The sequence below is a fragment of the Bufo bufo genome, chromosome 9, assembly GCF_905171765.1.
Source record: "Bufo bufo chromosome 9, aBufBuf1.1, whole genome shotgun sequence".
NCBI classification, from domain to species: Eukaryota; Metazoa; Chordata; class Amphibia; order Anura; family Bufonidae; genus Bufo; species Bufo bufo.
This window is the reverse complement of record NC_053397.1, coordinates 225,634,601-225,706,689: the sequence shown is the minus strand read 5'-3', so window position 1 is coordinate 225,706,689 and position 72,089 is coordinate 225,634,601. Positions and strand designations below refer to the sequence as shown.

Here is a 72,089-nt window from a genome sequence, read left to right as displayed (position 1 = left end):
TTGGATGCCCAGACAGATTCACCCTGATGGCACGGCAATTCCATGAGGGTATGGCGGCTCGGGTTCTGAGCAATGGTGAATCTTCAGTGGCCTCCCCTGTCACAAATGGCGTTAAACAAGGGTGCGTGCTCGCACCAACACTGTTCAGCATAATGTTTTCAGCCATGCCGTCAGATGCCTTTCAGAGCAGTCCACTGGGAATCAATCTGAGGTGTAGAACCGATGGGAAACTGTTCAACCTGCGAAGCCTCCAGGCTGTCACCAAGGTAGAAGAGACTGTGCTTCGTGAGTGTCTTTTTGCTGACGATTGTGCCCTTAGAGCGGAATCAGAGCAGGACATGCGAGCCAGCTTGGACAAATTCGCAGCAGCATGAGACAACTTTGGCCTCATCATTAACGCGAAGAAAACCGAAGTGATGTACCAGCCAGCTCCGAAAGCCCAATATCAAGAACCTACCATCACAGTGAAAGCACAGAAGCTGCATGCAGCGGACCAATATCCAGTGAGGAACAGAAGTATTTGAGCACCCTGCGATTTGAGAAGTTCTGCCACTTAGAAATCATGGAGGGGTCTGAAATTCACATTGTAGGTGCATTCCCACTCCGAGAGACCGAATTCTTTTATTTTTTTTATAATTGTATATTTATTAAATAATATAGAAATGAGAAAGCACATCTACAATAGATTCATGCACATTAATAAAAGGTAAAGGATGAAACATGTGAAGCATCACATTCATATTGATTGAGCACTTATAACACTCGATAATATTCAATGATGGAGGAAGAGAAATCGAGCAGTGATATATCTTAAAGTGTCCAAAGTAGGATATCCTAGGACAATAAGACATTAAGTAGTAGTGAAGGTGTCTTGAGACCCGAGAGCCCAGAGCTTCTCAGCTAGTAATGCTTCATCAAACTAATATCCAAAAGACAAGACAAATAACAAAGACAATGACACAAGGGAGGAGGGGGGACACCTCTTTCTCATGAGGTCGTTAAGGTTGCCTTGTGGCCCAGTAATTATCCCACAGGTTCCATATGGCGTTAAAGAGTATTATTTTGTCCTGAAACATGGCTGTGGAATATTCCATTGTTCGGACCTCCATCACCCTAGCGTACAAATCAGAAACCCGTGGCGGTTCAGGGCTTTTCCAAGCTCGAGAGATTAGACAACGAGCTGCTGTTAGTATCAATAGTAATAACTTAAGTAAGTGTTTTTTAACTGGAATGGGGACCACATTAAGCAGGAAGGACATAGGGTCAGGTCGGATTTCCACTGCAAAAATATCACTCAGGAGGGAGCCTGTCACGGCCTATGGTGAACGCTGTGACACTGTTGCCACACTTGCGGTTGCCCGCGGCAACGTGTTGCTGTGTGTGCATGCGGTGGCAGTGTCTCGGCCTTCTGGGTGATTGCCGTGACATGGTTGCCACGCATGCTGTTGCCGGTGGTAACGTGTGGCTTAGTTTGCTTGTGTGTGCACTTCCCCTTCAAGTGGCTTCCTTCCTCTGTCTGGTGTTGGAAGGGTTAACTCCCTTCCTAGTGTTTTGTGAACACTGGGTTGTGTGTTTGTGGGTGCGGCTGCTTGGGCTATTTAGTCTCTGCTGGAAGCCTGTAGCTGAGTGTTCCTCCAGGCTTGGTGTGTGCTGGTGGTTCACTGCTCCTGGCTTTACCATCTTTCCTATGAGGGCCACCCTTGTGGTCATAGATGTTCAATGTCATCCTGGTGTCTCCTTCCCTTCCTGTCCCTATTTGTTTGGAGTGGGTTATGTTCAGGGTGTTTATATGTCTAGCTTGGTGTTACATGTCTGGTGGTGTTTGGTGTCATGTTTACTAGACTTTACCCTGTCCCATGTTATTGCAGCTATGGGGTGTCCTGGGTTCCTGTGTGGTTTTGTGGTGTGTGCTGTGTCCTTTAATGTTGGTGTGGATACCAGCACTTGTGCACGGGTTCCAGTCAGTGTGTCTGTGGCCGGTAAGTGTGTTATTGGTTTCGCTTACCTGCCATCTCCTTTAGCTGTATGTGTTTTCCTCTCCTTGCAGCCTGGCCTCAGATAGAGACTCCTGTTCCTCCGTGTTGTGGATGAACAGGTCGTCTCTCCCCTGCTCCTATGTGAGGGATTTCCAGGGAGACTCAGGATATTTGGTATCCAGGGTATGAGCCGTCCCACCATCAGGGTCCACTCATACGGTTAGGAGTTAGGGAGAGGATTAGGGATGCAATAGGAGGTTACCTGCTCCCTGATCTCGGCGTCCTGGCCTAGTTGCTACCATTATCCTTCTTACATTGTATGGTGGGGGGTTTCCCCCACTCCCCGCCGTGACAGTGCCTACTCCGTTCCAGTAGGGGCGTATCTTGGGGCAGTCCCAGAAAATATGCGGCAATGTACCCCTATGCAACCCGCATCTCCAGCAATCTCCCGGGACTACTGGGTTCATTCTATGGAGGAGGTCAGGAGTGTAGTACCAGTACATTAAAATTTTATATTGGTTCTCCTGGTGAAGTACTGACATAGAGGATTTCACTGCCCTCCTCCATATAAGGTGCCAGAGTGCGTCCGGTAAGGCCCTCCCTAAGTATTCCTCCCACTATACCATGTAGGAATGCCTTTGAACCCGATCAGGGAAGAGAGTCAGCAATATGGAGTAGATCTCAGAAATTAGACCCTTCGCGTGTACCCCTTCCCTGCAAAGGCGTTCAAAGGGAGTCGGGAGGGAGACTGTGACCCCCGAAAAAATGGACTGGGCGAAGTGACTAATCTGGATATAAAAGTAATTGGAGGAGGAGGGGAGATCATATTTGGTCTGGAGGGTAGAAAATGGCAAAAGGTCCCTAGTAAGGGGTCCACGATTTCTGCAAACCGAAACACTCTTCGCTGAAACCATGGTCTCGTCGTGGACGTGGTAAGACTAGTAGGGAGCATAGGGTGATACAAAAAGGAGGTCATAGCGGAGTGGCTAGAAACCAGAGGGAACTTACCATTACACAGCTGCCATATGAATCTAGTGCAAGCCATGGGCCCTAAGAGATCCTTAACTGGTGGGGTCTTGTAAGATCCGGACCATAGCATAGAGTAAGGATGTATAGGAGCTAGCCAGAGTCTTTCTACCTGCATCCAGACAGCAGTGCAGTTTCTAGGTAAAATTTCTCTCAGGGCGAGTGTCAAAAAAACTCCCCCCCCCCCCCCATCAAAACTGCTCGATGAAATCATATCAGAAGAGTACTTGCAACCGTCTCACCATATTTTTATTTTATTTTTTATGCTTAACACAAGCATAAATTACTGTATACTGTACATAAAATGTATGGAGGTTACACCATGCCGGACAATATAACCTCTGTGCCATGCTTTACAATAAACAGTATAACCCCCTACACAGTGTAGCGGTATACTGTATATTGTGTGGCACAGTGTAGCGGTATACTGTATATTGTGTGGCACAGTGTAGAGGTATACTGTATATTGTGGGGCACAGTGTAGAGGTATACTGTATATTGTGTGGCACAGTGTAGCGGTATACTGTATATTGTGCGGCACAGTGTAGAGGTATACTGTATATTGTGTGGCACAGTGTAGCGGTATACTGTATATTGTGGGGCACAGTATAGAGGTATACTGTATATTGTGGGGCACAGTGTAGAGGTATACTGTATATTGTGTGGGGCACAGTGTAGCGGTATACTGTATATTGTGGGGCACAGTGTAGAGGTATACTGTATATTGTGGGGCACAGTGTAGAGGTATACTCTATATTGTGGGGCACAGTGTAGAGGTATACTGTATATTGTGGGGCACAGTGTAGAGGTATACTGTATATTGTGGGGCACAGTGTAGAGGTATACTGTATATTGTGCGGCACAGTGTAGAGGTATACTGTATATTGTGTGGCACAGTGTAGAGGTATACTGTATATTGTGTGGCACAGTGTAGAGGTATACTGTATATTGTGTGGCACAGTGTAGAGGTATACTGTATATTGTGTGGCACAGTGTAGCGGTATACTGTATATTGTGTGCAACAGTGTAGCGGTATACTGTATATTGTGCGGCACAGTGTAGAGGTATACTGTATATTGTGCGGCACAGTGTAGAGGTATACTGTATATTGTGGGGCACAGTGTAGAGGTATACTGTATATTGTGGGGCACAGTGTAGAGGTATACTGTATATTGTGCGGCACAGTGTAGAGGTATACTGTATATTGTGTGGCACAGTGTAGAGGTATACTGTATATTGTGTGGCACAGTGTAGAGGTATACTGTATATTGTGTGGCACAGTGTAGAGATATACTGTATATTGTGTGGCACAGTGTAGAGGTATACTGTATATTGTGTGGCACAGTGTAGCGGTATACTGTATATTGTGTGGCACAGTGTAGAGGTATACTGTATATTGTGTGGCACAGTGTAGAGGTATACTGTATATTGTGGGGCACAGTGTAGAGGTATACTGTATATTGTGTGGCACAGTGTAGAGGTATACTGTATATTGTGTGGCACAGTGTAGAGGTATACTGTATATTGTGTGGCACAGTGTAGAGATATACTGTATATTGTGTGGCACAGTGTAGAGGTATACTGTATATTGTGTGGCACAGTGTAGCGGTATACTGTATATTGTGTGGCACAGTGTAGAGGTATACTGTATATTGTGTGGCACAGTGTAGAGGTATACTGTATATTGTGTGGCACAGTGTATGCTATATGTGTATATTGTGTGGCACAGTGTATCGGTATACTGTATATTGTGTGGCACAGTGTAGAGGTATACTGTATATTGTGTGGCACAGTGTAGCGGTATACTGTATATTGTGTGGCACAGTGTAGAGGTATACTGTATATTGTGTGGCACAGTGTAGCAGTATACTGTATATTGTGTGGCACAGTGTAGCGGTATACTGTATATTGTGCGGCACAGTGTAGAGGTATACTGTATATTGTGTGGCACAGTGTAGAGGTATACTGTATATTGTGTGGCACAGTGTAGAGGTATACTGTATATTGTGTGGCACAGTGTAGAGGTATACTGTATATTGTGTGGCACAGTGTAGAGGTATACTGTATATTGTGTGGCACAGTGTAGCGGTAAACTGTATATTGTGCGGCATCTCCCCCCCAATGTGCCAGTATCAAGTGCCTCTCTCGTCCCCCCACTATGTGCCAGTATTATATAGTGCCATCTCTCCCCCCCCCCCCCCCATGTGCCAGTATCAAGTGCCTCACGCTCCCCCTATGTGGCAGTAACAGTCCGGTATTTAAAAAAAAATAAAACTCTTCCGGCCTGTATGTCCATATATGGAGTCAGTGCTTGTGTATTCTAATTTAGCCTATATTTCAGAAAAGTTTCTGCTGGGACTCAAAGTCACAACCTTCTGTATCAGAGGCAAAGCACTTAACCACACAGCTATAAGAGCTGCATAGCCAGTGACTGAAAAAATTAGACTTCTACTGTAGACTCGTTGATAGCTTTGATAGCCAGTGTACATCCATACACATGACAGCTGTCCCAGCACACCCAGATCTGCTATATCTATACACATAACAGCAGCCCCAGCACATCCAGCTCTGCTACATCTATATACATGACAGCTGCCCCAGCACACTCAGCACTGCTATATCGCTATATATGATAGCTGCCCCAGCACACCCAGCTCTGCTACATCTATACACATAACAGCTGGTCCCAGCACACGCAGCTCTGCTACATCTATACACATAACAGCTGCCCCAGCACACACAGCTCTGCTACATCTATACACATAACAGCTGCCCCAGCACACCCAGCTCTGCTACATCTATATACATGACAGCTGCCCCAGCACACTCAGCACGGGTATATCTCTATATATCTATCTACTGTATAGTAATACTTAGAGACATATAGATATGCAGAGCTGAGTGTGCTGGGGCAGCTATCATATATAGAGATATAGAAGAGCTGAGTGTGCTGGGCAGCTGTCATGTGTATAGATGTAGAAGAGCTGAGTGTGCTGGGGCAGCTATCATCTATAGAGATATAGCAGAGCTGCGTGTGCTGGGCAGCTGTCATGTGTATAGATGTAGCAGAGCTGAGTGTGCTGGGGCAGCTATCATATATAGACATATAGCAGAGCTGAGTGTGCTGGGGCAGCTGTCATGTGTATGGATGTACACTGGCTATCAAAGCTATCAACGAGTCTACAGTAGAAGTCTCATATTTTTTCAGTCAGTGGCTAAGCAGCTTTTATAGCTATGTGGGTAAGTGCTTTGCCTCTGATACAGACAGTCGTGGGTTCGAATCCCAGCAGACACCTCTCACTCTCCTGCTCAGGCAAGGCACACAACGATACAGATGACTTTGCCAGGATTTGAATTTTGTAAATGAGGTCGGGAGAATCCAGCGCCCCGGACGGCCACCCGGTCCAAGAAACGGCCCTGCCAGACAGAGTATGGGTGAAGGGAAGCCCAGGCCGTGACAGAACGTAGTTGGGCCGCCCAGTAATATTTGGACAAATGCGGTACCCCTAGTCCACCCTGGTGCTTACTAGATAGGAGGACGTCTTCCTGCCCATATGAATCTAAGGAGGTGAGATTGAATGGATCTCTGGTCTTTGAGGGGGACTACAATCGGTAAGGTCTCAAAAAGATACAGAAGCTTGGGCAAGATCGTCATTTTAGTCGCAGCAATACGTCCCAGGAGAGACAGTGGAAGAGCGTGCCATTTGTCCAGGAGACCCCTGATTTCCGCATATATGCGTGGGAAGTTAGCTGACAGAATTTTATTTTAAAAATTCAGGAAATGATTTTTAAAGAATTTATTTGTCTTGCACTGCTGAACATAAGTATTTGAACACCTGAGAAAATCTGTGTTAATATTTGGTCCAGAAGCCTTTGTTTGCAGTTACAGAGGTCAGACGTCTCCTGTAGTTCTTGACCAGGTTTGCACACACTGCAGCAGAGATTTTGTCCCACTCCTCCACACAGATCTCCTCTACATCTGTCAGGTTTCGGGGCTGTCGCTGAGCAACACAGAGTTTCAGCTCCCTCCAAAGATGTTGTATTGGATATAGGTCTGAAGACTGCAACTCATCCTTCTTTTTCCTCCAAACACAACGAGTGAAGTTTAGACCAAAAAGTTGTACTTTGGTCTCATCTGACCACATGACTTTCTCCCATGCCTCCTCTGGATCATCCAGATGGTCATTGGCAAACTTCAGACGGGCCTGGACATGTGATGACTTGAGCAGGGGAACCTTCCATGCAATGCATGATTTGAAACCATGACGGCGTAGTGTTCTACCGACAGTGACCTCTGAAACTGTGGTCCTAGCTCTCTTCATGTCATTGACCAGCTCCTCCCTTGTAGTTCTGGGCTGATTCCTCATCTTTCTTATCATCAGTGATACCCCACGAGGTGAGATATTGCATGGAGCCCCAGTCCGAGGGAGACTGACAGTCGTCTTTAGCCTCTTCCATTTTCTAACAATTGCTCCAACAGTTGATCTATTTTCACCAAGCTGCTTGGCAATTGCCCCGTAGCCCTTTCCAGCCTTGTGGACCTGGTCTCTGTCTCTGGTGTCTTTTGACAGCTCTTTGGTCTTACCCATGGTAGAATTTGGCGTCTGACTGACTGTGGGGTGGACAGGGGTCTTTAAAAAGCTCAGACAGGTGCTGATAATTTAGATTAATGAGTGAAGTAGAGGTGGACTTTATAAAGAGACAGTAACAGGTCTTTGAGAGACAGAATTCTTGCTGTTTCTCAGGTGTTCAAATACTTCTGTTCAGCAGTGCAAGACAAAGAAATTCTTTAAAAATCATACAATGTGATTTCCTGATTTTTTTTTTTTTATTCTGTCTCAGAGCGGGAATGCACCTACAATGTGAATTTCAGACCCCTCAATGATTTCTAAGTGAGAGAACTTGCAAAATCGCAGGGTGTCCAAATACTTCTGTTCCTCACTGTACGTATCTTGGCAGTACCCTCTCCCGTGCAGTGACAATTGACATCGAGGTCAACATCAGAATTGCAAAGGCAAGTTCTGCATTCAGCAGATTGCGGACCATTGCGTGGGGCCGCTGTGGAATAAGCCTTGCTACAAAGCTTAAAGTCTACCAGGCGGTAGTGTTAACCACCCTGATGTATGCTAGTGAGACCTGGACTGTATACAGAAGACATGCTAGACAGCTGAACCACTTTCACATGACTTGCCTCCATAGAATCCTGAGGATCCAGTGGCAGGATAAGTTGACAGATACAGACGTCTTCTCCAGAGACGGCTTACCATCAGTTTACACCTGTCACGACAGGGAGTGGGGGAACCCCCCCATCGCGCAATGCCCTAAGCTAACGGGCCACAATGCAGGAAAAAGGGAGCTGGTCACCTCCTAAAGCTTCCCTCAACAGGCCCTAGTCTCCTAGCTGTATGAGCCCCCTTCAAAGGTAAGAGGACTCATACCCACGTGCCTAGAGGTCTAGGAATCCCTGCATTGCCCTACAGATGGTGACAGGGCAGAGAATACCTGTACATCCACGACACGGATGACAGGCGTCTCCAGAGGAACAGTAGCTGACAGGGTGCAAGACTATGGGTGAGACAGTACGGCAGGTAAGTAGCACAGCAACATAACAAATGCTATCCACACTTACCTGCCGCAGCCGAGATGGAAGGACAGCTCCAGGCTGGGAAGCCCACAGTCTTGCTTTTGCTTAAACCCCTCCGGGAAAGCAAGCCCCTTTCAGAGCAGGCACACCACAACACAAACCTCCAAACAAGGACCACACCAAAACAACATACACCAGGTGAAGGAGGGATAACAGAAACACACCGGAGGGGACACACAGACAGAGCAAGGGAAACAATATAACAAATAAGGATGGCTCACACAGACAGGAACATTCAGCCAGGGAGCAAAGCTCCTACACAGACTGACAAGCAAACTCTGACCTCAGGCTCCAACACACCAACATATAAGGAGGCCAGAGGTCACACCCACCACACCACTAATCATTAACCCTGTGTAAACCAAAATGGGGAAACACCACAACCAAGGAGAAATGCCTCACATGCAAACCACGTTGCCAACGGCAACCGCACGTGCAGACACAGAGTCACGACCTTACCAAGGGTCGTGACAACACCTTATTGATGAAAGCCCAGATGCCCTGGGCAGGCCACGTCGTAAGGATGCCAGACCATCGCATCCCTAGACAGATCTTCTATGGTGAGCTGTCCAAGAGTAAGCGATCGCATGGGGGGTAAAAGAAGCGATACAAAGATACACTGAAAGCCTCTCTCACATCCCTGGATATCAACATCACCTCGTGGGAATCTCTGGCGCATGATCGTTATACATTGGGTTCCCTGATCCATCAGGGTTGCCAGACATACGAATCCAGAAGGACAATCCTAGCACAGGAGAAGCGTACACTTCGTAAACATAAAGCGTACACTTCGTAAACACAAATGCTGAAACAAAAACATCAATTTTTGTCTGTTCAGTATGTAACAAAACATTTAATGCTAACATAGGCCTTATTAGCCATCTAAGGATACATCGCTAATGGCCGAAGATCTATCTATCAGATGTCAAGGTCCTCATCGAAAACGATAGACGAACAACAACCCCTCTAGAACCCTTTATCCCCCTCCAGACTCCTCTGTGCATCCAGAACCCTCTGTCATCCCATAGACTTTTCTGTCCCCTCCATACCCCTCTGCCCCCTTCAAACAGCTCTGTCCCCTAAAGAATCCTGTGCCTCCCCCACACACTTCTGACTGTATCCAGACCCATTTGTCTCACTTCATACCCCTCTAACAACCTCCAGACCCTTCTGTCTTCCACCAGACTCCTCCATACCTCTCCCAACACCTCTGTCACCTCCAGACACCTCTGTCACAATCTAGACCCAGCTGACTCCCATCAGACCCTTATGCCCCCTCCAGACACCTCTATCTCCCACCAGACTCTTCCCTACCCCCGATTCCCCTGTCCCCTTCAAACACTTCTGTCCCCCCCCCCCCAGACTCTTCTGTTCCATCCACGCTCCTTATTTCCCCTCTAGAATCATCTATCCCCTCCAGATCTCTCTGTCCTTTCTAGACACCTCTGTCCTCCCCCACCCTCCTATCTCCCCTCCAGACTCCTATGCTACTGCTTGTACCCCAAACGGCTGGGGGGACAGAGGTCCCATATCACCAGCTACTACTGTAAACCCCACAGTAAAAGGACTAGAGTCTCCACCTCACATGTCTTTATTTAAACCTAATAAGAGTGATGGATACAGCCTCCAGGTCTTCCATGCATGTCAATAATCATAATATATTGACTAGTTACCTGTATGATCCTTATAATAATGGATATCATCATATCCTGACATCAGCAGCGCAAATGTCCCTGCTTACAAGAAAGTCATGTTTTTATAGCTGTTCAGTCAAACTACTGAGATTCTGAACAACACTAAGTAGATGTTAAGATCAGTGTAGAAACTCTAGGGTAACAGCCAATGAATAAAGCAAGATGTAATGACCGCAGGAGCGCGCCACTGGTATTAACAGGTCAGGCAAAGTCACAAGTGCAGTGTGGAGCGATACAAAGTAGTCATGGATTTGACAGTCACTGGTGATAAGGCAGCGCTGACACAATGTATCCATAGGCTCATGACTGTATGTGGGAATTACAATGTCACATCCATACAAATCTATCTCCCACTTGAGAAGACTCAGGTCTGAAGAGGGGCAGCACGTGTGCCTTCAAAGACTAATCTGAAAATAAAAATGGGGGCAGGAATGAAGGATAGGAAAAGAACAAAGAGGGAGGAATATGAAGACCAAGAAGGAACACAAGAGTAAAAAGAGGAGAGGATAAAAGAAGCATGAGGGGTAGGGAAGCAGAAGATAAATAGGAAGATGAAACATAAGAGGAGAAAAGAGATATAAGAGGCAAAAGAGAAAAGAATAATGAGGAAGAAGAGTGGTGGAAATGAAAAAGGGGAAGAAGAAAATAAAAATGAAAGAAAGAAAATGAAGAGAACGAGGAACAGAAAAAAGTAATGGAAGAAGACAAAAAAAGAAGATGAGTAAGAATAAAACGTTGAAAAGAAATGTTAAAAGAAGAGGCAAAAGAGGAAAAAGTAGAGAAGAACAGGAACTGCATCAGGAAGAGGAGAAGAAAGGGAGAGAAGAGGAAACGTAAGAGGAATGAAGGGAGAATAAGGAAGAATATGAAAAAAACTAAAATGAGGAAAACTATGATGAAAAGAAGATCAAATAAAACCAGAAGAGAAAGAAAAACAAAGGAGAAAAGGAAGAGGAAGAAGACAACCTACTACCCTTCCTTATCTACTCTGGTTGGTTAGAACCTAAGGCTACCCCTAGATTCTTTAACAGAGCCCACTGCAATGCAGGCTGGACTTGGCTGCAAAGAACCCAGATTACTTCTTCAGCATAAGGTAGCTAAAAACTGGTGCGAGCTCACTAGAATAAGACCTACCAGAATGAAAGGAGTAGTAGACAAGTAGGATCAGAACCAGGAGAGACAGAGAGGGCCCAAACAGCAGATGAGGGGTTAATGTGGAAACTAGCCATGGTCAGAATACCCAGAGAGTCAGTGGAGGAGGGGATACTCCAGAAAACAAGCTACGGTCAATTCACAGAGGGTTAACGAATAGATCTAGAGCTAAGGGGCAAACTGAGCTGGAATGCATACGCAACGCAATCACCAGAAGCTGCCATGACTGAGCAGACTATCAACCGCCTAGCTCTGGAACTGGACGCTCAGCCAAGACCCTGATTGGTCAGGCATTCAACGTCATTGATAGATTCACCAGGTCAGCTTGGTAACCCTACCAGTAAACTCCGGACAGGGAAGAAGAGGCTGCATGAAAAAGAGAAGAGGGATAAAGAAGAAAAGTGAACATATATGGAAGTGAACGAGAGGAGAAAGTAGATGAAGATAAGAGAAGAGACATAACAGGCAGACAAAAAGACGAAGAGGCAGGGAAGAGAAAGATAGAGGAAAACAAAGAAGAAAATGGTGAAAAAAGGAAGAAAATTAAGAACAGGGAGGCGGAAGAAGAGGAAAAAGAAGTAGAAAAAGAAAATTGAGGGAAGAAGAGAAAGACAGAGAAGGAACTGCATGAGGAAGAAGATGAAAGGAGTGGAGCAAAAAGAAGAAGATAAAAAAAGAGGAACATAAGAGGACTCTAAAAAGAGGAGAAGATGAAGAATAGTAAGAGGAATGGAAACAGAGGAGAAATCTTAAGAATATGCATAAGAGGAAGAGTAGAAAATAAAGCAGAGGCAGGAAACATAGTAATATAGGGGGTCATTTACAAACAGATATACACCACTTTTGTGGCGTATATCCGGGGCAAATTCTGTTGCACGCCATGTTATGGCAGAATCTGCAACTTCTTCCCCGCTCATGCTAGGTCTAAAAAACGGGGAGTGGAGTGGGCGGGAAAGGGGGCAGTAAAACGGAAACTTGCAAAGGGTTTTAAAAAGAAAGACAAGGGATGTAGAGGAGAACAGCGGCCAAGGATGCTTATCTTCACCAATCACATCACTCATGAATTGATACCAAATCTCCAGGTCAGAACATGTGCAAAGAAGACAAACATGGCGTCTTTCATGGAAACTGAGGGTTGGCACACGGATGTAGCTAGCTGAATATGTCATGTAACATTTCATAGTGACATATCTGTCTTCCTGGCTCAGGACATTATATTACGTTCCTGACTGCAGATTGCGAGCTTCTCGTGAGACATGTGGACCTCATGAGTGCTTCATCATCTGCTCATTTCTTCTTTTGTGATCTCCAGTGCAAGCCCCAGGTAGCAAGACCGCCAATGGTTGACAGTCCCTATGCTACTAAGGAGCAGAGACAGAAAAAAGAGTCGTATGTAAATGGGTCAAAACCGGGAGGCCAACACAGTTAAAAAATGATAGACAGAGAGTGGTCAAAGGAAGAGCCAAGGTCAAAAACACAAGCTATCCAAATCAGTAAAGGAACAAGAACCAGGAAGCTCACTAGTGAACCCAAACAAGGCTGTCACTGGCACTGGTGTATGGCCAGGAATGGGTTTAAATATATCAGTGAGTCCCTGGATCAGAACCTGATAGATCCATGACTCAGCGCTCCATTAGTCAGAAACATTAGCACATAGGAATAGAGCAGCTCAGCAATCAGCCTACTGCTAGTCTCCTCCAGGACACGCCCGCTGCGGGGAGAAATTCCATCCTGTTGCTAAGCATACGGTCGCATCACCAGGGGCGTGGCTCAGCAGCGCATCTCTCCTGGCGCAGCTGTACCGAGACTGAGGATGTCGCTGCTGGAGCCCGGACAGGTGCATTTATAACACATTAAAACTGATGTCTTTTCATGAAGCTTTACTGTACATACCAAACCATAGCAGATGACAAATATATAAAACACAAATTATATCAAATCTAAGAATAAAAAACACAAGATAACAGAAAACCATCCACTCAACATGTTCCCAATATGTTATTATATTCTTGCACATAGGAGCAGTATTATAGTAGTTATATTCTTGTATATAGGAGCAGTATTATAGTAGTTATATTCTTGTACATAGGAGCAGTATTATAGTAGTTATATTCTTGTACATAGGAGGCAGTATTATAGTAGTTATATTCTTGTACATAGGAGCAGTATTATAGTAGTTATATTCTTGTACATAGGAGGCAGTATTATAGTAGTTATATTCTTGTACATAGGAGCAGTATTATAGTAGTTATATTCTTGTACATAGGAGCAGTATTATAGTAGTTATATTCTTGTACATAGGAGGCTGTATTATAGTAGTTATATTCTTGTACATAGGAGCAGTATTATAGTAGTTATATTCTTGTACATAGGAGCAGTATTATAGTAGTTATATTCTTGTACATAGGAGCAATATTATAGTAGTTATATTCTTATACATAGGAGGCAGTATTATAGTAGTTATATTCTTGTACATAGGAGCAGTATTATAGTAGTTATATTCTTATACATAGGAGGCAGTATTATAGTAGTTATATTCTTGTACATAGGAGCAGTATTATAGTAGTTATATTCTTGTACATAGGAGCAGTATTATAGTAGTTATATTCTTGTACATAGGAGCAGTATTATAGTAGTTATATTCTTGTACATAGGAGCAGTATTATAGTAGTTATATTTTTGTACATAGGAGGCAGTATTATAGTAGTTATATTCTTGTACATAGGAGGCAGTATTATAGTAGTTATATTCTTGTACATAGGAGCAGTATTATAGTAGTTATATTTTTGTACATAGGAGGCAGTATTATAATAGTTATATTCTTGTACATAGGAGCAGTATTATAGTAGTTATATTCTTGTACATAGGAGCAGTATTATAGTAGTTATATTCTTATACATAGGAGGCAGTATTATAGTAGTTATATTCTTGTACATATGAGGCAGTATTATAGTAGTTATATTCTTGTACATAGGAGCAGTATTATAGCAGTTATATTCTTGTACATAGGAGCAGTATTATAGTAGTTATATTCTTGTACATAGGAGCAGTATTATAGTAGTTATTTTCTTGTACATAGGAGCAGTATTATAGTAGTTATATTGTTGTACATAGGAGCAGTATTATAGTAGTTATATTCTTGTACATAGCAGCAGTATTAAAGCAGTTATATTCTTGTACATAGGAGCAGTATTATAGTAGTTATATTCTTGTACATAGGAGCAGTATTATAGTAGTTATATTCTTGTACATAGGAGCAGTATTATAGTAGTTATATTCTTGTACATAGGAGGCAGTATTATAGTAGTTATATTCTTGTACATAGGAGCAGTATTATAGTAGTTATATCCTTGTACATAGGAGGCAGTATTATAGTAGTTATATTCTTGTACATAGGAGCAGTATTATAGTAGTTATATTCTTGTACATAGAAGCAGTATTATAGTAGTTATATTCTTGTATATAGGAGGCAGTATTATTGTAGTTATATTCTTGTACATAGGAGCAGTATTATAGTAGTTATATTCTTGTACATAGGAGGCAGTATTATAGTAGTTATATTCTTGTACATAGGAGCAGTATTATAGTAGTTATATCCTTGTACATAGGAGGCAGTATTATAGTAGTTATATTCTTGTACATAGGAGCAGTATTATAGTAGTTATATTCTTGTACATAGAAGCAGTATTATAGTAGTTATATTCTTGTATATAGGAGGCAGTATTATAGTAGTTATATTCTTGTACATAGGAGGCAGTATTATAGTAGTTATATTCTTGTACATAGGAGCAGTATTATAGTAGTTATATTCTTGTACATAGGAGGCAGTATTATAGTAGTTATATTCTTGTACATAGGAGCAGTATTATAGTAGTTATATTCTTGTACATAGGAGCAGTATTATAGTAGTTATATTCTTGTACATAGGAGCAGTATTATAGTAGTTATATTCTTGTACATAGGAGGTAGTATTATAGTAGTTATATTCTTGTACATAGGAGCAGTATTATAGTAGTTATATTCTTGTACATAGGAGCAGTATTATAGTAGTTATATTCTTGTACATAGGAGCAGTATTATAGCAGTTATATTCTTGTACATAGGAGCAGTATTATAGTAGTTATATTCTTGTACATAGAAGCAGTATTATAGTAGTTATATTCTTGTACATAGGAGCAGTATTATAGTAGTTATATCCTTGTACATAGGAGGCAGTATTATAGTAGTTATATTCTTGTACATAGGAGCAGTATTATAGTAGTTATATTCTTGTACATAGAAGCAGTATTATAGTAGTTATATTCTTGTATATAGGAGGCAGTATTATAGTAGTTATATTCTTGTACATAGGAGCAGTATTATAGTAGTTATATTCTTGTACATAGGAGCAGTATTATAGTAGTTATATTCTTGTACATAGGAGGCAGTATTATAGTAGTTATATTCTTGTACATAGGAGCAGTATTATAGTAGTTATATCCTTGTACATAGGAGGCAGTATTATAGTAGTTATATTCTTGTACATAGGAGCAGTATTATAGTAGTTATATTCTTGTACATAGAAGCAGTATTATAGTAGTTATATTCTTGTATATAGGAGGCAGTATTATAGTAGTTATATTCTTGTACATAGGAGCAGTATTATAGTAGTTATATTCTTGTACATAGGAGCAGTATTATAGTAGTTATATTCTTGTACATAGGAGGCAGTATTATAGTAGTTATATTCTTGTACATAGGAGCAGTATTATAGTAGTTATATTCTTGTACATAGGAGGCAGTATTATAGTAGTTATATTCTTGTACATAGGAGCAGTATTATAGTAGTTATATTCTTGTACATAGGAGCAGTATTATAGTAGTTATATTCTTGTACATAGGAGCAGTATTATAGTAGTTATATTCTTGTACATAGGAGGTAGTATTATAGTAGTTATATTCTTGTACATAGGAGCAGTATTATAGTAGTTATATTCTTGTACATAGGAGCAGTATTATAGTAGTTATATTCTTGTACATAGGAGCAGTATTATAGCAGTTATATTCTTGTACATAGGAGCAGTATTATAGTAGTTATATTCTTGTACATAGAAGCAGTATTATAGTAGTTATATTCTTGTACATAGGAGCAGTATTATAGTAGTTATATTCTTGTACATAGGAGGCAGTATTACAGTAGTTATATTATTGTTGAATGTTGATAGGGAGCAATATTATTTCAGTTATATTTTTGGAGATATGGGGCTATGTTATAGTTGATATGTGCTTGATTTCAGGTGCTTAATGTATTGGATAGAAGCAGACATTAGTCATGTATCTCAGGTTCTGTTTTCTCTGTTGAGGCATTTATTCATTAAAGGTTAAAATGAGATCATTCTTTTCTTTGATTCAAAGGTTCACATTAATGGGGTTCAGTCTCTGATGTCCCCAGGATGATTCTACCTTCTTTCTTTAGAGAGATGGACAGAATTTTAATGTTAGTCCCTTGATTACTGATCTTGACCTCAATTCCTCAAACTGACGATTTCCACAAACAATGAAATTACCAATACATACGTATGAATAATAAATGTGAGCAATAGACCAGCCAATTACTTTATGTAAATCTCTCCTGTGCTTTGACTTTCCAATAACAAGGAAATCACCAGTGACACTCGGGGTACAGGATAATGACACTGACACTCGGGGTACAGGACAATGACACTGACACTTGGGGTACAGGATAATGACACTGACACTCGGGGTACAGGACAATGACACTGACACTTGGGGTACAGGATAATGACACTGACACTCGGGGTACAGGATAATGACACTGACACTCGGGGTACAGGATAATGACACTGACACTCGGGGTACAGGATAATGACACTGACACTCGGGGTACAGGATAATGACACTGACACTCGGGGTACAGGATAATGACACTGACACTTGGGGGACAGGATAATGACACTGACACTTGGGGTACAGGATAATGACACTGACACTCGGGGTACAGGATAATGACACTGACACTCGGGGTACAGGATAATGACACTGACACTTGGGGAACAGGATAATGACACTGACACTTGGGGAACAGGATAATGACACTGACACTCGGGGTACAGGATAATGACACTGACACTCGGGGTACAGGATAGTGACACTGACACTTGGGGAACAGGATAATGGCGCGCTGACATTTGGTGAAAGAAAGAAAAATAAAAAACGTACCCCATGGTGAGGTCCGCCTGCACTTGCGACCTAAAACAGCATAGGCTTAGTTAATACCTGTTCTGTCCAAGTCTTACTTAAACATTCTTGCGTTTTTTGTTACAATTTTCTTCATTTTGGACAATCCTCATTGACCTTAACAAATCAGCATCAACTCTGTATCTTTCCCTGGTAGTTTGTTTCAGTGTATCAGTGCAGGTAATGAGTACTCACTGTTTGTCTCACGGAGGATTGTTTGTATTGGATGGATACTATTGCATCAAACGAAGTGTCACCTTCATCCAGGCCTTCAGCCTCTGGCTATAAAGAGAAAGCCGACACATTTTATATAAGGCAGTTGTACAACTTCCATTATGTAACAATGATTAGTTATTCTTAGCAGAAAATTGAAGACCCCATTATTTCTTCTGGATTTCGGATCCAGAGCTGATGTATCTCGTGGTCTTCTTCTTTATACGCCTCTTATTCTCTCTCACGTGTAGATGAACATTGGGGCGAAGTGTGACCGCCGACCACGTTCCTGGAGATCAGCGGCTTCACACCACATTCATTATCTTTGTCTCATGAAATATCAGATTCATTAACGCTGAGCAGAATGAATGAAATCCTATTACAGAAGAGTTTACTCCATACGATAGAAGCCGGAGATAAACCCCGCGCGTTTAGCTGAAAATAGTTGTGAATGGAAGACGTCATCAGCGCACTGAAAAAGACAAACGAGCGTGGGATCCACAATGGATGATGGGAGTAACTGGGAGATAATCCTGGTCGCCGGTCAATTGACTGCAGTCTCCGTACTGAGCTCTGCTGGTAAGGGCTCATGAACTTATTTTGGTCTGTGTCCGTTCCGTTTTTTTTGCAGAACCATTCATTTTAATGGGGCCGCAAAAAAAATGGAAATGTGTGCATTCCGTATCCATATGTCCCCAAGTCTGTTCTGCAAAAAATTGAACATGTCCTATTCTTGTCCATTTTACGGACACGCACAGGTATTGTTACAATCAATCTGCAAAAAAAACTGATGTAACAGACGTCACACGGATGTCATCAGTTTTTTTTCTTTTTTTTGTGGATCTGTGTTTTGCGGACCACAAAATTCCTACGGTCATGTCCTCTGCCCGGCGCCACCAATGAGTAGGATTATTATTACTTTCCATCATGAGGGCTGAGCAGTCGCTATCCCTCATCCTCCTGCAGCTGCGCTGTCTGTGGCAGACGATCCCTGTTTGCACCGCACAACCTGCTGCCCAATAACAACCATTTAGGTGCCTGAATGAACAATCATTTCACCTGATGAACACGCGTTTCGCTTATTCATCAGGTGATCGGCTGCAGATTGTCGGGAACGAGAGTTCGCGGGAATGTTCGTTCCCGATAATCTGCCTGATTATCTCTCCCTGTGTAAATCCACCTTTACCCCATGAGCTTGCAATCTAATCTCATTATCGGATACACAGTTTATTGTTCCCATCATCTTTGACCCCCTGGAGCTCACAATCTAATCTCATTATTTCATGCACAGAGTATCACTCCTATTATTTGTGGAAAATATTTCTAACCAAATGATTTAAATTTATTCCCCCCTATATTACACACGATTCATCACTCCCATCATCTCAGCACCCAGGATTACACGTTATTCTCACTTTCGCACACACAATATATAATTCCCATCTTGCCTGTCCCAAGAGCTTACAGTTTATTTTCTACGTTACATAATATACTAGATTCCTAGGAGCTGACGATCTATCCTCCCCACTTCATAGGCAATGTATCACTCCCATCATCTCTGTTCCCAATAAACTGCCATCTTATCTATGTTACACACCATAATGTATCACTACCATCCTCCCTGAGTCCCAGAGCTTACAATCTAACCTCTCATACACTGGGGGTAATTTGAAAGGAGATTAAGGGGAGATTGGGACCCTCGGTTAGGTTCATACTTTGAGCATGGTCCCCCCACATGATCTCTAATAGAGATGACCTATTCTGAGGATATTCAACCAATGGCCGGCTCTGAATAATTAATATAGCATTTATTAAAATACAATTCATATAAAAAAAATCCAAAAACCAATCTATATATAAATAAAGAAGGACGTATATATGTATGTGTGTATGTTCCGCGATCAATCAAAAACGTAACCATCGATTTCAACGATACTTGATATACACATCCCTTGCTACCTGGAAAGAAATCTTGTGGGGTCACGCACCGTTCTTGAGATATTCCTAAAAAAAGCAAATATGGCACCATCACATGACCTACATTAGCCAATAGAAGCCTGCAGGTCTTTCTCTTCATATCCCAACTGCCATACACACGGTCACATGACCCTTATCAGCCAATAGAAGCTTGCAGGTCCTTAGTCTCCACATACACACAGGTTTCCATAACAACCGAGCCATTTTTCTTCACTGCTGTAGGTCAGCTTTAAAGGGGCAGGGCGCTGTGGATGACACTGTTAAGGGAGTGGAGTGCTGTGGAGGTCACAGTTCAGGGGGCAGGTAGGGTGGCCATTCAGGCCACCCTCAAAAGACAGACTTAAAAACCACACCCCCAGGACCCGCTAAGCCACGCCCCCAATCCGGTAAGGCCACGCCCCATCTCACTCCGCAGCCGACAGAGCTTGAAAAAATGAAGGTAAAAATCTACTTCTGTCAGCTTCAGAGGTGGGACGGAGGGTGACTTTCTCCCTTCAGCTCACGCTCAGACAGCACAGTGCTGCTGTCTGAGAGTGAGCTGTTCAAAAGGACATCCCTGCGTGAGATATTCCCAAAAAATGCATTAGCCAACAGAAGCCTGGCCACATGACCCTTATCAGCCAATAGAAGCTCGCAGGCCCTTAGTCTCCACATACACACAGTTTTACACCAGGTTTTCATAACAACCCAGGCATTTTTCTTCACTGCTGTAGGTCAGCTTTAAAGGGGCAGGACGCTGTGGATGACATTGTTATAGTGGATACTGTCGGTATCTTTTAATGACATACACAAACATTAAATGAAATAGATGAAATACACTAGTGCGAAGCCGGGTCCTTCTGTTAGTTAACCCCTTAATGCCCAGCGCCATACATGTACGGCCAGAGGCGTAGCTAAAGGCCCATGGGCCCTGGTGCAAGAGTTAAGCTTGGGCCCCCCTATTCACTTAGTGCTGATGCACCTAGCTTTTCTGCTGCCCAAGGCAAATATTGAAATGCCCCCCCCCCCTTCCCTCCAGTCCTACTGTTAAAGTGGTTGTCCTTTTTTTTTACTACTGATGACCTCAGGATAGGTCATCAATATCAGATCAGCCGGGGTCCTCCGGCACCCCCGATGATCAGCTATTTGAAGAGAGGGCAGCGCTCATATGAGAGCCGCTTTCTCTGTTCTGTTCACCCGCTCGCCGTAGGATTTGCAGTGATGAGCCGGAAAAAACAGAGCAGAGAAGGCAGCGCTCGTACGAAGAAAAAGCGGACAACCCCTTTAAGACATACTTGGAAAACATTACAAACAGCGCTACAGAACATACAGGGTCATACAGCGCCTCATATCTACCTCTTCCATCCAGTGACTTCTCTTCTCTGATGTAGACATTCTCTTTCCTCTTCTTCTCCTATCAGATCAGACCGCCATGGTGACTTCTTTCAGCCGCGCCTCGTCTCTACAGACATCTTACTTTCCTACTTTTCCATCATCCTCCCACCTTCTCAACACCCCATCCTGCCCCCCCAATACTATCCTGTAGAAACAGTCCCCCTGAAAATACTGGTACCACACAGATAGTGCGTCAGTACAAAAACACCCCTTTATATTGTGCGCTAGTACAAAAATATCCCCCTTCCTTTCAGATCAGACCCCCATATAAAACCCTAAATGAGATCCCCGCATCTCAGACCAAACCCCTTTTTGACCTCTATGGCAGAACCCATATAAGACCCCAGTTTTAGACCTCACATAAGACCCCCATTAGACCTCCAGACCCCCAATCAGACCCCCATTAGACCTCTAGACCCCTAATCAGACCCCCATTAGACATCTAGACCCCCAATCAGACCCCCATTAGACCTCTAGACCCCCAATCAGACCTCCAGACCCCCCCATTAGACCACTTCAGACCCCCAGTCAGACCTCCAGACCCCCCCATTAGACCATTTCATTTGGTCTCTTGAGCATATTTACCAAACGCGTTTCGAAACTAGAACAGTTTCTTCCTTAGTGGTTAAAATATTCTGATAGGTCATCAATATCAAAAACCGGAATACCCCTTTAAATGAGTTCCCCGATAAGAACACCCTTCTTTGTAAGCCCCATTACATACAGATTCTCTATGAAATGGGGCTTACAGAGAAGGGCGTTCTTATCGGAGAACTCATTTAAAGGGGTATTCCGGTTTTTGATATTGATGACCTATCCTCAGAATAGCGTTCAAAGAAGCGGTAACGGCAGCATCTCCATAAATTCTTTATTGGACGTGCACGCTGCCGTTACCGTTTCTTTGAACGCTAATCCGTGGACTGCTGAGGATCTGCGGTCGTGGTTTGGTGGTGCAGTCCTGGTAAGGTCGAGAAGGCCCGTGGCTGCTGCTCTACATTATCTTTTTCACTATCCTCAGAATAGGTCATCGATATTGGATAAGCAGGGGTCCGACTCCCAGCACCCCTTCAAACCGATGATTATTATTGTTTGTGAATTTCCGCCAGCTTCTTTGTCCTGCAAAACACGATTCCGACAGCCGTTTAGAGATTTCTCGTGTTTGATCCAGTTTTATAGAGCAAACATTGTGTCAAATCCTGGATCTTCAGAAGTGGAAAGGTTACAATGTGGCGGCAGCTGCTGCAATGACCACCCCTCCCCCACACTTTACCCTACTTGTGTAAATAAACTTTCAGAATTTTATATCTCTGCTTTCTGTCAATGAATGCGGAAAAGTGTTTGGCATCATACTTCTTGCAGCTGGAGGTTTGTTACAATTGTATCCACTCAACAATCTGCTGTGGACTCAGCAACGCAAACCTCTCTACTTGTTCTGTAAATTTGATACACTGTATCAGTGCAGGTAAAATGTATCAGTGTGGGACGTAGACTGTCCAAGCTCACAGAGGATTGCGACGACTGGATACAACTGTAACAAACCGTCAGCTGTGAGAAGTATTTTATCTATTAGGTTCTACGCCTATGGAAGTTAATATGAAAGTTCCATTCACTGACAGCAAGCAGAGAACTTGAAAATGGTGAGATTTTGAATCACAAAGTGTATTTGAAAGTTACAGAACATTTCATTATACAGCAGATTAGTTGATCCCTTTAAGGTTCGTGTGAATCTCCAGCTATGAGGCTGAGGGTGCAGGCAGAGTTAATGTCCTCCTATAATACAACGTGATATTGTGAATGTCCTTCCTCCACTCATTGAATGTCTCGCCTTCATTGGTGAAGCTCTCACAGAGCAGAACCATGTCCTATCCAGGCACAGAGCATCCGTCGGGATGGGGCTTGTTGCCTGGAAACTGTATACGAGGCTGCATCGCTCACAGTCCACGTGTGACTTACACTATAAAACCTGCAGAGTATTCGCTTCAGAGCAGACAGACACGAGACGTCGGATCCTGCATGTTGACACGGAGGAGACCCTCCAAAAGAAGTTCCAGTCATTGAGACATCTACAATAATTGAGGTCCACTCATTGACAGACAAATCTAAAGGAGATGAGATCCAGTCATTGATAAATCTACAGGACACGAGGTCCAGTCTGTGAGACATCAACAGGAGATGAGGTCCAGTCTGTGAGACATCAACAGGAGATGAGGTCCAGTCATTGAGACATCCACAGGAGATGAGGTCCAGTCATTGAGATATCTACGGGAGATGAGGTCCAGTCATTGAGACATCTACAGGAGATGAGGTCCAGTCATTGAGACATCCACAGGAGATGAGGTCCAGTCATTGAGACATCCACAGGAGATGAGGTCCAGTCATTGAGATATCTACAGGAGATGAGGTCCAGTCATTGAGACATCTACAGGAGATGAGGGCCACTCACTTAGAGATCTTCAGGAGATGAGGTCCAGTCACTGGGACATCAACAGGAGATGAGGTCCAGTGTCTGAATCCTCTAAAGTAGATGTAGGTCTAGTCACTGAGACATCTAAAGGAGATGAAGTCCAGTCAGTGAGACATCTGTGGGAGATGAGGTCCAGTCAATGAAACATCTACAGGAGATGAGGTCCAGTCACTGAGACATCTATTGGACATGAGGTCCAATCAGTGAGACATCTCCGGAGACAACGTAACTAACATTGAGATTTTCATTTCCGGGGACAGTAGAGATTTCCTTGGTCTGTTCTGTAGGTTCTGGATTGGTTCTTGGTCCAGGTAACTTCCGGATTTTTTGGTTCTGTGTTGACCCGTTGATGGCGCTGGGGGAAGGGATGGTGAATGAGATGTTGAACCTTTCATGGGAGTTCATTAATAGCAGCATCTTGTGGAATGGAAGCCAAACCAACGAGTCCCTTTTGAACCGGACTGAGACCGGACCGCCGCCATTCCTGACGGATGCATGGCTGGTGCCTCTGTTCTTTGCCCTCATCATGTTGGTCGGATTGATCGGAAATTCTCTTGTCATTTATGTCATTTCCAAGCACAGGCAAATGAGAACGGCCACCAACTTCTATATAGGTAAGCAACAACCCACCGCCCCCCCAAGGTGCACGGTTGTACACAGACTCTAAAGGGTGCATTACACCTTTCGATTTTTCAAAAGATGATCGCTAACGAGCGTCCATAGTAAAGCTTGTCAGTGATCATCGTGTAATACTGTCGCCAAATGCGCGTTCATTGCACAATCCAAATCTTTTGAAGGCTGTATTAGACGACTGTCCGCAGGGAAGCATTCCCTCCTGGCAATCGCCCGTTTGCTATTGGAGGGGACCGCTGCTATTACATGCAGACGACCGTTGTGGTGTTCCGTTCCGCAAAATGGGGTTCCGTTGTTCCGTGATCCGTTTCCGTGTGTCCTCCTTTATTTTTGGAGGATCACCAGACATGAAGGAAAGTAAAAAAAAGTCTAAGTCAAGTTTGCCATGCAAATGATAGGAAAAAAACGGACACGGTCCCATTGACTTGAATGGGTCCGCGAATCGTTTTCCGTGAAAAAAAATAGGACAGGTTATATTTTTTTGACGGACTGGAACCACGGATCACGGACGCGGATGACAAACGGTGCATTAGCCGAGTTTTCAACGGACCCATTGAAAGTCAGGGGGGCCGCAGAAAATCACGAAAAACGGAACAATGGACACGGAATAAAACAACGCGCGTGTGCATGAGGCCTTAGAAGGAGCGACCGTTATGCCATCACTTGTCGCCATGCTGTATAGTGGTTTGCCGGCGGCAGATCACTATTAGACACCACGATCTGACGTCTGCTCAATCATTGGGCAATCGGTGGCAGATGATTTCTAACGAGCGCTCATTAGCGATTATTTGCTGAAAAATCTGCAGGTGTAATACAGGCTTGACAGGTTAAAAAATTATCGTTTGCAGGCGGCAGATTGTGGCGTCTAAATATAATCTGCTGCCGGAAAACAATGATTCAGTATCGGGAAGAGCGATGGTATAGTGATCACTTCTCCCTATACTGAGGAGGAGATCGCTGCGTGCAATAGCTGCGGCCTTCTCCGCTAGCGAGCCTTCCCAACAACCGCCTGTTAAAGGAGTTGTCCGGGCTTTTACTATTGGTGGGGCTTCAACACCCGACACCCCCGCGATTAGCTGTATGCGGAGACAGCGCGCGCAGTACGCACGTGCCGTCTCCCTTCTCTCATAGACAGCAGCGGTGAACAGGAAGAACCGTATTGGACCCCGCCAATCTGATATTGATGACCTATCCTGAGGATACGTCATCAATAGTAATAGTCCGGACAACCCCTTTAAATCGGGCTGTCTAATACACCCTTAAGAACTGTTACTTGCCTGATACATTGTATATTCAGGGCGGAGGATACTGCCTCCTGTTGAGGCCACTATAGACTCGGATCCTCTCTCCATCTAGTCCTCGAGCTGGATGGCAGGACGCTGAATACATGCTATTGTCCCTGGTTATCAGTGACTGCGAACGCTCTGCCCCATGATCACCAGAAACCTGCAGAAATGAATGCAAATTTATGCTGGAGTGATATTAGATTGTAAGCTGCTGTGCCAAGAGTCCTGACCTCACTGTTGCTGCATTCGTTTTTAGCACATGAATCTTCTCGCTTGGTTTTGCAGTGAGAACATTAAAGAAATATGATGACACTGTAATAATAATACTATCATTTTCTGCGTTACGTATGTGGCCCTTTAAAGATTTTCGAGTTCTGATCTGTAGGTGGATCATCGAACTTCACATCAGTGTCCTGTGAAGATGATGGGAGTAACTGTCCTAAATAGCTGTAAAATGCACATGCTGATCCTAATAGAATCTCAGTCTGTGGTCAGCAACAAGTGGTGGCATTGGACTACTACTCTCAGCCACTGCTACACCATCCACAGTAACATAACATTAAACTACAAGCTCACTCTATATCTTGTACCCTCTGTACCCTACACCCTCTATACTCTACACCCTCTGTGCCCTACACCCTCTGTACCCTACACCCTCTATACCCTACACCCTCTGTGCCCTACACCCTCTGTACCCTACACCCTCTATACTCTACACCCTCTGTACCCTACACCCTCTATACTCTACACCCTCTGTACCCTACACCCTCTGTACCCTACACCCTCTGTACCCTACACCCTCTATACTCTACACCCTCTGTACCCTACACCCTCTGTACCCTACACCCTCTGTACCCTACACCCTCTGTACCCCTACACCCTCTGTACCCTACACCCTCTATACTCTACACCCTCTGTACCCTACACCCTCTGTACCCTACACCCTCTATACTCTACACCCTCTGTACCCTACACCCTCTATACTCTACACCCTCTGTACCCTACACCCTCTGTACCCTACACCCTCTATACCCTACACCCTCTGTACCCTACACCCTCTGTACCCTACACCCTCTATACTCTACACCCTCTGTACCCTACACCCTCTGTACCCTACACCCTCTGTACCCTACACCCTCTGTACCCTACACCCTCTGTACCCTACACCCTCTATACTCTACACCCTCTGTACCCTACACCCTCTGTACCCTACACCCTCTAAACTCTACACCCTCTGTACCCTACACCCTCTATACTCTACACCCTCTGTACCCTACACCCTCTGTACCCTACACCCTCTGTACCCTACACCCTCTATACCCTACACCCTCTGTACCCTACACCCTCTGTACCCTACACCCTCTATACTCTACACCCTCTGTACCCTACACCCTCTGTACCCTACACCCTCTGTACCCTACACCCTCTATACTCTACACCCTCTGTACCCTACACCCTCTATACTCTACACCCTCTGTACCCTACACCCTCTGTACCCTACACCCTCTGTACCCTACACCCTCTGTACCCTACACCCTCTGTACCTTACACCCTCGATACTCTACACCCTCTGTACCCTACACCCTCTGTACCCTACACCCTCGATACTCTACACCCTCTGTACCCTACACCCTCGATACTCTACACCCTCTGTACCCTACACCCTCTATACCCTACACCCTCTGTACCCTACACCCTCTGTACCCTACACCCTCTGTACCCTACACCCTCTATACTCTACACCCTCTGTACCCTACACCCTCTGTACCCTACACCCTCGATACTCTACACCCTCTGTACCCTACACCCTCGATACTCTACACCCTCTGTACCCTACACCCTCTGTACCCTACACCCTCTGTACCCTACACCCTCTATACTCTACACCCTCTGTACCCTACACCCTCTGTACCCTACACCCTCTGTACCCTACACCCTCTGTACCCTACACCCTCTATACTCTACACCCTCTGTACCCTACACCCTCTGTACCCTACACCCTCGATACTCTACACCCTCTGTACCCTACACCCTCTGTACCCTACACCCTCTGTACCCTACACCCTCTGTACCCTACACCCTCTCTACCATACACCAGGGATCAGCAATCTCAAACACTCTAGATGTTGTAAATCCCAGCAGCCTCCATTCATTTCTATGGGTGATCCAAGAACAGCTGAAGAAGTGTGCATGCTGGAAGTTGTTACTGAAAAAAATGAATACGGTTTTGAATCCATGGTGGCTCAGTGGTTAGCACGCTGGGGTCAGATCTCACCGAGGATAACATCTGCCTGGAATTTGTATGTTCTCTGCGTGTTTGCGTGGGTTTCGTCTGCTTTTGTCCCACCCTCCACAGACAGACTGATAGGGAATTAGATTGTGAGCCCCATTAGGGACAGTTGGATGCTGATGTCTGCACAGCGCTGTGGAATATAGAAGAGCTATAGAAGTTCAGACAGTGATAATAATCCTGAACAATCATTGAAGCAAGAAAAAGATTTATCAAAGTGTTTTTGTTGAAGGTTTCGAGCAGGGGTCGGCAACCTCCGGCGCTCCAGCTGTTGCAAAACTACAATTCCCAGCATGCTCCATTCATTTCTGTGAGAGTTCTGAGAAGAGCAGAGGAAGTATGCATGCTGGGAGTTGTAGTTTTACAACATCTGGAGTGCCGGAGGTTGCCTACCCCTGGTTTAGAGTAACTGCAACATTTTCCGACAAACAGACAAAGTTATCAACATTTAGAGATTGGCGGATGTGAGTTTTGTGCGCAGTGCATCAGTTTTAATTGTCAAGTTGTTTTGTGGCCGTGTGATAGATACATTGGTGCACAAGCCGACTCCACTCCTGACCGCCGTGGCTGTGGGGAGGAAAATACCGCAGAATTGTGCAACACAGGGAGACAAATGAACAGGGCGGCACTGCTTCGGCTTCGCCCCAAATTCCGGGAACACACTTTCCACTCTCAGCGGTGACACCGGGACCCACGATCGACTTCGGTGGTGCTCAGTCTCAACACAGTAAGAAAATACGAGACGGCACTCACCAAGAAGGTCCAAACCTTACTTTATTTGGGTAAAAGGCATGCGGAGCAGGCAATCAAAGTGTGGCGCTCGACACCGACACCATGAGGCCACGGCCCTCTCGTATTTTCTTACTGTGGGCTAAATTTAAAAAGCACCAGCAACCTTTGCACAAATAGACGTATTTAAAGACACAGTCTAAGTTTCTCCCTGTTGATAAATCAGCCCATTAGTGATTCTTCCCCAGAAATGGCTGATAACAGAGATACTTGACGCCCCCTGAGGATCCATCTCTCTTGGTGACACTTGTGGATCTGCACCTGACCCCTGACCCCTATGTATAGAACATTTAGCGGTAATGGATGTTGGGTGCAGTTCCTCATATGGCCACCGGGTGGCAGTAAGCACCAATGGTTCCAATAATGTTACTTGAGTGACACAATGTTTTATGAATTCTGAACTTCCCATCTTGGATCCTGAGATGATGAGAGTGATGTTACAGCAGGGGGCAGTATGGAGCTCTGTACCTGGAGCCAGGAGGAGCAGAATTATACTATACAGTACAGATCATTATCCTCCTCACATAACATGATATTACATAGCCAGGGTCCAGATGCAGGGGCTGAGGACCGATTCCCCAGGTCAGGTTACCCTCAAACCAATATAATGAGGTGTCCTGGGCTCCTCACTGACTCTACATGTAGACATTAAGTAATGAACACTTTCTTGCTGATGTTTTAGCAGTTTGCACTTTATATATTTTTCATTCCTGCTGCAATCATCTCTCCATCTCCAGTGCAGCAGCCTGAACTTCTGATGAGACAGGAGGTGGATTTCAAACCGCCTCAAACCCCAACAGATAACGCAGCTCTTCTAGAGTCCTGGATCCTGTCTGTGTCCTAATGGAGCAAACCTAATACATTCACAGTATGTTTCATAATGAGTCTAGTGGGAAGCATGAATGCAAGTACTAGGTAGAGATAGATTTGGCGAGGATATTTCCATTCACTGACAGCAAGCCTAGATATTGAACATGGTGAGGAACAGAAAAGCAGTAGCCCACCCCCCAACCTCCATAGGGATTCGTATGCACATCCAGGGCAGTGTCTCGTTGATGCATTTTGTATACAGGACGCGGTGCACAGGGAGATTTGGAATTTTTTCACCCACTTGATTATTTTGCTTTCTCCCCCAGCGAACCTGGCCTCCACTGACATCATGTTCCTGGTGTGCTGCGTGCCCTTCACTGCCACGCTTTACCCTCTGCCCAGCTGGGTGTTTGGAGACTTCATGTGCAAGTTTGTGGCATATCTCCAGCAGGTAAGTGTGCAGCGGGCGCTGCCTCCTCTGCAGATACATGGGACCTCAGAGTCATACAGAACTCCAAATCCCCTGCTTCCCTTCAGTTATACCTAAAGAGGATGGCGCTCACAGCCAGGGAGAAGGAGACGCCCGCAGCAGAAGACTGCGTCTCCTCCCCGTTGCGAGTTTAATACTCATTATAATTCAGCCCTCCAAATCATCGGGGGGCCATAGCGGACGAACGGGTGTGGGTGGGTTTGAAAAAAAAAATATACACCCATGGCATCAGTGGGGGCCGCCCTACAAGGTAATACCATAATTAGCCTATGTCAAAACTCATGAAAGGTCCTCTTTAATGATAAAACCTTTCCTGCCTGCAGCCACCACTAGGGGGCGCTCACTGCATACACATTTCTACAGCTGTAATTGGAGGTCCTGTAGCAGTGAATGCAGGGTGTCCTCTCCATTTACAGCCACTCTCCATTCTTGATACAGCAGCAGGTCCCAGAGGTGATAGCTGCGCCTATCGGACATGTATCCTTATCAATATGCCATAAATGTCCACCTGGTCACACCCGTCAATCTTGCCATGGGGACACATATAACTTAGCGGAGTCTTTCTGACACTTTTTCTTAGCTTTGTATGAGTCTACTTTTACACTAGCGGCAGGACGGATCCGACAGGCTGTTCACCCTGTCGGATCTGTCCTGCCGCTATTTCGCCATGCCGCCGCTCTGTCCCCTCTGACTATAATGGGGACGAGGGCGGAGCTCCGGGGCAGCACGGCAGTGCACGGCGAAAGGCTGCCGGACTAAAAGTACTGCATGTCCGACTTTTTAGTCCGGCGGCCTCTCACCGCGAACTGCCGTGCTGCGCCGGAGCTCCGCCCACGTCCCCATTATAGTCAATGGGGATGGAGCGGCGGTCCAGCGGCACGGCGAAATACCGGCAGGGCGGATCCGACAGGGTGAACAGCCTGTCGGATCCGTCCTGCCGCTAGTGTGAAAGTAGCCTTGAAAAGTAGTTTTCTTCCAAGAAGCTTCATCAATGAAGTGGACTTGTTACATTCACCTGATACATTGTATCACTGCTGGTAAAATGTATCAGTCTGGAGTCCAGTCTAGACTAAATACAATAGTAGAATAAATAGAATCAGCGGCTCACCTATTTGGATTAATGGATAAGGTGCTCTATCCAAAGGCGTACCCTCCGCCTTATTCAGAGAATGTATTCAAAAAACAGATGGATGGCGCTCTAAACAATTGTGAAGCATGAATATAATGTTACTTTATTGATATTTAAAACAAACTATAATTAAAAAGATTCTAGAACAGGAGAAGGAAAAAAGAAAAAGGAAAAAGGGGTATCCTCTAAAATAGTATATATATCATTAATTATAAATATATCGATTGGGTATATGATTAAATAATTCATATATGAAAAGGGGAGGGGGAGGAGTTTACCCTCAGTCCATATATATATAAATAAATATGCAGATACAATCGCATCAATTAGACAGACAGTAGCTATAAAATGTAAAAGATATAAAAACAGCTGAAAAGCAGCGCAATAAGTCAATGTTAGCAATCAGTAGCAATAAAGGGCTGACGTCAGGAATGGCTGGAATCCCAAGTAGCTCCTCAAAATATACGTTTCTAGTAGCAGCAGAAATGACAATAGCAGCAATATTTAGTCTGTATAAGAAGTAAGAGACTGGTACCTGCAAGTACCCAAAATCCAGGTCTTGAAGGGAAAAAATGTTTCCACTACAGGGTGTTTTGTATACAAAAGAAGGTAGTTCTATATCTAAAAGTATTATTTCCTCTTGGAATAATGCGCAGTAGTTTAGAACCTTTAATAATATTGAGGGTACATTACCACTCCTGGATGAGTTATATATCAGGCATCTGCGATGCAGTGGCGTACACACAATCCACGGGGCCCCGGTGCGAAAATGATCCATAGGGCCCGCTTCCCGTCGACGCCCCTCCCCCCAACCCGCTGCCGCGCGTGTGTGTATGTATATATATATATATATATTATATACTGTATATTAATATATACAAGAGGATGATATTCGGTATAACCCACGGTATTCCCACGTAAAACCAGCTCTGCTACATTATGTAGCAGAGCTGGTTTTGTCATGCATTTATTTAGCCTTCATATAGTAAAATACTTCATTGGCCTATCAATGGCTTTATAACTAACTCTGCTATATTTCTGTAGCCTACAACCTCTGACTGCCCAGTTGAAACTACTACACCCAACATGTTCTGTCAGTAATACTAAATGGATATTGGTTCAATTCTGAGCTACTAGTCTATATAATAAATATGTAGGCTAAATATGTGAGATACGAGGTATAATAGATGGAGTGTGTACAGGTATATAGTAAATACAGCAGTGTATTGACACCTCGTACCTCACATATCAGTACACTGCTGTATATACTATATATCTGTACACACTGCATCTATTATACCTCGTACCTCACATATATAGTATATACAGAAGTGTACTGATATCTGTACACACTGCATCTATTATACCTCATACCTCACATATCAGTGCACTGCGGTATATACTATATATCTGTACATATTGCATGTATAATACTGTGTAATATATGCAGTGTGTGTGTATATATATATATACACACACACACAGAGCAGTGTATTGATGTGAGACATAGAAGGTATAATACTGTAGATGCAGTGTTTATAGAAATATGTGGTCAGTTATACATTATGGTCAGTGTGAGGTACATGAGGTAGTGGTCACTGTGAGGTACATGAGGTAGTGGTCACTGTGAGGTACATGAGGTAGTGGTCACTGTGAGGTACATGAGGTAGTGGTCACTGTGAGGTACATGAGGTAGTGGTCACTGTGAGGTACATGAGGTATTGGTCACTGTGAGGTACATGAGGTAGTGGTCACTGTGAGGTACATGAGGTAGTGGTCACTGTGAGGTACATGAGGTAGTGGTCACTGTGAGGTACATGAGGTAGTGGTCACTGTGAGGTACATGAGGTAGTGGTCACTGTGAGGTACATGAGGTAGTGGTCACTGTGAGGTACATGAGGTAGTGGTCACTGTGAGGTACATGAGGTATTGGTCACTGTGAGGTACATGAGGTAGTGGTCACTGTGAGGTACATGAGGTAGTGGTCACTGTGAGGTACATGAGGTATTGGTCACTGTGAGGTACATGAGGTAGTGGTCACTGTGAGGTACATGAGGTATTGGTCACTGTGAGGTACATGAGGTAGTGGTCACTGTGAGGTACATGAGGTATTGGTCACTGTGAGGTACATGAGGTATTGGTCACTGTGAGGTACATGAGGTATTGGTCACTGTGAGGTACATGAGGTATTGGTCACTGTGAGGTACATGAGGTAGTGGTCACTGTGAGGTACATGAGGTATTGTTCACTGTGAGGTACATGAGGTAGTGGTCACTGTGAGGTACATGAGGTAGTGGTCACTGTGAGGTACATGAGGTAGTGGTCACTGTGAGGTACATGAGGTAGTGGTCACTGTGAGGTACATGAGGTAGTGGTCACTGTGAGGTACATGAGGTAGTGGTCACTGTGAGGTACATGAGGTAGTGGTCACTGTGAGGTACATGAGGTAGTGGTCACTGTGAGGTACATGAGGTATTGGTCACTGTGAGGTACATGAGGTAGTGGTCACTGTGAGGTACATGAGGTAGTGGTCACTGTGAGGTACATGAGGTATTGGTCACTGTGAGGTACATGAGGTATTGGTCACTGTGAGGTACATGAGGTATTGGTCACTGTGAGGTACATGAGGTAGTGGTCACTGTGAGGTACATGAGGTAGTGGTCACTGTGAGGTACATGAGGTAGTGGTCACTGTGAGGTACATGAGGTAGTGGTCACTGTGAGGTACATGAGGTAGTGGTCACTGTGAGGTACATGAGGTAGTGGTCACTGTGAGGTACATGAGGTAGTGGTCACTGTGAGGTACATGAGGTATTGGTCACTGTGAGGTACATGAGGTATTGGTCACTGTGAGGTACATGAGGTAGTGGTCACTGTGAGGTACATGAGGTAGTGGTCACTGTGAGGTACATGAGGTAGTGGTCACTGTGAGGTACATGAGGTATTGGTCACTGTGAGGTACATGAGGTAGTGGTCACTGTGAGGTACATGAGGTAGTGGTCACTGTGAGGTACATGAGGTATTGGTCACTGTGAGGTACATGAGGTAGTGGTCACTGTGAGGTACATGAGGTAGTGGTCACTGTGAGGTACATGAGGTAGTGGTCACTGTGAGGTACATGAGGTATTGGTCACTGTGAGGTACATGAGGTAGTGGTCACTGTGAGGTACATGAGGTAGTGGTCACTGTGAGGTACATGAGGTAGTGGTCACTGTGAGGTACATGAGGTAGTGGTCACTGTGAGGTACATGAGGTAGTGGTCACTGTGAGGTACATGAGGTAGTGGTCACTGTAACTGTCTGAAGTATTATACATGAGTGAGCAATGAGTAAAAACAGGGCATGGAGGGGAAGGGGGGGGGTGATGAGAAGTGGGCTGTGGGCTGTGCGCTCTCCCTGGCGTCCCGCGTGGTTAGTGTAGTAGCCTTGCTAGCGCTGTGCGCTCTCCCTGGCGTCCCACGTGGTTAGTGTAGTAGCCTTGCTAGCGCTGTGCGCTCTCCCTGGCGTCCCGGCTTGGCGTCCCACGTGGTTAGTGTAGTAACCTTGCTAGCGCTGTGCGCTCTCCCTGGCGTCCCACGTGGTTAGTGTAGTAACCTTGCTAGCGCTGTGCGCTCTCCCTGGCGTCCCGGCTTGGCGTCCCACGTGGTTAGTGTAATAACCTTGCTGGTGGTGTCTTCTCTCCTCAGCGTCCCGGCTTGGCGTCCCACGTGGTTAGTGTAGTAACCTTGCTAGCGCTGTGCGCTCTCCCTGGCGTCCCGGCTTGGCGTCCCACGTGGTTAGTGTAATAACCTTGCTGGTGGTGTCTTCTCTCCTCAGCGTCCCGGCTTGGCGTCCCACGTGGTTAGTGTAGTAACCTTGCTAGCGCTGTGCGCTCTCCCTGGCGTCCCACGTGGTTAGTGTAGTAACCTTGCTAGCGCTGTGCGCTCTCCCTGGCGTCCCGGCTTGGCGTCCCACGTGGTTAGTGTAGTAACCTTGCTAGCGATGTGCGCTCTCCCTGGCGTCCCGGCTTGGCGTCCCACGTGGTTAGTGTAGTAACCTTGCTAGCGCTGTGCGCTCTCCCTGGCGTCCCACGTGGTTAGTGTAGTAACCTTGCTAGCGCTGTGCGCTCTCCCTGGCGTCCCGGCTCTGCGTTCCACGTGGTCGGGAGCGGGCTTTTTAATTTAGATGTGGGCAAAGGTGATCCTGCTGATATAGAGGGATACCTGCTCCACTCGCATGCTGCCCGGATTTAGATAATACCGCTTTATGTTAGCCTATTGTGGCTGTATGGCTATTATATTTCTCGGCCGCGTTTCTGAGCGCTGTGCTCCATCAGTGGGTATACATAGCCATTTTTTCACAGGTTTATATCCAGTCTTCAATCAGTGAACAATTAGTAAAATGAGCGGTGTAGTACTTTTTAGTGATACATAAAACTCGGACTGGATTGTTTTATCCAGATTGAAATAGATAAGTAGATACATTCACCTTTGGATCTTCCTATTATTCCATATAATACGGTAAAATAAGAGAAGAGGGGAAATAATGAATATATAATATATAGTATTCGATCTCATAGAAATAAAAAAATGTAAAAGGTAAATAAGAATAAATAAGGTTCGAGGAATGAAAAATGAAAGTGTAAAATAATAAGAAATATATGATAAAAATATATATATATTCTTAATAGTAAAATGTATGACCCTCATGTTCAACTAATTCATAGAGGATCGTATATTTTTTTATTTTATATTATATATATGTCTTTCCAAATTGTTTCTTGCTTATTTTGTTCTAGTGACGGTTCTAGTAACAAACACTCAGCTGTGAGAAGCATTAGATCTGTACAGGCTTCTTGCCTCTGGCTATACATAATGAAAAAGCTGCAGAGGCCTTAGTGAAGTCCTTGTAGCCGCCATCTTGGTCATTGACTTCATGGATGTGATGTTCAGAGTCACCTCTGTGTGATTGATTGCAGGTCACCGTCCAGGCCACGTGCATCACCCTGACAGCGATGAGTGCGGACCGCTGCTACGCCACGTTGTATCCACTGAGGTCACTGAGGCACCGAACCCCCAGAGTGGCCATGGTTGTCAGCATCGGTATCTGGATAGGTAAGAAATGATCACCGTCACAGTCTGAAGCCTCGGTCTTCTTCCTCGGCAGTCACTGGGGGTCCGTTATTAAGATGCTTACGCATGTTTTTCGTTTATAAAAAGCCACAAGATTCCAACTGCAACTTTTTTAATGCCCATGCAACAAAATGTTGTCGTACGGGCGTTTTTTACCCCATTGGTAAGTGGCGAGGGCAGGGCTGGCGGGGGCCAGGGGTCCTTCCAAATTCTCTAAATTTATGTCTGGAAACAGACTCAAATGATGTTCGAAAGTAATTCCAGTCAGGGACTCGCATAGCATTCACTCCAAGTGCACAGGCTGCCAGAGGTGCACCTAATTTATGACGTGCAGTCTCTTCCTCCTGTGCAGTCTCTGTGTGCAGTCTCTTCCACCTGTGCAGTCACTGAGTGCAGTCTCTTCCTCCTGTGCAGTCTCTTTCTCCTGTGCAGTCTCTTCCTCCTGTGCAGTCACTGTCAGTGATGGTCAGTTCGCAGTGTTCACCAGGGAACACATGCGGGCTGCCATCTTTAGTAAGGTAGACACACCCGTCCGGCGATGCACAGGTAAGCCCTAACCTGTGCCGGGAGCTGATCTGAAATCAAGTGCAGTCACCGGGAACAGGCAGTTCAGAGAACAGCCCGATGAAGGCCCCCGGCGGCTGATCTCAGAACTGCCTGCTCCCGGTGACTGCACTTGATTTCAGATCAGCTCCCGGCACAGGTTAGGGCTTACCTGTGCATCGCCGGACGGGTGTGTCTACCTTACTAAAAATGGCAGCCTGCATGTGTTCCCTGGTGAACACTGCGAACTGACCATCACTGACAGTGACTGTATGCAGTCTCTTCCTCCTGTGCAGTCACTGGGTGCAGTCTTCTCTTCCTGTGCAATCACTGGGTGCAGTCTCTTCCTCATGTACAGCATCTGTGTGCAGTCTCTTCCTCATGTACAGCGTCTGTGTGCAGTCTCTTCCTCCTGTGCAGTCTCTGTGTGCAGTCTCTTCCTCCTGTGCAGTCACTGTGTGCAATCTCTTCGTCCAGTGCAGTCACTGTGTGCAATCTCTCCCCCCTGTGCAGTCACTGTGTGCAGTCTCTTCGTCCAGTGCAGTCACTGTGTGCAGTCTTCTCTTCCTGTGCAGTCACTGTGTGCAGTCTCTTCCTCATGTACAGCATCTGTGTGCAGTTTTCTCCTCCTGTGCAGTCACTGGGTGCAGTCTCTTCCTCCTGTGCAGTCACTGGGTGCAGTCTGTCCCTCCAGTGCAGTCACTGGGTGCAGTCTGTCCCTCCAGTGCAGTCACTGTGTGCAGTTTTCTCCTCCTATGCAGTCACTGGGTGCAGTCTCTTCCTCCTGTGCAGTCACTGTGTGCAGTCTCTTCCTCCTGTGCAGTCTCTCCCTCCTGTGCAATCACTGTGTGCAGTCTCTTCCTCCTGTGCAGTCACTGTGTGCAGTCTCTTCCTCCTGTGCAGTCACTGTGTGCAGTCTCTTCCTCCTGTGCAGTCACTGTGTGCAATCTCTCCCCCCTGTGTAGTCACTGTGTGCAGTCTCTTCCTCCTGTGCAGTCACTGGGTGCAGACTCTTCCTCCAGTGCAGTCACTGTGTGCAGTCTCTCCCTCCTGGGCAGTCACTGTGTGCAGTCTCTTCCTCCTGTGCAGTCACTGTGTGCAGTCTCTTCCTCCTGTGCAGTCACTGTGTGCAGTCTCTTCCTCCTGTGCAGTCACTGTGTGCAGTCTCTCCCTCCTGTGCAGTCACTGGGTGCAGTCTCTCCCTCCTGTGCAGTCACTGTGTGCAGTCTCTCCCTCCTGTGCAGTCACTGGGTGCAGTCTCTTCCTCGTGTGCAGTCTCTTCCTCCAGTGCAGTCACTGTGTGCAGTCTCTTCCTCCAGTGCAGTCACTGTGTGCAGTCTCTTCCTCCAGTGCAGTCACTGTGAGCAGTCTCTTCCTCCAGTGCAGTCACTGTGAGCAGTCTCTTCCTCCAGTGCAGTCACTGTGAGCAGTCTCTTCCTCCTGTGCAGTCACTGTGAGCAGTCTCTTCCTCCTGTGCAGTCACTGTGAGCAGTCTCTTCCTCCTGTGCAGTCACTGAGAGCAGTCTTTCCCACCTGTGCAGTCACTGTGTGCAGTCTCTCCCTCCTGTGTAGTCACTGTGTGCAGTCTCTTCCTCCAGTGCAGTCACCCTGTGCAGTCACTGTGTGCAGTCTCTTCCTCCAGTGCAGTCACTGTGTGCAGTCTCTTCCTCCTGTGAAGTCACTGTGTGCAGTCTCTCCCTCCTGTGCAGTCACTGTGTGCAGTCTCTCCCTCCTGTGTAGTCACTGTGTGCAGTCTCTTCCTCCAGTGCAGTCACTGTGTGCAGTCTCTTTCTCCTGTGCAGTCTCTTCCTCCTGTATAGTCACTGTGTGCAGTCTCTCCCTCCTGTGTAGTCACTGTGTGCAGTCTCTCCCTCCTGTGTAGTCACTGTGTGCAGTCTCTTCCTCCAGTGCAGTCTCTTCCTCCGGTGCAGTCAGTGTGCAGTCTCTTCCTCCAGTGCAGTCACTGTGTGCAGTCTCTTCCTCCTGTGCAGTCACTGTGTGCAGTCTCTTTCTCCTGTGCAGTCTCTCCCTCCAGTGCAGTCACTGTGTGCAGTCTCTTCCTCCTGTGCAGTCACTGTGTGCAGTCTCTTCCTCCAGTGTAGTCACTGTGTGCAGTCTCTTCCTCCAGTGTAGTCACTGTGTGCAGTCTCTTCCTCCTGTGTAGTCACTGTGTGCAGTCTCTTCCTCCTGTGTAGTCACTGTGTGCAGTCTCTTCCTCCAGTGCAGTCACTGTGTGCAGTCTCTTCCTCCAGTGCAGTCACTGTGTGCAGTCTCTTTTTCCAGTGCAGTCACTGTGTGCAGTCTCTTCCTCCAGTGCAGTCACTGTGTGCAGTCTCTTCCTCCAGTGCAGTCACTGTGTGCAGTCTCTTCCTCCAGTGCAGTCACTGTGTGCAGTCTCTTCCTCCAGTGCAGTCACTGTGTGCAGTCTCTTCCTCCAGTGCAGTCACTGTGTGCAGTCTCTTCCTCCAGTGCACTCACTGTGTGCAGTCTCTTCCTCCAGTGCACTCACTGTGTGCAGTATCTTCCTCCAGTGCAGTCACTGTGTGCAGTATCTTCCTCCAGTGCAGTCTCTCCCTCCTGTGCAGTCACTGTGTGCAGTCTCTCCCTCCAGTGCAGTCACTGTGTGCAGTCTCTCCCTCCTGTGCAGTCACTGTGTGCAGTCTCTTTCTCCAGTGCAGTCACTGTGTGCAGTCTCTTCCTCCTGTGTAGTCACTGTGTGCAGTCTCTTCCTCCAGTACAGTCACTGTGTGCAGTCTCTTCCTCCTGTGTAGTCACTGTGTGCAGTCTCTTCCTCCAGTGCAGTCACTATGTGCAGTCTCTTCCTCCAGTGCAGTCACTGTGTGCAGTTTTCTCCTCCTGTGCAGTCACTGTGTGCAGTCTCTTCCTCCAGTGCAGTCACTGTGTGCAGTCTCTTCCTCCAGTGCAGTCACTGTGTGCAGTCTCTTCCTCCAGTGCAGTCACTGTGTGCAGTCTCTTCCTCCAGTGCAGTCACTGTGTGCAGTCTCTTCCTCCAGTGCAGTCACTGTGTGCAGTTTTCTCCTCCTGTGCAGTCACTGTGTGCAGTCTTTCCCTCCAGTGCAGTCACTGTGTGCAGTCTCTTACTCCAGTGCAGTCACTGTGTGCAGTCTCTTCCTCCAGTGCAGTCACTGTGTGCAGTCTCTTCCTCCAGTGCAGTCACTGTGTGCAGTCTCTTCCTCCAGTGCAGTCACTGTGTGCAGTCTCTTCCTCCAGTGCAGTCACTGTGTGCAGTCTCTTCCTCCAGTGCAGTCACTGTGTGCAGTCTCTTCCTCCAGTGCAGTCACTGTGTGCAGTCTCTTACTCCAGTGCAGTCACTGTGTGCAGTCTCTTCCTCCAGTGCAGTCACTGTGTGCAGTCTCTTCCTCCAGTGCAGTCACTGTGTGCGGTCTCTTCCTCCAGTGCAGTCACTATGTGCAGTCTCTTCCTCCAGTGCAGTCACTGTGTGCAGTTTTCTCCTCCTGTGCAGTCACTGTGTGCAGTCTCTTCCTCCAGTGCAGTCACTGTGTGCAGTCTCTTCCTCCTGTGCAGTCTCTTCCTCCTGTGCAGTCTCTTCCTCCAGTGCAGTCACTGTGTGCAGTTTTCTCCTCCTGTGCAGTCACTGTGTGCAGTCTCTTCCTCCAGTGCAGTCACTGTGTGCAGTCTCTTCCTCCTGTGCAGTCTCTTCCTCCAGTGCAGTCACTGTGTGCAGTCTCTTCCTCCTGTGCAGTCTCTTCCTCCTGTGCAGTCACTGTGTGCAGTCTCTTCCTCCTGTGCAGTCACTGTGTGCAGTCTCTTCCTCCTGTGCAGTCACTGTGTGCAGTCTCTTCCTCCTGTGCAGTCACTGTGTGCAGTTTTCTCCTCCTGTGCAGTCACTGTGTGCAGTCTCTTCCTCCAGTGCAGTCACTGTGTGCAGTCTCTTCCTCCTGTGCAGTCTCTTCCTCCTGTGCAGTCTCTTCCTCCAGTGCAGTCACTGTGTGCAGTCTCTTCCTCCTGTGCAGTCTCTTCCTCCTGTGCAGTCACTGTGTGCAGTCTCTTCCTCCTGTGCAGTCACTGTGTGCAGTCTCTTCCTCCTGTGCAGTCACTGTGTGCAGTCTCTTCCTCCTGTGTAGTCACTGTGTGCAGTCTCTTCCTCCTGTGCAGTCACTGTGTGCAGTCTCTTCTTCCAGTGCAGTCACTGTGTGCAGTCTCTCCCTCCTGTGTAGTCACTGTGTGCAGTCTCTCCCTCCTGTGTAGTCACTGTGTGCAGTCTCCTCCTCCTGTGCAGTCACTGTGGGCAGTCTCTTCCTCCTGTGCAGTCACTGTGTGCAGTCTCTCCCTCCTGTGCAGTCACTGTGTGCAGTCTCTTCCTCCAGTGCAGTCACTGTGTGCAGTTTTCTCCTCCTGTGCAGTCACTGTGTGCAGTCTTTCCCTCCTGTGCAGTCACTGTGTGCAGTCTCTTCCTCCAGTGCAGTCACTGTGTGCAGTCTCTTTTTCCAGTGCAGTCACTGTGTGCAGTCTCTTCCTCCAGTGCAGTCACTGTGTGCAGTCTCTTCCTCCTGTGTAGTCACTGTGTGCAGTCTCTTCCTCCAGTGTAGTCACTGTGTGCAGTCTCTTCCTCCTGTGCAGTCACTGTGTGCAGTCTCTTCCTCCAGTGCAGTCACTGTGTGCAGTCTCTTCCTCCAGTGCACTCACTGTGTGCGGTCTCTTCCTCCAGTGCACTCACTGTGTGCGGTCTCTTCCTCCAGTGCAGTCACTATGTGCAGTCTCTTCCTCCAGTGCAGTCACTGTGTGCAGTTTTCTCCTCCTGTGCAGTCACTGTGTGCAGTCTTTCCCTCCTGTGCAGTCACTGTGTGCAGTCTCTTCCTCCAGTGCAGTCACTGTGTGCAGTCTCTTTTTCCAGTGCAGTCACTGTGTGCAGTCTCTTCCTCCAGTGCAGTCACTGTGTGCAGTCTCTTCCTCCAGTGCAGTCACTGTGTGCAGTCTCTTCCTCCAGTGCAGTCACTGTGTGCAGTCTCTTCCTCCAGTGCAGTCACTGTGTGCAGTCTCTTACTCCAGTGCAGTCACTGTGTGCAGTCTCTTCCTCCAGTGCAGTCACTGTGTGCGGTCTCTTCCTCCAGTGCAGTCACTATGTGCAGTCTCTTCCTCCAGTGCAGTCACTGTGTGCAGTTTTCTCCTCCTGTGCAGTCACTGTGTGCAGTCTCTTCCTCCAGTGCAGTCACTGTGTGCAGTCTCTTCCTCCTGTGCAGTCTCTTCCTCCTGTGCAGTCTCTTCCTCCAGTGCAGTCACTGTGTGCAGTCTCTTCCTCCTGTGCAGTCTCTTCCTCCTGTGCAGTCTCTTCCTCCTGTGCAGTCACTGTGTGCAGTCTCTTCCTCCAGTGCAGTCACTGTGTGCAGTCTCTTCCTCCTGTGCAGTCTCTTCCTCCTGTGCAGTCTCTTCCTCCTGTGCAGTCTCTTCCTCCAGTGCAGTCACTGTGTGCAGTCTCTTCCTCCTGTGCAGTCTCTTCCTCCTGTGCAGTCTCTTCCTCCTGTGCAGTCACTGTGTGCAGTCTCTTCCTCCTGTGCAGTCACTGTGTGCAGTCTCTTCCTCCTGTGCAGTCACTGTGTGCAGTTTTCTCCTCCTGTGCAGTCACTGTGTGCAGTCTCTTCCTCCAGTGCAGTCACTGTGTGCAGTCTCTTCCTCCTGTGCAGTCTCTTCCTCCTGTGCAGTCTCTTCCTCCAGTGCAGTCACTGTGTGCAGTCTCTTCCTCCTGTGCAGTCTCTTCCTCCTGTGCAGTCACTGTGTGCAGTCTCTTCCTCCTGTGCAGTCACTGTGTGCAGTCTCTTCCTCCTGTGCAGTCACTGTGTGCAGTCTCTTCCTCCTGTGCAGTCACTGTGTGCAGTCTCTTCCTCCTGTGCAGTCACTGTGTGCAGTCTCTTCCTCCTGTGTAGTCACTGTGTGCAGTCTCTTCCTCCTGTGCAGTCACTGTGTGCAGTCTCTTCTTCCAGTGCAGTCACTGTGGGCAGTCTCTTCCTCCTGTGCAGTCACTGTGTGCAGTCTCTCCCTCCTGTGCAGTCACTGTGTGCAGTCTCTTCCTCCAGTGCAGTCACTGTGTGCAGTTTTCTCCTCCTGTGCAGTCACTGTGTGCAGTCTTTCCCTCCTGTGCAGTCACTGTGTGCAGTCTTTCCCTCCTGTGCAGTCACTGTGTGCAGTCTTTCCCTCCTGTGCAGTCACTGTGTGCAGTCTCTTCCTCCAGTGCAGTCACTGTGTGCAGTCTCTTTTTCCAGTGCAGTCACTGTGTGCAGTCTCTTCCTCCAGTGCAGTCACTGTGTGCAGTCTCTTCCTCCTGTGTAGTCACTGTGTGCAGTCTCTTCCTCCAGTGTAGTCACTGTGTGCAGTCTCTTTCTCCTGTGCAGTCACTGTGTGCAGTCTCTTCCTCCAGTGCAGTCACTGTGTGCAGTCTCTTCCTCCAGTGCACTCACTGTGTGCGGTCTCTTCCTCCAGTGCACTCACTGTGTGCGGTCTCTTCCTCCAGTGCAGTCACTATGTGCAGTCTCTTCCTCCAGTGCAGTCACTGTGTGCAGTTTTCTCCTCCTGTGCAGTCACTGTGTGCAGTCTCTTCCTCCAGTGCAGTCTCTTCCTCCTGTGCAGTCTCTTCCTCCAGTGCAGTCACTGTGTGCAGTCTCTTCCTCCTGTGCAGTCTCTTCCTCCTGTGCAGTCTCTTCCTCCTGTGCAGTCACTGTGTGCAGTCTCTTCCTCCTGTGCAGTCACTGTGTGCAGTCTCTTCCTCCTGTGCAGTCACTGTGTGCAGTCTCTTCCTCCTGTGTAGTCACTGTGTGCAGTCTCTTCCTCCTGTGCAGTCACTGTGTGCAGTCTCTTCTTCCAGTGCAGTCACTGTGTGCAGTCTCTTCCTCCTGTGCAGTCACTGTGTGCAGTCTCTTCCTCCAGTGTAGTCACTGTGTGCAGTCTCTTCCTCCAGTGTAGCCACTGTGTGCAGTCTCTTCCTCCTGTGTAGTCACTGTGTGCAGTCTCTTCCTCCTGTGTAGTCACTGTGTGCAGTCTCTTCCTCCTGTGTAGTCACTGTGTGCAGTCTCTTCCTCCAGTGCAGTCACTGTGTGCAGTCTCTTCCTCCAGTGCAGTCACTGTGTGCAGTCTCTTTTTCCAGTGCAGTCACTGTGTGCAGTCTCTTCCTCCAGTGCAGTCACTGTGTGCAGTCTCTTCCTCCAGTGCAGTCACTGTGTGCAGTCTCTTCCTCCAGTGCAGTCACTGTGTGCAGTCTCTTCCTCCAGTGCACTCACTGTGTGCAGTCTCTTCCTCCAGTGCAGTCACTGTGTGCAGTCTCTTCCTCCAGTGCACTCACTGTGTGCAGTCTCTTCCTCCAGTGCACTCACTGTGTGCAGTCTCTTCCTCCAGTGCACTCACTGTGTGCAGTCTCTTCCTCCAGTGCACTCACTGTGTGCAGTCTCTTCCTCCAGTGCACTCACTGTGTGCAGTATCTTCCTCCAGTGCAGTCTCTCCCTCCTGTGCAGTCACTGTGTGCAGTCTCTTCTTCCAGTGCAGTCACTGTGTGCAGTCTCTTCCTCCAGTGTAGTCACTGTGTGCAGTCTCTTCCTCCAGTGCAGTCACTGTGTGCAGTCTCTCCCTCCTGTGCAGTCACTGTGTGCAGTCTCTCCCTCCTGTGCAGTCACTGTGTGCAGTCTCTTTCTCCAGTGCAGTCACTGTGTGCAGTCTCTTCCTCCTGTGTAGTCACTGTGTGCAGTCTCTTCCTCCAGTACAGTCACTGTGTGCAGTCTCTTCCTCCTGTGTAGTCACTGTGTGCAGTCTCTTCCTCCAGTGTAGTCACTGTGTGCAGTCTCTTTCTCCTGTGCAGTCACTGTGTGCAGTCTCTTCCTCCAGTGCAGTCACTGTGTGCAGTCTCTTCCTCCAGTGCACTCACTGTGTGCGGTCTCTTCCTCCAGTGCACTCACTGTGTGCGGTCTCTTCCTCCAGTGCAGTCACTATGTGCAGTCTCTTCCTCCAGTGCAGTCACTGTGTGCAGTTTTCTCCTCCTGTGCAGTCACTGTGTGCAGTCTTTCCCTCCTGTGCAGTCACTGTGTGCAGTCTCTTCCTCCAGTGCAGTCACTGTGTGCAGTCTCTTTTTCCAGTGCAGTCACTGTGTGCAGTCTCTTCCTCCAGTGCAGTCACTGTGTGCAGTCTCTTCCTCCAGTGCAGTCACTGTGTGCAGTCTCTTCCTCCAGTGCAGTCACTGTGTGCAGTCTCTTCCTCCAGTGCAGTCACTGTGTGCAGTCTCTTACTCCAGTGCAGTCACTGTGTGCAGTCTCTTCCTCCAGTGCAGTCACTGTGTGCAGTCTCTTCCTCCAGTGCAGTCACTGTGTGCGGTCTCTTCCTCCAGTGCAGTCACTATGTGCGGTCTCTTCCTCCAGTGCAGTCACTGTGTGCAGTTTTCTCCTCCTGTGCAGTCACTGTGTGCAGTCTCTTCCTCCAGTGCAGTCACTGTGTGCAGTCTCTTCCTCCTGTGCAGTCTCTTCCTCCTGTGCAGTTTCTTCCTCCAGTGCAGTCACTGTGTGCAGTCTCTTCCTCCTGTGCAGTCTCTTCCTCCTGTGCAGTCTCTTCCTCCAGTGCAGTCACTGTGTGCAGTTTTCTCCTCCTGTGCAGTCACTGTGTGCAGTCTCTTCCTCCAGTGCAGTCACTGTGTGCAGTCTCTTCCTCCTGTGCAGTCTCTTCCTCCTGTGCAGTCTCTTCCTCCAGTGCAGTCACTGTGTGCAGTCTCTTCCTCCTGTGCAGTCTCTTCCTCCTGTGCAGTCTCTTCCTCCTGTGCAGTCACTGTGTGCAGTCTCTTCCTCCTGTGCAGTCACTGTGTGCAGTCTCTTCCTCCTGTGCAGTCACTGTGTGCAGTTTTCTCCTCCTGTGCAGTCACTGTGTGCAGTCTCTTCCTCCAGTGCAGTCACTGTGTGCAGTCTCTTCCTCCTGTGCAGTCTCTTCCTCCTGTGCAGTCTCTTCCTCCAGTGCAGTCACTGTGTGCAGTCTCTTCCTCCTGTGCAGTCTCTTCCTCCTGTGCAGTCACTGTGTGCAGTCTCTTCCTCCTGTGCAGTCACTGTGTGCAGTCTCTTCCTCCTGTGCAGTCACTGTGTGCAGTCTCTTCCTCCTGTGCAGTCACTGTGTGCAGTCTCTTCCTCCTGTGCAGTCACTGTGTGCAGTCTCTTCCTCCTGTGTAGTCACTGTGTGCAGTCTCTTCCTCCTGTGCAGTCACTGTGTGCAGTCTCTTCTTCCAGTGCAGTCACTGTGTGCAGTCTCTCCCTCCTGTGTAGTCACTGTGTGCAGTCTCTCCCTCCTGTGTAGTCACTGTGTGCAGTCTCCTCCTCCTGTGCAGTCACTGTGGGCAGTCTCTTCCTCCTGTGCAGTCACTGTGTGCAGTCTCTCCCTCCTGTGCAGTCACTGTGTGCAGTCTCTCCCTCCTGTGCAGTCACTGTGGGCAGTCTCTCCCTCCTGTGTAGTCACTGTGTGCAGTCTCTTCCTCCAGTGTAGTCACTGTGTGCAGTCTCTTTCTCCTGTGCAGTCACTGTGTGCAGTCTTTCCCTCCTGTGCAGTCACTGTGTGCAGTCTTTCCCTCCTGTGCAGTCACTGTGTGCAGTCTCTTCCTCCAGTGCAGTCACTGTGTGCAGTCTCTTCCTCCTGTGCAGTCTCTTCCTCCAGTGCAGTCACTGTGTGCAGTCTCTTCCTCCTGTGCAGTCTCTTCCTCCTGTGCAGTCTCTTCCTCCTGTGCAGTCACTGTGTGCAGTCTCTTCCTCCTGTGCAGTCACTGTGTGCAGTCTCTTCCTCCTGTGCAGTCACTGTGTGCAGTCTCTTCCTCCAGTGCAGTCACTGTGTGCAGTCTCTTCCTCCTGTGCAGTCTCTTCCTCCTGTGCAGTCTCTTCCTCCTGTGCAGTCACTGTGTGCAGTCTCTTCCTCCTGTGCAGTCACTGTGTGCAGTCTCTTCCTCCTGTGCAGTCACTGTGTGCAGTCTCTTCCTCCTGTGTAGTCACTGTGTGCAGTCTCTTCCTCCTGTGTAGTCACTGTGTGCAGTCTCTTCTTCCAGTGCAGTCACTGTGTGCAGTCTCTCCCTCCTGTGTAGTCACTGTGTGCAGTCTCTCCCTCCTGTGTAGACACTGTGTGCAGTCTCTTCCTCCAGTGTAGTCACTGTGTGCAGTCTCTTTCTCCTGTGCAGTCACTGTGTGCAGTCTTTCCCTCCTGTGCAGTCACTGTGTGCAGTCTTTCCCTCCTGTGCAGTCACTGTGTGCAGTCTCTTCCTCCAGTGCAGTCACTGTGTGCAGTCTCTTCCTCCTGTGCAGTCTCTTCCTCCTGTGCAGTCTCTTCCTCCTGTGCAGTCACTGTGTGCAGTCTCTTCCTCCTGTGCAGTCTCTTCCTCCTGTGCAGTCTCTCCCTCCTGTGTAGTCACTGTGTGCAGTCTCTCCCTCCTGTGTAGTCACTGTGTGCAGTCTCCTCCTCCTGTGCAGTCACTGTGGGCAGTCTCTTCCTCCTGTGCAGTCACTGTGTGCAGTCTCTTCCTCCAGTGTAGTCACTGTGTGCAGTCTCTTTCTCCTGTGCAGTCACTGTGTGCAGTCTTTCCCTCCTGTGCAGTCACTGTGTGCAGTCTTTCCCTCCTGTGCAGTCACTGTGTGCAGTCTCTTCCTCCAGTGCAGTCACTGTGTGCAGTCTCTTCCTCCTGTGCAGTCTCTTCCTCCTGTGCAGTCTCTTCCTCCTGTGCAGTCACTGTGTGCAGTCTCTTCCTCCTGTGCAGTCTCTTCCTCCTGTGCAGTCTCTCCCTCCTGTGTAGTCACTGTGTGCAGTCTCTCCCTCCTGTGTAGTCACTGTGTGCAGTCTCCTCCTCCTGTGCAGTCACTGTGGGCAGTCTCTTCCTCCTGTGCAGTCACTGTGTGCAGTCTCTTCCTCCAGTGTAGTCACTGTGTGCAGTCTCTTTCTCCTGTGCAGTCACTGTGTGCAGTCTTTCCCTCCTGTGCAGTCACTGTGTGCAGTCTTTCCCTCCTGTGCAGTCACTGTGTGCAGTCTCTTCCTCCAGTGCAGTCACTGTGTGCAGTCTCTTCCTCCTGTGCAGTCTCTTCCTCCTGTGCAGTCTCTTCCTCCAGTGCAGTCACTGTGTGCAGTCTCTTCCTCCTGTGCAGTCTCTTCCTCCTGTGCAGTCTCTTCCTCCTGTGCAGTCACTGTGTGCAGTCTCTTCCTCCTGTGCAGTCACTGTGTGCAGTCTCTTCCTCCTGTGCAGTCACTGTGTGCAGTCTCTTCCTCCAGTGCAGTCACTGTGTGCAGTCTCTTCCTCCTGTGCAGTCTCTTCCTCCTGTGCAGTCTCTTCCTCCTGTGCAGTCACTGTGTGCAGTCTCTTCCTCCTGTGCAGTCACTGTGTGCAGTCTCTTCCTCCTGTGCAGTCACTGTGTGCAGTCTCTTCCTCCTGTGCACTCACTGTGTGCAGTCTCTTCCTCCTGTGTAGTCACTGTGTGCAGTCTCTTCCTCCTGTGTAGTCACTGTGTGCAGTCTCTTCTTCCAGTGCAGTCACTGTGTGCAGTCTCTCCCTCCTGTGCAGTCACTGTGTGCAGTCTCTCCCTCCTGTGTAGTCACTGTGTGCAGTCTCTTCCTCCAGTGTAGTCACTGTGTGCAGTCTCTTTCTCCTGTGCAGTCACTGTGTGCAGTCTTTCCCTCCTGTGCAGTCACTGTGTGCAGTCTTTCCCTCCTGTGCAGTCACTGTGTGCAGTCTCTTCCTCCAGTGCAGTCACTGTGTGCAGTCTCTTCCTCCTGTGCAGTCTCTTCCTCCTGTGCAGTCTCTTCCTCCTGTGCAGTCACTGTGTGCAGTCTCTTCCTCCTGTGCAGTCTCTTCCTCCTGTGCAGTCTCTTCCTCCTGTGCAGTCACTGTGTGCAGTCTCTTCCTCCTGTGCAGTCACTGTGTGCAGTCTCTTCCTCCTGTGCAGTCACTGTGTGCAGTCTCTTCCTCCTGTGCAGTCACTGTGTGCAGTCTCTTCCTCCTGTGTAGTCACTGTGTGCAGTCTCTTCCTCCTGTGTAGTCACTGTGTGCAGTCTCTTCTTCCAGTGCAGTCACTGTGTGCAGTCTCTCCCTCCTGTGTAGTCACTGTGTGCAGTCTCTCCCTCCTGTGTAGTCACTGTGTGCAGTCTCCTCCTCCTGTGCAGTCACTGTGGGCAGTCTCTTCCTCCTGTGCAGTCACTGTGTGCAGTCTCTCCCTCCTGTGCAGTCACTGTGGGCAGTCTCTCCCTCCTGTGTAGTCACTGTGTGCAGTCTCTTCCTCCAGTGTAGTCACTGTGTGCAGTCTCTTCCTCCAGTGTAGTCACTGTGTGCAGTCTCTTTCTCCTGTGCAGTCACTGTGTGCAGTCTCTTCCTCCAGTGCAGTCACTGTGTGCAGTCTCTTCCTCCAGTGCAGTCACTGTGTGCAGTCTCTCCCTCCTGTGCAGTCACTGTGTGCAGTCTCTCCCTCCTGTGCAGTCACTGTGGGCAGTCTCTTCCTCCTGTGCAGTCTCTGTGTGCAGTCTTTCCCTCCTGTGCAGTCTCTGTGTGCAGTCTCTTCCTCCAGTGCAGTCACTGTGTGCAGTCTCTTCCTCCTGTGCAGTCTCTTCCTCCTGTGCAGTCTCTTCCTCCAGTGCAGTCACTGTGTGCAGTCTCTTCCTCCTGTGCAGTCTCTTCCTCCTGTGCAGTCTCTTCCTCCTGTGCAGTCTCTTCCTCCTGTGCAGTCACTGTGTGCAGTCTCTTCCTCCTGTGCAGTCACTGTGTGCAGTCTCTTCCTCCTGTGCAGTCACTGTGTGCAGTCTCTTCCTCCTGTGCAGTCACTGTGTGCAGTCTCTTCCTCCTGTGCAGTCACTGTGTGCAGTCTCTTCCTCCTGTGTAGTCACTGTGTGCAGTCTCTTCCTCCTGTGCAGTCACTGTGTGCAGTCTCTTCTTCCAGTGCAGTCACTGTGTGCAGTCTCTCCCTCCTGTGTAGTCACTGTGTGCAGTCTCTCCCTCCTGTGTAGTCACTGTGTGCAGTCTCCTCCTCCTGTGCAGTCACTGTGGGCAGTCTCTTCCTCCTGTGCAGTCACTGTGTGCAGTCTCTCCCTCCTGTGCAGTCACTGTGTGCAGTCTCTCCCTCCTGTGCAGTCACTGTGGGCAGTTTCTCCCTCCTGTGTAGTCACTGTGTGCAGTCTTTTCCTCCAGTGTAGTCACTGTGTGCAGTCTCTTTCTCCTGTGCAGTCACTGTGTGCAGTCTTTTCCTCCAGTGCAGTCACTGTGTGCAGTCTCTTTCTCCTGTGCAGTCACTGTGTGCAGTCTCTCCCTCCTGTGCAGTCACTGTGTGCAGTCTCTCCCTCCTGTGCAGTCACTGTGGGCAGTCTCTCCCTCCTGTGCAGTCACTGTGTGCAGTCTCTTCCTCCAGTGCAGTCACTGTGTGCAGTCTCTTCCTCCAGTGCAGTCACTGTGTGCAGTCTCTTTCTCCAGTGCAGTCACTGTGTGCAGTCTCTTCCTCCTGTGCAGTCACTGTGTGCAGTCTCTTCCTCCAGTGCAGTCACTGTGTGCAGTCTCTTCCTCCTGTGCAGTCACTGTGTGCAGTCTCTTCCTCCTGTGTAGTATAGATAAGGGGATGCAGACAGTTACTACCTGACAATGCTCCGACCGCGATTGAGTGAAATACATTTTCCTTTATTCATGACAACACATTTTGGAGTCTAAGATTCCTTTGTCAAGTCTTTTAGGTGAGTTAAAGGTGGCCACGGAGGAGTTCCACGTGGGACCTCCTGACTGTGACTATGAAGATCCTTGGTGTGCGGAGGGGCTCAGAGCAGAGCCTTCTGATCACAACCATCAATTATTGTTTCTGGGCTGCAGGTCGCGCCGTCTAAACAGCGATCTGATGGCCACAAACAATACAGCTGTATGAGGACGAGCGATAGCAATGGCGACTACGCCTACTACTGATCGCTGCATGTAAATACAGTGCTTCACCCCTACTTAAAGGGGTTGTCCAGGTTCAGAGCTGAACCCGCACATTTCCCCTTCTTCCCCCCATCAGCCCCTCTGATATGAGCATCGGAGCATTTCACGGTCAGATGCTCTCCGGCACTAATGGGCGGGCTAGCCTGTAAAACTGACGTCACCGGGAACACTGCTAGGTGGAAGCCTTTGCCTAGCAGTGTAAATATGTAAACTAAAAATCTCCGATGATCATCTCAGAGGGGCGAGTAGGGGAAGAAGGGGATATGTTCGGGTTCAGCCCTGAACCATGACAACCCCTTTAATGAGCAGCCAGTTGTTGGGAAGGAACACTTCCTTCCCGATAATTGTCTGCTACTCTGTACAAGTAAATACAGCTTAAGTTCGTTATGACCAGAGGCGCCAATACTTTTGCCCTGCAGCCCCTTTACTGTCCAGGACCATGAGAATGCCACCAGATCCTGGACAGCTGTGATACTTGTGTACAATGTACTACAATGTGATGTGTAACGGTCAGTGTCCTCCCCAGGGTCCCTGCTGCTGTCTACTCCCATCATCCCTTACCAGAAGATACAGAACGGTTACTGGTACGGCCCCAGGACCTACTGCATAGAGCAGTTTCCATCAGACACTCTGAAGAAAGCTTGTATCCTCTACCAGTTCCTTGCTGTCTACCTTCTGCCATTGCTGACCATCTGCCTGTGCTACTCACTGATGCTGAAGAGGGTCGGACAACCAGTGGTGGAGCCCATGGACAACAACTACCAGGTAGCTGTGCCTCCAGCACAATGTACAGTGTCTTGAAGGAGTGTTCATACCCCTTGAACTTTTCTACATTTTTTTCACGTTACACCCACAAACTTAAATGTATTTTATGTGATTGACCAACACAAAGTACAAGTCTGATATATGGTTTTGAAATTTTTTTATAAATAAAAATCGGAAAAAAGTGTGATGTGCATTAGTATTCACCCCGAGTCAATACTTTGTAGGACCTCCTTTCGCTTCAATTACAGCTGCAGGTCTTTTGGGGTCTGTCTCTACCAGATTTGCACATCTAGAGGATGACATTTTTGCCCCTTCTCCTGTGCAGAAGAGCTCGCGCCCAGCCATATTGGATGGAGAGCCTCTGTGAACAGTAATTTCCAAGTATTGCCCCAGATTCTCAATGGGATTTAGGTCTGGACTGTGACTGGGCCGTTCTAACACATGAATATGCTTTGATCTAAACCCTTCCATTGTAGCTGTGGATGGATGTTGAGGGTTGTTGTCCTGCTGGAAGCTGAACCTCCGCCCCAGTCTCAAGTCTTTTGCAGCCTCTACCAGGTTTTCCTCCTGGATTGCTGTATTTAGCTCCATCCATCTTCCCATCACCTCTGACCGGCTTCCCTGCCCCTGCTGAAGAAGAGCCTACCCCAGCATGGTGCAGCCACCGCCATGTCTGACGGTGGGGACGGTGTGTTCAGGGTTATGGGCACGGTTAGTTTTCCACCACACAAAACATTTTGCATTTATGCCAAAAGTTTAACTTTGGTCTCCTCTGACCAGAGCACCTTCTTTCACATGTTTGCTGTGTCCCCTACATGGCTTGTGGTAAACTGCAGACGGGACTTCTTATGGCTGCTTTCAAACATGATTTTCTTCTTACCGCTCTTCCATAAAGGGCAGATTTGTGGAGAAGACGACTAATAGTTGTCCTGTGGACAGATTCTCCCACCTCAGCTGAGGATCTCTGTAGTTCCTCCAGAGTGACTATGGGTATCCTTCCTGGCTGCTTCTCTAAGTGCTCTCCTTGCCTGGGCTGTCAGTTTAGGTGGACGGCCGTGTCTTGGGAGGTTTGCAGTTGTGCCACACGCCTTCCATTTTCAGATGATGGATTGGGCAATGTTCTGTGAGATGTTCAGAGCTTGGGGTATTTTTTGTTATAACCTAACCCTGCCTTACACTTCGCCACAACTTTATCCCTGACCTGTCTGATGTGTTCCTTGGTTTTCCTGATGCTGTTTGATCACTAATGTTCTCTAACAAACCTCTGAGGCCTTCACGGAACAGCTATAGTTATACTGAGAAGACATTACACACAGGTGGACTCTATGTGCAAATGAGGTGACTTCTGAAGGCCATTGGTCACACAGGGTACAGGAGGCTGAATATATATGCATGCATGCCACAGGTTTCAGATTTTTATTTATTAAAAATTTTGAAAAACATGTATCATTTTCTTCTCACTTCAGACATATTTCCTACTTTGAGTGGGTCAATTAAATCCCAATGAAATACATTTAAGTTTGTGGCTGTATGAATACTTTTTCAAGGCACAGATTCTAGGTTTACTGTGTGTCTGAGACATCACTGAGGGATTCCACAGTCACCACCAGAGCTGCATTCACAATTCTCTGCTGCTGATTTAGTGAAGAAACCAGCAGAATTCTGAATGCAGCTCTGGATGAGGCTTCATGATGTACCTTAAGACTTTCCTTCATCCTTCCAGGTGCAGCTGCTCTCTGAGAGAACCATTGCCATGAGGAGCAAAATATCCAGAATGGTGATAGTAATTGTCCTTCTCTTCACTATCTGCTGGGGCCCCATCCAGCTCTTTAGCCTCTTCCAAGGATTCTACCCAGGCTTTCAAGCCAACTACGCCACCTACAAAATCAAAACGTGGGCCAATTGTATGTCCTATGCCAACTCGTCCATCAACCCCATCGTCTACGGGTTCATGGGCGCCAGCTTCAGGAAGTCTTTCAAGAAAGCTTTCCCCTTCATGTTCCGGAATAAGGTGAGGGATGGGAGCATCACCTCCGGGACTGCCCACAACGAAATGAAATTTGTGGCTATGGAGTCGACCAACCAGGAGTTGAAGTGAAGGGGTTAATGCGGTCAGTTTCTGACAATAAGCAAAGAATTATGGGACCCTCAGGAGACCTCAAAGACGTGAAGAGAGATAAACTGTAAGAAACCCACATCTCAGAGACATCTATAATGAGCAGGTCAGCAGGAGTATTTCCATACAGACAAAGGAAGAGCATACGCCATGGTAATCCTTCTTCCTGCGGACAATCGCCACCACCAGACAATTTATACAGGATTGTGCCATTAAATTTGTGGTTTTCTACTTGAAAATATGTTGTGTGTCCTGTCTGTAACAGATCCTGATTTTGTATTTTTATTGTGTCTATTCATTAAAGGATAATCTCTATAAGACAATGAAACGAGAGGTAATGTCAGCAGGAAATATGACTGGGGGTGACCTCGCTAGACAAGAATCCCCTAGAACAGAGACAACAAAACTAAGCAATGACACGTCTGTAGTGTCTCATCATACTCCACATGTTCATGACGGTGACACCTCGCACACGGAAGATAACTACTATAATACTGCCTCCTATGTACAAGAATCTAACTACTATAATACTGCTCCTATGTACAAGAATATAACTACTATAATACTGCTCCTATGTACAAGAATATAACTACTATAATACTGCTCCTATGTACAAGAATATAACTACTATAATACTGCTCCTATGTACAAGAATATAACTACTATAATACTGCCTCCTATATACAAGAATATAACTACTATAATACTGCCCCTATGTACAAGAATATAACTACTATAATACTATCTCCTATGTACAGGAATATAACTACTATAATACTGCCTCCTATGTACAAGAATATAACTACTATAATACTGCCTCCTATGTACAAGAATATAACTACTATAATACTGCTCCTATGTACAAGAATATAACTACTATAATACTGCCTCTTATGTACAAGAATATAACTACTATAATACTGCCTCCTATGTACAAGAATATAACTACTATACTACTACTCCTATGTACAAGAATATAACTACTATAATACTGCCTCCTATGTACAAGAATATAACTACTATAATACTGCCTCCTATTTACAAGAATATAACTACTATAATACTGCCTCCTATTTACAAGAATATAACTACTATAATACTGCTCCTATGTACAAGAATATAACTACTATAATACTGCCTCCTATGTACAAGAATATAACTACTATAATACTGCCTCCTATTTACAAGAATATAACTACTATAATACTGCCTCCTATGTACAAGAATATAACTGCTATAATACTGCCTCCTATGTACAAGAATATAACTGCTATAATACTGTTCCTATGTACAATAATATAACTACTATAATACTGCTCCTATGTACAAGAATATAACTACTATAATACTGCCTCCTATATACAAGAATATAACTACTATAATACTGCTCCTATGTACAAGAATATAACTACTATAATACTACCTCCTATGTACAAGAATATAACTACTATAATACTGCCTCCTATGTTCAGAATATAACTACTATAATACTGCTCCTATGTACAAGAATATAACTACTATAATACTGCCTCCTGTGTACAGGAATATAACTACTATAATACTGCTCCTATGTACAAGAATATAACTACTATAATACTGCTCCTATGTACAAGAATATAACTACTATAATACTGCCTCCTATGTACAAGAATATAACTACTATAATACTGCCGCCTATGTTCAGAATATAACTACTATAATACTGCCTCCTATGTACAAGAATATAACTACTATAATACTGCTCCTATGTACAAGAATATAACTACTATAATACTGCTCCTATGTACAAGAATATAACTACTATAATGCTGCTCCTATGTACAAGAATATAACTACTATAATGCTGCTCCTATGTGCAAGAATATAACTACTATAATACTGCTCCTATGTGCAAGAATATAACTACTATAATACTGCTCCTATGTGCAAGAATATAACTACTTTAATACTACTCCTATTTTCAAGAATATAACTACTATAATACTGCTCCTATGTACAAGAATATAACTACTATAATACTGCTCCTATGTGCAAGAATATAACTACTATAATACTGCTCCTATGTGCAAGAATATAACTACTATAATACTACTCCTATTTTCAAGAATATAACTACTATAATACAGCTCCTATGTACAAGAATATTACTACTATAATACTGCTCCTATGTACAAGAATATAACTACTATAATACTGCTCCTATGTGCAAGAATATAACTACTATAATACTGCTCCTATGTGCAAGAATATAACTACTATAATACTACTCCTATTTTCAAGAATATAACTACTATAATACTGCTCCTATGTACAAGAATATTACTACTATAATACTGCTCCTATGTACAAGGATATAACTACTATAATACTGCTCCTATGTACAAGGATATAACTACTATAATGCTGCTCCTATGTACAAGAATATAACTACTATAATGCTGCTCCTATGTACAAGAATATAACTACTATAATACTGCTCCTATGTACAAGAATATAACTACTATAATACTGCTCCTATGTACAAGAATATAGCTACTATAATACTGCCTCCTATGTACAAGAATATAACTACTATAATACTGCTCCTATGTACAAGAATATAACTACTATAATACTGCTCCTATGTACAAGAATATAACTACTATAATACTGCCTCCTATGTACAAGAATATAACTACTATAATACTGCTCCTATGTACAAGAATATAACTACTATAATACTGCTCCTATGTACAAGAATATAACTACTGTAATACTGCCTCCTATGTATAAGAACATAACTACTATAATACTACTCCTATGTACAAGAACATAACTACTATAATACTACCTCCTATGTACAAGAGTATAACTACTATAATACTGCTCCTATGTACAAGAATATAACTACTATAATACTGCTCCTATGTACAAGAATATAACTACTATAATACTGCTCCTATGTACATAATATAACTACTATAATACTGCTCCTATGTACAAGAATATAACAAACGGTAGTTTTTATTCCATTTTTGCGGCATGTTCAACTTTTTGATCACTGGCATTCAATTTTTTTTTTTTTGGAGGGGGGGGACAACAAAAAAAATGGTGAATTGAGCGTTTTTAATTTTCTTTCCATTACGGCGTCCACCGCACAGGAAATGTAAAAATATTTTAACAGTTCAGACATTTTCAGATGCGGAAATACCTAATATGTTAATTTTTTTTATTGTTTATATATTTAAAATTGGGAAAGGGGGGTGATTTAAACTTTTAATATTTTGGTGCTTTTTACATTTTTTATTTACAGTAATAACTATTAGGCCCCTTAGGTGACTAGAACCTGGGACCTTTTGATCCATTGGCCTATTCAACCTAATAGAGATCTATTAGGGTTAGGAGTATTTTCACATGCTCCCTGCTGAGCTGTGTCTCGTGCACAGAGCAGGAGGCAGCTTATCATGGCAGGTCTGGAAGGCTTCAGCAATGTCCAGGCTGGCATGGTAACCATTTAGAGCCCTGCGGTTTCACTGGGGTGGCTCCGATTGGAAGGCCGAGGGAGCCGCATCTCCCTGCCTTGCTTGACAGATGCCACGATCATCGTTGAACACGGCATCTGAGGGGTTAAATGACGGGGTGCGGCGCGATCTCTATTCCCTGTCATTGCGTCCGGGTACCTGCTGTATGGTACAGCCGACACCCGCCACTTATGGAACGGGCTCACCGCAGCAGCCCACACTTCTTACAAATGCGATCACTTAATTCTGTACTTGTATAGCATTATATGTTAAGGAGTTAAAGATGGCACCCTCTCTAGAGTGGATCGAGCCCTATAGCCATTCTGGGCTAATGTCTGCGATTGGCAATAATGCCAATTGCAGATATTTAACCGCTCAGATGCTGTGGTCCACTGTGACCACACCATCTGATTGGAGAAAATGCGGGAGCCGCGCACTTCTGCTCCTGTAACAGCTTCCCCCAGCTGAGATTTAGGACGCTGTTACCTTGGAGTGATAGGCTGGAGCCTGTTTGAGGCTCCGATGCCCATCACTGGTATATTCCAATACAGGCCTGCAGGTGGAATATACTGCATTGAAATCTACTGAACTGTGTATTTTGTAATGGATAAAATACTATTGCAGAATAGAAATGGCAATCTAATGATTACTTGTTACAGTCACCAAGGGATACGCAGGGATGATGTTAGGTTATAAAATGTAACGTAAATTCTGACTCCGAATGTGATTGCACAGATTCAATTCTCAGTAGGTTTCATTATCGACCGCACAATATCGCTGCTCCATACATTGCCTTACCAACTGCAGAATATCATGTATCTTAGTATCCGTATGTGGTTAGTATTACAGTATCACTTGTTTATTACACTCTGTATGTGTTGTTACAGATGGCACAGTATCACTTCTGTTACTATTCTCATTATATACTCTTGTAGACGGCACAGTATCACTTCTGTTACTATTCTCAGTATATACTCTTATAGACGGCACAGTATCACTTCTGTTACTATTCTCATTATATACTCTTGTAGACGGCACAGTATCACTTCTGTTACTATTCTCAGTATATACTCTTATAGACGGCACAGTATCACTTCTGTTACTATTCTCATTATATACTCTTGTAGACGGCACAGTATCACTTCTGTTACTATTCTCATTATATACTCTTGTAGACGGCACAGTATCACTTCTGTTACTATTCTCAGTATATACTCTTATAGACGGCACAGTATCACTTCTGTTACTATGCTCATTATATACTCTTGTAGACGGCACAGTATCACTTCTGTTACTATTCTCATTATATACTCTTGTAGACGGCACAGTATCACTTCTGTTACTATTCTCAGTATATACTCTTATAGACGGCACAGTATCACTTCTGTTACTATTCTCAGTATATACTCTTATAGACGGCACAGTATCACTTCTGTTACTATGCTCATTATATACTCTTGTAGACGGCACAGTATCACTTCTGTTACTATGCTCATTATATACTCTTGTAGATGGCACAGTATCACTTCTGTTACTATGCTCAGTATATACTCTTATAGACGGCACAGTATCACTTCTGTTACTATTCTCATTATATACTTTTGTAGACGGCACAGTATCACTTCTGTTACTATTCTCAGTATATACTCTTATAGACGGCACAGTATCACTTCTGTTACTATGCTCAGTATATACTCTTATAGACTGCACAGTATCACTTCTGTTACTATTCTCATTATATACTCTTGTAGACGGCACAGTATCACTTCTGTTACTATTCTCAGTATATACTCTTATAGACGGCACAGTATTACTTCTGTTACTATTCTCATTATATACTCTTGTAGACGGCACAGTATCACTTCTGTTACTATGCTCATTATATACTCTTATAGACGGCACAGTATCACTTCTGTTACTATGCTCAGTATATACTCTTATAGACGGCACAGTATCACTTCTGTTACTATTCTCATTATATACTCTTGTAGACGGCACAGTATCACTTCTGTTACTATTCTCAGTATATACTCTTATAGACGGCACAGTATCACTTCTGTTACTATTCTCATTATATACTCTTGTAGACGGCACAGTATCACTTCTGTTACTATGCTCATTATATACTCTTATAGACGGCACAGTATCACTTCTGTTACTATGCTCAGTATATACTCTTATAGACGGCACAGTATCACTTCTGTTACTATTCTCATTATATACTCTTGTAGACGGCACAGTATCACTTCTGTTACTATTCTCAGTATATACTCTTATAGACGGCACAGTATCACTTCTGTTACTATTCTCAGTATATACTCTTATAGACGGCACAGTATCACTTCTGGGTGCTGGGTACAGGTCGAACACTTGTTTTGCCAACATCTTTTCCTTTCAAACCCTGATTTACATGCAGGTTGGGCTAGGCTGAGCATGCACGTGTTCTCAATAGGAAGAGGGGAATGAGCCGCTGCTAGACACCTCTATCCCATCCAGATTCTAGCCTCTATCCCCCTCCAGAACTTCTGTCCTTTCCAGACTCCTCTGTCTCTTCCAGACACTCTGTCCCCTCTAGACTCCTCTTTCCACCAAAAGACTCCTCTGTCCTCTCCAGACTTATCTGTCCCCCTCTAAACACCTCTGTCTCCCCTATCCTTTGTCTCCCCTATCACCTTTCCAGACTCCTGAATCCTCTCAAGACTCCTTTGTCCTCTCCAGAGCAATTTGGTGCATCTTATTTTATACATGTTTTATAGCAAGTAAGCCTCCGGGGGATTGACCTAATGGAGAGGGGTGTAGCTTTAGATGCATCGTTTGGCACCATAATTTGGTACAAAATGTTTGTGTAAAGTAGGTAGTACAGGATTAGAGAAAAGTGTCTAGGCATGCACCAGATTTATCATCCAGCATCCAACACCATGATACATTTGGTGGATCTTTAGATTGTCTAGTCTAAATTTACACATCTAGATTTCAGACCGGGTTAGTAAACCTGCCCTTACATCACTTGAATGTTTATAATCATACATCAGTTCCATGTTTGATACATTGTAATCACCCATGACTGCATAACTGGTCACAAATTTTACAATTTAAACCTCCATATTCCCATTAATGATCAACATTGATACATTGTATCATTCACACCTGAACTAATGACCATGGGTGGTACATGGTAATCATCCATGACTGAACGCCTAGCCATCAGTGATACATTGTAAATAATTATTCTACTGACCACCAGGGATGCAGTCTAACATCTATGACTTCACTTTGACCACTAGTGATACATTATAGCGACTATATTGATCCACTACTGGCCATCGGCTCTACATTGTAATCATCCATAACCTTACTACTGGTCACCACTCACCAGTGATATATTCTAACATGTATTACAACACTAATGGCCACCAGTGATATATTCTAATATATATTACTCCCCTACTGAACACCAGTGATATAACATCAATGACTCCATTACTGCCCAATACTGATACATTATAACAACTATTACTAAACCACTAGCCATTGGTTCTACACTGTAACCACCTATAACTCTACTACTGGTCACTAGTGATACACTGTAATCAGATATTATGCCTCAACTGGTTATACATTATAACATCAATGACTTCACTACTTGCCACCAGTGATACATTGTAATTATATATGACTCAACTACTGGCTACTAGTGATACATTATAACATCAATAATGACTCCACTATTGGCCACCAATCAGACATTTGTCTCCCTGGAGTTTATATAGTTGCCAGGCAGTGAGTCACGGGTTCACTCATCATCTTTTGGGCACTGGAGACATTTGTTCTGCATTGGTCAGGATATTTTTATTGGCACGATTAAGCCAAAAACATCAAATATTTAGCTCTGTGAATGGCTGCTGGCAATAATTTCATGGAAGTTAGTAATATCTGCCACAGAGGAAAGGAGGAACCTTCAGTGAGTCAGTGGGGTGAGTCACGTTGCCGACTTTGCCCTTTTCCTAATAATAAAGGTTGGTGTTGTGTCTCCACAAAGCACATTAGAGCGCCTATGATTATCCCAGCGTACCCTCCGGGCCCACGTGTTCATGGCCAGTGCTGGTAAAGGTCATCCTCAAACTCGAATTACTATTGATTTTTATTTTTTAGAAACCAGTGCACGCAACACGCTATCCTAATTTTTCCAACATCTGATAAGACTGAGGATCAAGCAGAAATGATTATAAGCAAAAGGTGATAAAGGGTTTTCAGTAGGAAATCCTGAGCCGGGATCATGGCTCACTAATATAAAAATGATCTCCAGGGGAGAAAACAGCAAAGTACTGGATGTCTGAAGGAGTAAAGAGCAAACTGAGTATCATAAGGATATATATACACTCACCTAAAGAATTATTAGGAACACCTGTTCTATTTCTCATTAATGCAATTATCTAGTCAACCAATCACATGGCAGTTGCTTCGATGCATTTAGGGGGGGCTCCTGGTCAAGACAATCTCCTGAACTCCAAACTGAATGTCAGAATGGGAAAGAAAGGTGATTTAAGCCATTTTGAGCGTGGCATGGTTGTTGGTGCCAGACGGGCTGGTCTGAGTATTTCACAATCTGCTCAGTTACTGGGATTTTCACGCACAACCATTTCTAGGGTTTACAAAGAATGGTGTGAAAAGGGAAAAACATCCAGTATGCGGCAGTCCTGTGGGCAAAAATGCCTTGTGGATGCTGGAGGTCAGAGGAGAATGGGCCGACTGATTCAAGCTGATAGAAGAGCAACGTTGGCTGAAATAACCACTCGTTACAACCGAGGTCTGCAGCAAAGCATTTGTGAAGCCACAACACGCACAACCTTGAGACGGATGGGCTACAACAGCAGAAGACCCCACCGGGTACCACTCATCTCCACTACAAATAGGAAAAAGAGGCTACAATCTGCACGAGCTCACCAAAATTGGACTGTTGAAGACTGGAAAAATGTTGCCTGGTCTGATGAGTCTCGATTTCTGTTGAGACATTCAAATGGTAGAGTCCGAATTTGGGGTAAACAGAATGAGAACATGTATCCATCCTCTGATGGCTACTTCCAGCAGGATAATGCACCATGTCACAAAGCTCCAATCATTTCACATTGGTTTCTTGAACATGACAATGAGTTCACTGCACTAAAATGGCCCCACAGTCCCCAGATCTCAACCCAATAGAGCATCTTTGGGATGTGGTGGAACGGGAGCTTCGTGCCCTGGATGTGCATCCCTCAAATCTCCATCAACTGCAAGATGCTATCCTATCAACATGGGCCAACATTTCTAAAGAATGCTATCAGCACCTTGTGGAATCAATGCCACCTAGAATTAAGGCAGTTCTGAAGGCAAAAGGGGGTCCAACACCGTATTAGTATGGGGGCACTAATAATTCTTTAGGTGAGTGTATACAGTATATATCAAGCCTATACATCATGCAGTGAAATGGTCTGGATGTACAGTAGAATGTATTTTTCTATGGCCCATGTAAGCCAGTATCTGTACAACTGTGAAGACATAATGGTTACATTACTGTGTGCTCCTCCTTCTAGACCTGTTCTCTAAGCTCTATATTACTCTGTGTTCCTTCTTCTACACCTGTCTTCCCCCTTATATATTACTCTGTACTTCTTCTAGATCTGTTCTCTACCTTCTATATTACTCTGTGTTCCTTCTTCTAGACTTCTCCTTCTTCTAAACATTTCCTCCATCTTCTACATTAATCTGTGCTCCTACTCTTGGACCTGTCCTCTGCCTTCAACATTACTCTGTTCTCCTTCTTCTAGACTTGTCCTCCTCCTTTTATGTTACTCTGTGGTCCTCTTTCTAGACCTGTCCTCTGCCTTCTACCTTAGTCTGCGTTCCTTCTTCTAGATCTCTCCTCTGCCTTCTACTTTAGTCTGTGCTCTTCCTTCTAGACCTGTCATCTTCTTTTACCTTAGTTTGTGTCTCTCCGTTTAGACCTAGTTCCAGTAACCACTTAACTCACATTCTTGACTTGCGAGGCCATCATGGTCCTCCTACTAGAACTGCCTTCTAGATTACTCTGTGCTAGGCCTTCTAGACCTATCTTCTGCCTCCTACTTTAGTCTGTGCTCTTCTTTCTAGACATGTCCTCTGCCTTCTACATTACTCTGTGCTCTTCTTTCTAGACCTTTCCTCTACCTTAGTATGTGCTCCTCCTTCTGGACCTGTCCGCTACCTACTATATTACTCTGTGCTCCACCTTCTAGACCTGTCATCTACCTTCTACCTTTGTCAGTGCTTCTCCTTCTAAACCTATCCTCTGCCTTCTACCTTAGTCTGTGCTCCTCCTTCAAGACCTAACTTCTGCCATCTACATTACTCTCTGTACTCCTCCTTCTAGACTTGTCTTCTGCCTTCTACATGACTCTGTGTTCCTCCTTCTAGGCCTGTCTTCTGCCATCTACATTACTATGTGCTCCTTTTTCTAGACCTATCTTCTGTCTACATTACTCTGTGCTTCTCCTTCTAGACTCGTCGTCTACCACATTACTCTGTGTTATGCAAGTGGTCGTAGACCCATTGCACTACTGACTGGCTATAGTCTGGAGGGGCGTAACTAGGCAACTACCTGGTCTTCAAGAAAGCCTCTGATAGTGAGGATAGGCCTGAGCCGTTTGGGTAGTTGTCAGGTGCCACTCCAGAGCAGTCCCCAAGTCTGTGGCAGCTAACCAGGGGGTCAGAGTAACCGGTGCGAGCACCGAGGTGACGTGCGTGGCCAGGCGGATCTGGGTCTGGACAGGCAGCGAACAAGAAAGGTCAGTAAACAAAGTCTGAGGTCAGAGACAGGCGGCAAACAGGCAAAGTCCAGGAGTTCAATAAGCAAAGTCCGGTACATAGCGAAGCAGACAAGAGAAACACCTTTGCACTTGAATCTAGACAAGCTAGAGACCATGAGATGCTCAGGCATCTTCCTGTAGTAGGAAGCGCATTTAAATACATCCTGCAATCCAGCCATAGGCTGGTGAGAAAGAGGGCGTGTGTGTTGCTTCATAGGTGATGAGAGACACACCTATGCAAGCTTCAAGCACCAGTACAAGTCTCCAGCAGGAAGGAAACTCTGGCATGGAACACAGATACCATAGTTAAGTTACCTGCTGCCCACGCTTGTCAGCGCACGCATGGTGGCATGGAAAGAGGGAGCCCGGTGCCCTTGCCCGCGGTTAGGGGCAGCAGCGCCGGCACGGACTGCTGGGCTAAAACTCTGTGCTTCTCCTTCTAAAACTGTCTTCTTCCATCTACATTACTATGTAATCTTCCTTGTAGACCTGTGGTCTATGTACATTAACCCCTGTGCTTCTCCTTGTAGACCTGTCTTCTGCCTTCTACATTACTCTGTGCTCCTCCTTCTAGACTTGTCTTCTGTCTACATTATTCTGTACTCCTCCTTCTAAACTCGTCATCTACCTTCCACATTACTCTGTGCTTCTCCTTCTAGACCTGTCTTTTTCCATCTACATTACTATGTACTCTTCCTTGTAGACCTGTGGTCTATGTACATTAACCCCTGTGCTTCTCCTTGTAGACCTGTCTTCTACCTTCTACATTACTCTGTGCTCCTCCTTCTAGACTTGTCTTCTGTCTACATTATTATGTACTCCTCCTTCTAAACTCGTCATCTACCTTCCACATTACTCTGTGCTTCTCCTTCTAGACCTGTCTTTTTCCATCTACATTACTATGTACTCTTCCTTGTAGACCTGTGGTCTATGTTCATTAACCTGTGCTTCTCCTTGTAGACCTGTCTTCTGCCTTCTACCTTACTCTGTGCTCCTCTTTCTAGACCTGTCTTCTGTCTTCTACATTACTCTATGCTCCTCCTTCTAGACTTGTCTTCCTTCTACCTTACTCTGTGCTTTTCCATCTAGACCTGTCTTCTGCCTTCTACATTACTCTATGCTCCTCCTTCTAGACTTGTCTTCCTTCTACATTACTCAGTACTTATCCTTCTAGACCTTCTGCCTAGACCTGTCTTCTGCCTTCTACATTACTCTATGCTCCTCCTTCTAGACTTGTCTTCCTTCTACATTACTCATTGCTCCTCCTTCTAGACCTTCTGCCTAGACCTCTTGTGCCTTCTACATTACTCTATGCTCCTCCTTCTAGACTTGTCTTCCTTCTACATTACTCATTGCTCCTCTTTCTAGACCTTCTGCCTAGACCTCTTCTGCCTTCCACATTACTTTGTACTCCTTCTTCTAGACCTGTCTTCCTTCTATATTACTCTGTACTCCTCCTTCTAGACATTTCTTCTACCTTCTACAGTACTCATTACTCCTCCTTCTAGATCCTCTGTCGAGCAAATTAAATTCTAGATATTAATGACATCCAAGGCTGCCCACAACCTGTCAATGACTTGCCCTCTTCATGCATCTCCGACTAGTGTTGAGTGAATCGAATGACAAATTTGTTTCGCCGCAAAGCCGAATTTCCTTGTGCTTCGTGGTAGCGAATCGATTTAACCTACTTATCTGATCCATTTGGCGTCAAGGATCAGGCGAGATTTTGCTCCAGATCTTCAAACAAGATGGAGGCGGCCAGCCCGTCGCGAGCAAATGGATCAGGTATATATGATTTTATTTTTTTATTGTACACTCTGTTATTTATATCAGATGCTGCGATCATGTATGAATGCGGCATCTGAGGGGTACTATGACGAAGAACTGCAATCACCGCTCCCGATCATTGCATCCACTGCTTACTAAGAAGTGCACTTTGTGATGAAGTAATCAGTCACATTAGTAAAATTCAGCGAAGCAGCCGAAATGAATTCTTGAATAATTTGCTCATTTCTATCTCTGACCTGATATCCTCACATAAATCTCCAGTCCACAACCTGTCCTCTCCATACACCTGTGCTCTCTTCATGTCTGCTCCTCACACCATCATCTTCCAGATTTTTTAAGTGCATCCTCATAATCTGGAACTGACAAGCCCAGCACATCAGACTGTCCTTTACTATCCAAACCTTCAAATATGAACCTGGAAACTCACTTCTTCAGGAAAGCCAACCACCTGCAATAATCCTGCTGCCACCATGCAGCCGCCTGTTCAGCTTGTATCCTCACTTACTGTCTCCTTCCCCCTTCCCTTGTAGATTGCAAGCCTTTGCGGACAAGGTTCTCTCTCCCCTCCCCTTGTTATACCAGGCAGGAATCACGTCATGTTCTCTTTTCTATGTATAATATACTTTATGGTTCCTATAAGACCTTAATAGCGATGTGATCGAGCCAATGTCTAGTCGGAGATTATATAGCGAGCTGCCAGTAATCACTTAACTCGCATTCTTGACTTGTGAGGCCATCATGGATCCACTCATCTTGGAGGCGGCAGAAACCCCGAACTGTCTTCTGTATGGTGAAGCCTACTTACTACATAGCCTCCCGCACCAGCCGTGTATCTAATCCTATCCTGTGTGATACTGTCTGCTGACCTGTGTATCTAATCCTATCCTGTGTGATACTGTCTGCTGAGCTGTGTATCTAATCCTATCCTGTGTGATACTGTCTGCTAAGCTGTGTATCTAATCCTATCCTGTGTGATACTGTCTGCTGAGCTGTGTATCTAATCCTGTCCTGTGTGATACTGTGTCGTGCTGTGTATCTAATCCTATCCTGTGTGATACTGTCAGCTGAGCTGTGTATCTAATCCTATCATGTGTGATACTGTCTGCTGAGCTGTGTATCTAATCCTATAATGTGTGATACTGTCTGCTGACCTGTGTATCTAATCCTATTCTGTGTGATACTGTCTGCTAAGCCCTGTATCTAATCCTATCCTGTGTGATACTGTCTGCTGAGCTGTGTATCTAATCCTATCCTGTGTGATACTGTCTGCTGAGCTGTGTATCTAATCCTATCCTGTGTGATACTGTCTGCTAAGCTCTATATCTAATCCTATCCCGTGTGATACTGTCTGCTGAGCTGTGTATCTAATCCTATCCTGTGTGATACCGTCTGCTGAGCTGTGTATCTAATCCTATCCTGTGTGATACTGTCTGCAGAGCTGTGTATCTAATCCTATCCTGTGTGATACTGTCTGCTAAGCTCTGTATCTAATCCTATCCTGTGTGATACTGTCTGCTGAGCTGTGTATCTAATCCTATCCTGTGTGATACCGTCTGCTGAGCTGTGTATCTAATCCTATCCTGTGTGATACCGTCTGCTGAGCTGTGTATCTAATCCTATCCTGTGTGATACCGTCTGCTGAGCTGTGTATCTAATCCTATCCCGTGTGATACCGTCTGCTGAGCTGTGTATCTAATCCTATCCTGTGTGATACTGTCTGCTGAGCTGTGTATCTAATCCTATCCTGTGTGGTACTGACTGCTGAGCTGTGTATCTAATCCTATCATGTGTGATACTGTCTGCTGACCTGTGTATCTAATCCTATTCTGTGTGATACTGTCTGCTGGCCTGTGTATCTAATCCTATCCTGTGTGATACTGTCTGCAGAGCTGTGTATCTAATCCTATCCTGTGTGATACTGTCTGCTAAGCTGTGTATCTAATCCTATCCTGTGTGATACTGTCTGCTGAGCTGTGTATCTAATCCTATCCTGTGTGATACTGACTGCTGAGCTGTGTATCTAATCCTATCCTGTGTGATACTGTCTGCTGATCTGTGTATCTAATCCTGTCCTGTGTGATACTGTCTGCTGAGCTGTGTATCTAATCCTATCATGTGTGATACTGTCTGCTGAGCTGTGTATCTAATCCTATCATGTGTGATACTGACTGCTGAGCTGTGTATCTAATCCTACCCTGTGTAATCCTGTCTGCTGAGCTGTGTATCTAATCCTATCCTGTGTGATACAGTCTGCTGAGCTGTGTATCTAATCCTATCCTGTGCGATACTGCCTGCTGAGCTGTGTATCTAATCCTGTCCTGTGTGATACTGTCTGCTGAGCTGTGTATCTAATCCTATCCTGTGTGATACTGACTGCTGAGCTGTGTATCTAATCCTATCCTGTGTGATACTGTCTGCTGAGCTGTGTATCTAATCTTATCCTGTGTGATACTGTCTGCTGAGCTGTGTATCTAATCCTATCCTGTGTGATACTGTCTGCTGAGCTGTGTATCTAATCCTATCCTGTGTGATACTGTCTGCTGAGCTGTGTATCTAATCCTATCCTGTGTGATACTGTCTGCTGAGCTGTGTATCTAATCCTATCCTGTGTGATACTGTCTGCTGAGCTGTGAATCTAATCCTATCCTGTGTGATACTGTCTGCTGACCTGTGTATCTAATCCTATCCTGTGTGACTGTCTGCTGAGCTGTGTATCTAATCCTATCCTGTGTGATACTGCCTGCTGAGCTGTGTATCTAATCCTATCCTGTGTGATACTGTCTGCTGAGCTGTGTATCTAACCCTATCCTGTGTGATACTGTCTGCTGAGCTGTGTATCTAATCCTATCCTGTGTGATACTGCCTGCTGAGCTGTGTATCTAATTCTATCCTGTGTGATACTGCCTGCTGAGCTGTGTATCTAATCCTATCCTGTGTGATACAGTCTGCTGAGCTGTGTATCTAATCCTATCCTGTGTGATACTGTCTGCTGAGCTGTGTATCTAATCCTATCCTGTGTGATACTGTCTGCTGAGCTGTGTATCTAATCCTATCATGTGTGATACTGACTGCTGAGCTGTGTATCTAATCCTATCCTGTGCTGCTGAGCTGTGTATCTAATCCTATCCTGTGTGATACTGTCTGCTGAGCTGTGTATCTAATCCTATCATGTGTGATACTGTCTGCTGAGCTCTGTATCTAATCCTATCCTGTGTGATACTGTCTGCTGAGCTGTGTATCTAATCCTATCCTGTGTGATACTGTCTGCTGAGCTGTGTATCTAATCCTATCATGTGTGATACTGTCTACTGAGCTGTGTATCTAATCCTATCCTGTGTGATACTGTCTGCTGAGCTGTGTATCTAATCCTATCCTGTGTGATACTGTCTGCTGAGCTGTGTATCTAATCCTATCCTGTGTGATACTGTCTGCTGAGCTGTGTATCTAATCCTATCCTGTGTGATACTGTCTGCTGAGCTGTGTATCTAATCCTACAGTGTGTGATACTGTCTGCTGAGCTGTGTATCTAATCCTATCCTGTGTGATACTGTCTGCTGAGCTGTGAATCTAATCCTATCCTGTGTGATACTGTCTGCTGACCTGTGTATCTAATCCTATCCTGTGTGACTGTCTGCTGAGCTGTGTATCTAATCCTATCCTGTGTGATACTGCCTGCTGAGCTGTGTATCTAATCCTATCCTGTGTGATACTGTCTGCTGAGCTGTGTATCTAACCCTATCCTGTGTGATACTGTCTGCTGAGCTGTGTATCTAATCCTATCCTGTGTGATACTGCCTGCTGAGCTGTGTATCTAATTCTATCCTGTGTGATACTGCCTGCTGAGCTGTGTATCTAATCCTATCCTGTGTGATACAGTCTGCTGAGCTGTGTATCTAATCCTATCCTGTGTGATACTGTCTGCTGAGCTGTGTATCTAATCCTATCCTGTGTGATACTGTCTGCTGAGCTGTGTATCTAATCCTATCATGTGTGATACTGACTGCTGAGCTGTGTATCTAATCCTATCCTGTGCTGCTGAGCTGTGTATCTAATCCTATCCTGTGTGATACTGTCTGCTGAGCTGTGTATCTAATCCTATCATGTGTGATACTGTCTGCTGAGCTGTGTATCTAATCCTATCATGTGTGATACTGTCTGCTGAGCTGTGTATCTAATCCTATCCTGTGTGATACTGTCTGCTGAGCTGTGTATCTAATCCTATCATGTGTGATACTGTCTACTGAGCTGTGTATCTAATCCTATCCTGTGTGATACTGTCTGCTGAGCTGTGTATCTAATCCTATACTGTGTGATACTGTCTGCTGAGCTGTGTATCTAATCCTGTCCTGTGTGATACTGTCTGCTGAGCTGTGTATCTAATCCTATCCTGTGTGATACTGACTGCTGAGCTGTGTATCTAATCCTATCCTATGTGATACTGTCTGCTGAGCTGTGTATCTAATCCTATCCTGTGTGATACTGTCTGCTGAGCTGTGTATCTAATCCTATCCTGTGTGATACTGTCTGCTGAGCTGTGTATTTAATCCTATCCTGTGTGATACTGTCTGTTGAGCTGTGTATCTAATCCTCTCCTGTGTGATACTGCCTGCTTAGCTGTGTATCTAATCCTATCATGTGTGATACTGTCTGCTGAGCTGTGTATCTAATCCTATCCTGTGTGATACAGTCTGCTGAGCTGTGTATCTAATCCTATCCTGTGTGATACTGTCTGTTGAGCTGTGTATCTAATCCTATCCTGTGTGATACTGCCTGCTGAGCTGTGTATCTAATCCTATCATGTGTGATACTGCCTGCTGAGCTGTGTATCTAATCCTATCCTGTGTGATACTGTCTGCTGAGCTGTGTATCTAATCCTATCCTGTGTGATACTGTCTGCTGAGCTGTGTATCTAATCCTATCCTGTGTGATACTGTCTGCTGAGCTGTGTATCTAATCCTATCCTGTGTGATACAGTCTGCTGAGCTGTGTATCTAATCCTATCCTGTGTGATACAGTCTGCTGAGCTGTGTATCTAATCCTATCCTGTGTGATACAGTCTGCTGAGCCGTGTATCTAATCCTATCCTGTGTGATACAGTCTGCTGAGCCGTGTATCTAATCCTATCCTGTGTGATACTGTCTGCTGAGCTGTGTATCTAATCCTATCCTGTGTGATACTGTCTGCTGAGCTGTGTATCTAATCCTATCCTGTGTGATACTGTCTGCTGAGCTGTGTATCTAATCCTGTCCTGTGTGATACTGTCTGCTGAGCTGTGTATCTAATCCTAGCCTGTGTGATACTGTCTGCTGAGCTGTGTATCTAATCCTATCCTGTGTGATACTGTCTGCTGAGCTGTGTATCTAATCCTATCCTGTGTGATACTGCCTGCTGAGCTGTGTATCTAATCCTGCCCTGTGTGATACTGTCTGCTGAGTTGTGTATCTAATCCTGCCCTGTGTGATACAGTCTGCTGAGTTGTGTATCTAATCCTATCCTGTGTGATACTGTCTGCTGAGCTGTGTATCTAATCCTATCCTGTGTGATACTCCCTGCTGAGCTGTGTATCTAATCCTATCCTGTGTGATACTGTCTGCTGAGCTGTGTATCTAATCCTATCCTGTGTGATACTGTCTGCTGAGCTGTGTATCTAATCCTATCCTGTGTGATACAGTCTGCTGAGCTGTGTATCTAATCCTATCCTGTGTGATACTGTCTGCTGAGCTGTGTATCTAATCCTATCCTGTGTGATACTGTCTGCTGAGCTGTGTATCTAATACTATCCTGTGTGATACTGACTGCTGAGCTGTGTATCTAATCCTATCCTGTGTGATACTGTCTGCTGAGCTGTGTATCTAATCCTATCCTGTGTGATACTGTCTGCTGAGCTGTGTATCTAATCCTATCATGTGTGATACTGTCTGCTGAGCTGTGTATCTAATCCTATCCTGTGTGATACCGTCTGCTGAGCTGTGTATCTAATCCTATCCTGTGTGATACTCCCTGCTGAGCTGTGTATCTAATCCTATCCTGTGTGATACTGTCTGCTGAGCTGTGTATCTAATCCTATCCTGTGTGATACTGTCTGCTGAGTTGTGTATCTAATCCTATCCTGTGTGATACTGTCTGCTGAGCTGTGTATCTAATCCTATCCTGTGTGATACAGTCTGCTGAGCTGTGTATCTAATCCTATCCTGTGTGATACTGTCTGCTGAGCTGTGTATCTAATCCTATCCTGTGTGATACTGTCTGCTGAGCTGTGTATCTAATACTATCCTGTGTGATACTGACTGCTGAGCTGTGTATCTAATCCTATCCTGTGTGATACTGTCTGCTGAGCTGTGTATCTAATCC

At 45.8% G+C, this 72,089-nt stretch overlaps 1 protein-coding gene across 1 annotated transcript; it reads left to right on the top strand.

Annotated features, from left to right (window-relative positions):
• Positions 1-24,106: 24,106 nt before the first annotated feature.
• Positions 24,107-53,738, top strand: LOC120978953 (G-protein coupled receptor 54-like). The gene is made up of 5 exons (XM_040407413.1): positions 24,107-24,371; positions 29,892-30,016; positions 36,140-36,275; positions 51,275-51,513; positions 53,237-53,738. Exons 1-5 carry the CDS (start codon positions 24,107-24,109, stop codon positions 53,609-53,611), a joined length of 1,140 nt encoding a protein of 379 aa, XP_040263347.1. The 3' UTR covers positions 53,612-53,738.
• Positions 53,739-72,089: the final 18,351 nt, after the last annotated feature.

Coding starts and splice junctions, on each gene's coding strand:
- LOC120978953 (XM_040407413.1), top strand. CDS start 24,107: ATGGCGCTGGGGGAAGGGATGGTGAATGAGATGTTGAACCTTTCATGG. Junction 24,372..29,891: donor GGCCACCAACTTCTATATAG/GTAAGCAACAAC, acceptor TTTCTCCCCCAG/CGAACCTGGCCTCCACTGAC. Junction 36,276..51,274: donor CAGCATCGGTATCTGGATAG/GTAAGAAATGAT, acceptor TGTCCTCCCCAG/GGTCCCTGCTGCTGTCTACT.